The sequence below is a fragment of the Amborella trichopoda genome, chromosome 1 (assembly GCF_054954075.1).
Source record: "Amborella trichopoda isolate Santa Cruz 75 chromosome 1, AtrichopodaSantaCruz75HAP2 v2.0, whole genome shotgun sequence".
Classification (NCBI taxonomy): Eukaryota; Viridiplantae; Streptophyta; class Magnoliopsida; order Amborellales; family Amborellaceae; genus Amborella; species Amborella trichopoda.
The window spans coordinates 37393518-37465606 of NC_142336.1; the positions used below are offsets into that span (position 1 = coordinate 37393518).

Genomic DNA, 72089 nt, shown 5'->3' on the forward strand with positions numbered 1-72089 from the left:
CTTATCCGAGAATGCTGTTGTGCCTAAGGAAGAAGAGCAGGAGTTGGTGTCGAGAATGGAGGTAGTGGACGTGGCCCCACTCTTTGATTCGTGAGGAACGTCCCCTACTTATGCATCTCTCTAAGATGATGCCTGGTTCAGTGCCAGAGGAGAATCAAGACGAAGAGCCGCATGGGATGAACTCGGCTTCTACGGTGAATGGTAGGGTTGATCAAGCAGAGAAGTTAGTGGGGTCAATAGTTCGTGACAGTGGCATGGACTTCGATTTACCCATTGGGGTACTTTTTAATGATATCATAGAGAAAATCAAGGTTGGAAAATTGGCTCCCACTAGTGGTGAAAATCAGAAGTCCAATTCATTGATGTCTGGTGGAGATGCTGAGACTCTTACCCCTGTTAAGGAGAAGAGTGCGAAGAAGAAAAAAGGTAAAAGCCCTGTTAAAGGTACTCGCTCATCTGCTAGATTGTTAGTGAAAGGGAAGCATGATACGGTGGCTAGAGTGGTCATCAGAGAGGCTCAAATTAATGCTATCGCCACCACTTCTTCTTCCTCAGATGAAGATGCTGATGATGTGACCATGGAGGAGGCGATGCTGCTCGAACAAGTCTACTTTGGACCAAGGGAGGATGGTTAGGTTCTTCCCATCCCAAATTTCTTTAATGTTATCACTTGGAATATTAGGGGTCTGGGTAACCCCAAACACAAAAAAGACGTTCTATTTTTTGTTAGTAAGTATAAACCTACTGCTCTTATTTTGCAAGGAACCAAACTTCCAAGCCCTACTCTTTTTGGGGTGAGGGACGTCTGAGGACATGGAGCAGTAGATTTTGTGGGCATTGATTCAGTGGGTCAATCTAGTGGTATTTTGTTGTTTCGGGATCCTACGGTTTTGCTTTCTTTTTGTGTTGTCAAAAAAGATTTTTTATTGCTTGTTGGCTTTGCAGTTCCTGAAGCTGAGTTTCAATGCGGTCTGATGAATGTCTATGGTCCACATAGTTCTTCTCATAAATTTTGTTTTATAGAGGAAATGACTGAAGTCATTTCTTAATTTCTTTATCCTATTTGTATTGGGGGGGATTTTAATTTTACCCGTTGGCCAGATAAATGCTTTACTGGGGGTGCGATTACTTCGTCAATGCATCTATTTAATAGATTCATTGAATTGCATGCCTTCATTTACCTTCCAATTGCAAGGGTGAAATTCACTTGATCTTATGGGAGTGTGACTTCCCTCTCCATGTCTAAACTAGATAGGTTCCTGATTTCCCCTGAATGGTATGAAATTTTCCCTGTAGCCTCTGTTAAAGCACTCCCCTCTTCGGACCATACTTCGATTATGTTAACCTTTAAGGTTTTTTTGAGAGGTATTAGACCTTTTCATTTTGAAATTGGATGGTTAAAGGAAAATGATATTCTAGACCTTATCAAAAGCATGTGGGAGAATATGATTGTCAGTGGGTCTCTTGATTTTCAACTCCATAAGAAATTGCTCAATATTAAGCATAAGCTCATGGATTGGAAAAAAGAGAAATGTTATTCAATAAAAAGGAAAGTTGATGAAGTGTTGCTTTCTATTGAGACCACAGACCAAGTAATGCAGCAAACGAGATCTTGGACTGTAGAGATGGCTAAGGAGAGATGGGCCAAGTTGAATGAGTTACAAGAGCTTAGACGGGTGGAAGAGGTGTATTAGAAACAGAGGTCCATGGTGAAATGACTGAAAGAGGGGGATATGAATACAAAATTCTTTCATGCTATTGCAAATGCCATGAGGTGCCAAAATGATATCTCTAGCCTGGCAGTTGATGGTGTTGACGCGGATGATGGTGATGGTATGAGTCATGATATTATTAACCATTTTCACCATGCTTTTACCTCGAAAGTAAGTTGTACCCTTAGACTGAGCCAGGTAGGCTTCAAAGTTTTACTGCCTAACCTGAGTTCTATCCTGGATAGAGATGTTTCTTTGAAAGAGTTAAAAAAGACAGTTTTCGCTTTACTTGGTGGCAAGGCACCTCGTCCTGATGGCTTTCCTCTAATCTTTTTTCACCAATTTTAGAATTTGATTAGTTCTGCGTTATTGGAAATGACAAGGGGATTCTTGCGAAGTGGAAACCTTTTTAACGGGGTTAACTCTACTTTTATTGCCTTGACCCTAACAAAGTCTTTGATTGCTGCATTGGGGGATATTAGACCAATTAGCCTTCTTACGAGTCCATACAAAATTGTGGCTAAGGTCTTGGCTGAGCGACTAAAGAAGGTTTTACCTGTTATTATTTCTGGCTCGCAATCGACTTTTATTAAGGACAAAATGATATCTGATATTGTTTTGATTGCACAGGAGTGCATTCACTCTCAGATCCTTGATGGGAATCCTGGGGTGGTTATTAAATTAGATATGGAGAAGACTTATGATAGGGTGAAATGGTATGTTTTGCTAGAAATTGTGAAAAATATGGGTTTCAGTGAAAAGTGGCGGCAGTGGATTTTGGGTTGTTTGTCTTCATCTCACTTTTCAATTCTTTATAAAGGTCGCTCGATGGGATTTTTTAAGGCCACCCGGGGGCTACATCAAGGGGATACTCTTTCCCCTTTCCTTTTTACTATATATGCGGAATGTTTCAGTTTGATGCTTACCAATATAATGAGGAATGATCACTTTGCAGGCTTTCAAATGCCCAATGGGGGACCATGTGTTTCATACTTGCAATATGTTGATGATACCCTTCTTTTTTGTGAAGCACAACAGGTGCAGGTTGCAAATATTGCTAATTTTTGAAGTGATATAAAGTTGCATTGGGTTTAAAGGTTAATTTTGGGAAAACAGGTATGGTGGGTATAAATTGCCCTGATGTTGAGGTTTCCTCTTTTGCTTTGGTTGTAAGATTGAATTTTTCCCTATTACCTACTTGGGTATGCTAATTTTTGATGGTCGTCTCCCTATTGTAGTTTGGGATAAAATTTTGCAGCATATCCAAGTTAAGGTAGATTTGTGGAAATTTAAGTATTTATCGTTTGGGGGGAGGATTACGCTCATTAAGGCATTCCTGTCAAACTTGCCTATTTATCAGATGTATATTATACAAATCCCTGCTTCGATAACAAAGAAAATAGAGACTATGATGAGAAACTTTCTGTGGGGGTCCTCTGTGGAGAAGAAGAAGTTTCATCTCCTTCGCTGGGATAGAGTGTGTGAGCCTAAAAAAGAAGGGGGGCTTGGGATTAGGAAATCAAACTGGTTAATCAAGCTTTGCTCTGTAAATGGTGGTAGAGATGTCTTACTCTTAAGTACCACCTTTAGTACGAAGTGATTACTTCAAAGTATGGAACTGATAGGTTTGGTATGTGGGTGGGGAATAGTAATGGAGTAAGGGGCATGTAAACCAGCTGGAGGGCTATCCATTTGTGTAAAGGCTTTATACATCGTGATATTCGGTGGTGTGTGGGTAACGACTGCAATATCTCCTTTTGGCATCATAAATGGTTGGGGGACTGCCCATTGAAATTAAGTTTTCCTTTGATTTACCATTTGATGACTAATCAAGAAGCCACTATTGTTGAGCTTTTTATTCGCAAGGGTAGTAATGTTGAGTGGAATATTACTCTGCCGTATAATAGGGTTTCTGATCTAGTTTTATCTTAGTTTGCTGATCTTCATAGACTATTGACAGATGTTTATATCTCGCATAATGCTTCTGATGAGGTTCTTAGGGAGATTGACAAAAATGGAATTCATTCAATTAAATCTATGTATCATTTACTCTACCATGATAGGGTGCGATGGTGTCACACCCCAAGAATTTACAATACATATATTCCTAAGATGTGACAGACAAAACATATATACATCTCTTGATAGGACAAATTTACAGTGGCGAGGTCTTACAAAGTAAATAAAGAAAGCTAGCACAACAACAATATCTTTTAAGGTTGATCTTGACTAGCACTCAAAATGAATCTGCAGTTATCCTGAAAAAATGTTTACCATAGTTTGATGAGTTTGGCTACTCAGTAAGTGATCATCATAATCCTAAAAGTAATCATGGTTGAAAGATATCATTATTTTCAAAAAGAAGATCTACGAACAGAAATGCATCAACAGTTTCACTTTCAATAAATGCATAATTAAGTATAATCCAAATAATTGAAATGCACATAACACTTTAACGGCAGTGCATAATTCAAAGGATTTCACAAAATACCCTACTGGCGTCCCAAGTAGGTCACCTATATACCCCATCAGCGTCCTGATGGGTCCACTTAATCCCTATCGGCGTCCTAGATAGGTCCACTTAATCCCTGCAGGTCCACTTATACCTCACCGGCGTATCGGATGAGTCCACTTAATCCCTACCGGCGTCCTGGGTAGGTCCACTTATACCTCACCGGCGAACCGGATGAATCCACTTGTTATTTCTTAATCTCTTTAAACATTCGAAAGCAAGAAATATCATGTACTCAACATATCACTGAAATAATTAATATGAATCTCACTGACACCATTAATAACAGTCACTTTCAATAACATTTCAACCAATCAAATATTTTGGGCTCAAATTTAGAAAGGTAGCAGTTCGTAAATACATTCTAGCATAATTGCCAATCTAATATGTATAGAAAAACTCTTATAGAAATTCAAGAATACGGAATTATCACAATTTATGGGATTTTAATTTGTAATTAAACATTTCACAACAATACTATAATCAAATGCAAAATATCATTTTTCAGATAATAAGGCAGTCATTTACACATGAAATTCACAATGTCTAAATATTTTAAAACAGTAGAAAGAAATCTCACAATTTTACTAAAAGCAGAAATATCACATTTATTTCTAATAATTTGATAGTATCTAAAATTTTCTAAAAATAGACAAGAAAAATAAATAAATTTATTTTTCTAAGAATTTACAGCATTTAAAATTTCTAACATAGATAAAATATCACAATTTTTATTAAAAATATTATTTTTCAAGATAATGAGGTCGTGTGCGCATAAAATTTATCGCGCCTAAAATTCATGACAATAAGCAGAAATAATTATTTCATTTAAGAATGGATTATTTTTCAAGACAATGAGGTCACTTACACACAAAACTTATAAAATAAATATCTTGGACGAAAATATCACTATTTATTAAAAACATACTATTTTTCAGGAAGACGATGTCACTTACTTAAAATATTTTGAGAGGGAGCTTCCGATAAAAATTCGGCTAGAGAGAGAGAGAGACCTCGCCTCTCGTATTTAAACTCTTACGACACCTTATAATAATATTTTATTAAGTTACACCTCATACACGAGGTGTAACGTTTATATTACTTCTTATACGCTTAAAGCCCACGTCCACTGGATGTGGCAAGGCAATAGTAAACAAACAAATTCAAGCTAAAAGCTTTGAAAATGGTGATGGTCCCTAAGGACTATCATGCTCATATGGACCATCACTTATTAAAAGTTCCTTTTCCTTTTTTTTTTTTTTTTTTTTCTTCTTTTTTTTTTTTGAAAGTTTAAGATTGTTACAGATGGTCTATGCCTGAAACAACTATCTTGTGGAAATGGCCCCTACTTCTCAAAGTGTAAGGTTTTCTTTGGTTGGCAATTCAAAGCAGAGTTCTCACAGTTGATAATCTGATTAAGAGAGAAAAAATTTTACCGAATATATGTCTCATGTGCAAGGAAGACGGAGAGAATGGTGACCATCTCTTTCTCTATTGTCCATTTGTCAGTCGCATTTGGAGGTGGTTTTTTGACAAGCTTGGGGCTGCATTGGTAATGCCACCATCGGTGATTGGGGTTCTTCATAATTTTTCAGTTACTTTACTAAGGACTGGGAGTGTTGTATGGCAAATCTTTCGAGGTGTCATTCTGTGGGAGATATGGAGAGAGAGAAATAGAAGAATGTTTGAAAGTATCTCTTTGCCGGTTGGAAAAGTTTTGGAGCAAATCTTGCATTCCATCTGGTTGTACCTCTCTATTACCAGTTGTGGACAGAATATTTCTAAAGTGGATGTGAGACGTAATCTTTTTAACCTTTTCCATTTGGGTTTTCAAAAGTGTAGGCCCAAAGACAGATGGATGGTCCCACCTTTGGGGGTTTATAAGCTCAACTTTGGTGGTAGCTCATTGGGTAACCTGGGTCTTGCTGGTTTTGGAGGGGTTCTTTGGGATTGGATGGGTAATGTGATATTCTCTTATGCCGAGCCACTTGGGGTGCGAACTGCGAATTTTGCAGAGATTTTTTCTCTTCTGTTTGGCCTTCGTTCTCTTGTGGAGAGGAATTTGTGGACTTCTTACATTATTGAAGGGGATTCCATAAATATTGTGAAATTGTGCAAAGGGGATTAGAAACTTCCTTGGGAGTTGAAATCTTTGTTATTTCATATTTTGGATCTCGCCTCCTCCTTTTCTGTCTCTTTTGTTCATGTGTATAGGGAGGCTAATGTGCTAGCTGATTCCCTGGCCAAAGGAGGTTCTACCCTCTCTGAAGCCGTTATTTTGGATTCTGTAATCTCGTTCTAGATTAATAATATCTTTGAACTTTCTCTCAACAAAAAGATAAATAAAGCAAGGAATGGGGTTTATGTTACTCTGGGTGGATAATATAAAGAGGTCAATGAAACAAATTGAGTAATGGGAATCATTCAATGGTTAATGTTTCGAGGTTTTTCTAAGTCAGGATGGGACTCGTTAGGGGCACCAAAAAGTGGTACCTATAATGAATAATATTATTGGTGGAATTCCATCTGTCAGATCTTCATCGGGTAGTTCAAAATACATATCACTATCTGATTTTTAATAATTTTTTTAAAAATCAGATCACAATGAAATTCTGGTGTATATTCTTGACACCATCATGCACCATATAAAAAATGAAAATTCAAAAATTTAAATTGATATTTTGAGGAATAATTTGATTTTTTATATTTTGAAAAATATTTGTTTTATCACGATCCAATTTTTAAAAAGATCTTTGTTAATACACACGCCCAAATTTTCATCACGATGTAATTTTAAAAAAATATTAAAATTCAGATAGTGATATATATTTTGAACCATCCAATGAAGATCTGACAGTTGGAATTCCACCTATATTACTATTCATTGGAGGTGTCATGTTATTAGTAGCTTTTTCCTATATATATATATATATATATATATATATATATATATATATATATATATGAGTGATTTCATGCAATAGTTCTGTAGCAATATAATGAAAAGATATTTAAAACCATTTTAGAGCTATTTATTTGACTTCAAGTTTTAAATATATATTATTTTTAATTCCAATGAACAAACATAAAGAGGAAAGGGGCCGAGGTCATGGTGGTAGCATCCCCACAACCAACTACCACAAGGTGGTATCCATTCCTCATGCTGACACCCCAAATTAACATCACTCCCTAATCTATTACCCAAAAAAATAAAAAGAATAATCATAAAGTAAAATTTGAAAACAAACCCTAAAATGTATTTTTTGGCTCGACTAATGTAGACCATCTATTTTAATGAGATGCTTACATCTAGGCCTATAAAGATTTTTTTCATTATATTATAATGCTAGAGCAAGGGGGTTGAATTCCCTATCCTAGGGTTTCGTATGGATGAAGGTGTTCTGCCATGGCTGTAAGATCTTGCGATCTTCTTATTGTCAATATTAATAGCCCTGGCTATGAGGAGGTACTTCCCATGGATGGGAAACCACCAAATCTGAAAACTAATGCCATTGCTTCGTCAAGATCTTCTGCTCTTGAATATTGGAGGTGACGGGTGAATGGGCTTGGATATTGCGTCATCACCAATTCTGCTCTTGAACGTTCTCTTCCAATTAGTGGACTTGGTCTCACGTTTTGGCGTGCCACGAAGTTGCTCGTGAGGATGGAATTGAGGTTCTGTCTTATTATCAATTTGGACAAAAGTTTTGTGTTGATCTCAGTGAATTAGCTGGTGGACGTGGCCATGTTTCTGGGTGCGTGGGTGCGTATATTCAGATGGTACTAGTGGCAAAGAGGGTGATGAGGCTATGGATGGTTCGGTGGCTCGTTCTAGCCATCTTCGGACTAGATCTGCCCATCGCGATGCAACCACAGGCCTGAGTTCTTTGGACGCTACTGCTGCCACAGCATCAAAGATCCTATCGTGCTTGATTTTCCATTTAACAGCAATTCTTCTGGTGCGCATGAGCCAATCTTGGGTATGGAGTTGGTGATCACGATGAGGGTGTGTCAGCTCATCGTGTTCTTTCTATGGGTGTTGATGTCTACTCGCATCAGCTTTCTGATCATGGAGATGTGAATGAATTCCTTGAGGAAATTTATACCGAATTTGGTTCATGAGGATGGAGGTCACATAAACAAAAAGACTAATGTTGAGTCTCTAGGTGAAGAAGTTTTTCATATTGAAGGATCTAGTAAGACCCTTATGAAGTTAGATGCTCTCCTAGAGAGCAAATCCATGGCTGAATATCGTGATGAGGAGCATGGTAACGATGGTCGTTCAAAGGGTGTTCATGTGTCTTTACATGAACTTTCTGAAGGAGTCGCAATGAATATGATACTCGGGCTTCAGGATGGCGTCGATGAAGCTACTGTCAGAGGTAATGGGCTTATGTTCTTGGGTGAATCTTCTAAGGCTTTTGTTGACGAGGATGTGAGGGAGGGTCATGATATTATTGATGTTCGTTTATCGTTGGGGAAAGACAATAGTAAGAGTACTAACTCTCGGTCTTTTAATATTAGGACAAGCTTTTTATGCTCTCCCTACAGCTTAAAAGTTCTATCATCCCCCTACCATCCTACCGTCTATTTTTTATCAAAAGAGCCACTCACTGTTTGATCTTAAATCCAATAGTTCAAAGTATTTTATTTTTAATTTTTTAATATAAAAATTCTGAAGGTGAAATTTGGTACGTGTCATCTTCTCATTGAGGCGGACCTATAAAAAATATTAACAATAATTTTTTGATAAAAAATAATGACCAAAATACCCCTTGAAATTTTCAGGGGTATTTTTACGTTTCAATGCAATTCTTTTTTTGCTTTCCCCTATATCAGTCGGCCCCTCATGAAAGGGAAAAAAGGGCACAGTAAATCTATTTTGATCGTAATCTAAATGACGTCCTGCTCCTCCGCATGTAGAAAAGGAATAAAGTCATTTTATATGTTTTTTTATATTTTTTCTTAGTACGAGTTTAATAGAGGAATAGATGTCCAAAATTTGGTATCAATATAGTTTATAGAAAAAAAATTAAAAATATAATAGTGTAGAGACATGATATTGTGATTGGGGCAATTCTAGCACTCCATTAAAAAATGGACAGTTGGATAAGTGGGAGGATAGAACTTCTATGCTGTAGGGGAAGCATAGAAAGCTTTTCCTTAATAATGTTCAGGGAAAGCTTTTCCTTAATAATGTTCAGGGCTTTAATAATAGAGATAAGGAGGAGTTTCCTCCTATGATTTATGGTCCTAAGAATAAGGAGAGGTCTCTTATAACTCCTAATTGCTGGGATTCGGGTAAATCCACGGACCCTCTTTTTAGAGCAAAAGGGATTCAAAATGGTGTTTGTTACTTTGACAGTATGGATGTTACTCCAACATAAACAATTACTGGCAAATGTTATGTGAGAATTGAACAAGAGTTAGTAAAATCTTGTTTTGAAAAGTGGGAGAACTGTCTTCTGGGTTGCTTCCTGGGTTGCAAACCTGAATGGATACATTTGAAAGGGATGTGGAGGCTGAAATATAATCACAAATTTTTTGGTGACGGGTTCTTGATATGTCGTTCCAAATCAAAAAAAGAAATGGAAATAACACGTAGAGGTGGCCCATGTTTTGTAAACAAAAAGTGCTTGGTTCTTCAAGAATGGGACCCATCAGTCCAACCTTCTAGATGCACTTGACTGATTGTTCCAATGTGGATCAAATTGCCAAATCTTCCTCTCATCTTCTGGGAGGCGGATTCTTTTTCGTATTGTGCCAAGTGTAGGAAAGCCATCTTTATGAGCAAACCTACAAAATGCAATCGCCGGCGAAGCCAAGGATTTGTGTCGCAATGGATTTCGACAACTCATGTTTAACAGAGGTGTGGTTTGACATCCTGGATAAGGAGTATTGCCAAAAGATTGTATACGAGTTTATACCAACCACTTGTTCGAGATGTAATAGAACTGGCCATATGTCAAATTTATGCCAGACTTCTTTTGTTATGAGAGATTCAAAGGTAAAAGGTGCTGAAAGAAAGGTGATAAATGACAGTGGAGTAGTTATTCCATTACATCAAACATAAAGCACATGGCCACACCACCAGACACCTACTAGACTAAAAAGAAATCCTGAACAGGTCTGAAACTTCAAAAGCATGTCGCCACCACCCTGCTGCACCACTTCCAGAGTCAAATGCTATTACTCTACATAGATGAAAGTAAACAGAGTGAGTTATAAGCCCAGTAAGTAGATCACTACCCTTGCATTCCTACCTACAAGCATATAAATAATAATATGGCCTACAGTTCATTAAAGATCATACAGACATCAGAAAGTAGAGTCATGCATTAAGATATGTACACTAACAATATAAAACGAGGATCGTTCAGATGTCGGAGCATCTACTATATCTTAAAATGGCAGTTACATCGATGCTTACCACAATCACAGTCAGACAATAATACAGAATGATACATAATACTTAATTCTAACATGCATAAACAAAATTATTTACTCCCGAAGTACAAGTCACATCAATCAGGCTAAGCCAATTCTGTAACTTGAAACTTCTACCCTCATTCGGGAGGGATGACAATGACAAATGGAAGTCCCATTTTGTAATGTCCTCACTCACTCACATGATCCTTAGCATGCTTTTGGGTTTTTGATAGGCTGTGACCTTTCATGACACGGCCTTCTCCTCTCGCATTTAGGCGAGAGGGTGTTACACTACCATTGGAGGACCCAATGCATAATGCCCATGACAATTTGGAGGGGGGGGGGGGGGGGGGGGGAGGGGGAGGGAGCGATCCTCCCTATTACTTATAGTCACCTCTCGACTCCACTCCTATCATCGGAGTGGAGGACCCATTGCGTAGTGGTCATATCATAGATATCTGTTTCCAGTATAGCCGATCCACAAATCCGAGTACCAATGGAGGACCCATTGCGTAGCGCTCACAGAGTCAGAAAATTCACTACCAATGGAGGACCCATTACGTAGTGTTCATGGCACGTATAACAGAATTCATATAACATAATCAAAATATCCACTACCAATGGAGGACCCATTGCGTAGCGCTCACAGAGTCAGAAAATTCACTACCAATGGAGGACCCATTACGTAGTGTTCATGGCACGTATAACAGAATTCATATAACATAATCAAAGTATCCACTACCAATGGAGGACCCATTGTGTAGTGTTCATGGCACATATAAAAGAATTCATATAATAGAATGATTGCACTGTATTCATGCATATTTAAGCATTCATTCGCTTATGCATTACTATTTTCAAGATTTCAAGGATATTCAAGTATCATGTATTTTCAGTGAAGAAATCAAGCCATATTCAGAGTTTCAATGCATGACATGTACATAATTTCATTGTCGTTTGAAAGTCATTATTATTCACATTGAAATGCACATATGCGAGATTAGGCATAGCATTCCATTCTTGAGGGATTTCTCTCCAATTTCATTATAGTAGAGTCACAGTCTCCTTATCATAGTATAACATTTTCTACAATTTCAGCCAGAGACATGATCATAAAAGTGGTCATAATGTACGATCCCATCAAAATTTGAAAATGGTTCCAAAGCTAATTTTTTACTAGACACATGTATCTTTCAAATGACAGTGGTTAAAAATGCTAGGATTTCATTTGTCCCTTCAAAAGCTCAAGAGAATGCAGTTATTCCATCTGAAATCTATTGTGCAGTAGAGGCAGTGACATGCCTTCCCAAATAATTACATAACTCCCAATCTAGGAGGAATTCCAAAATGTATTCAACATATGATTACAAGCACACTCATGGATCTTTCGAATGATAGTGGTTTGGAAGAAAATGGAGTCCATTTGGTCAGTCAAAATTCTTAACAACAGAGACATTAGTTCTGAGTATTTTTTGTGAAATCTATCCATAGTGACCTACTTGCACAATTGAAGCATAGCTCTCCATTTATAAAGAATTTGAGCAGGGTTTAAACATAAACATTATAGTAGACCCATGTATCTTTCAAATGGTAATTATTTGAACACATTTGGATGCCATTTGATAGGTCAAAAGTAGATTACAAAAACATAGATTCTTCCTAGATTTTACAACACAATTCCAATATCACTTATCATAATAATCACTTAGCTCTTCATTCATTCAAAATTTTATCATAAACCTTTCTCAATTTCCAATAGATACATAAAATTATATAATTACAGACTTTTCATGACAAACAAGGAAGATTTGATACCCATTTTGGTCTTGCAAAGGCAAGAGGTGTTGCTGGAAATCATAGGATAACAGTGTGCATAGGCATCCATTACTTATACCACTACTCATGCTCATTATCACGCTTAATTTATGTTCAATTCATGCTTAAGGACCTACAAGGTAGTTGATCCACTTACATGTGTGCAATGGTGCCCCCAAAATCTCTCACACAGTCCACTTCTCAAGCTCCTTAAACAAAGGCTCCAAAGGGGCTGAATTCTAAGTGTTTGGCTTCACAAGGGTGAGAAAATGAGCATGGCGTGGAGAAAAGAAAGAGAGAGGGGCTTAAGTATCTCAAAGGTGGGAGGTGGGCAGTCGACATGCAACTTGATAGGTGGCACGTATGTCAACATGCAGCAGGCAGGTGGCACTCCAATGACATGCGTGGGCTCGGCGACGTTGCGCACAACAACGCTCATTTTTTGGCTTCTCTTACTATCGTGCATGTTCACTGCCGCACACATTTTCTCTTTTTACCGCCATGCGCACCCTCTCACTGTCATGCACACTTTCTCTTCTTCTTCTCTCTTCACCATTGTGTGTACCCTCTCACCACCGTACACACTTTCTCTTCTTCTTCTCTCTTAACCGTCGTGCTCACCCTCTCACCACTGTGCGCACTTTCTCTTCTTCTTCTCCCTTCACCATCGTGCACACTCTCTCTTCTTCTTCTCTCTTCACTGTCGTGCGCACCCTCTCACCGCCATGCACACTTTCTCTTGCCGAGAAAGTTTGGGTCACTACAGATAATGATGAGGGTGGGATGTCTCTTGAGATGCTGCCTTCTAATGTTGAGGGTGAACTAGCATCTACGGATGTCTCCCTCTCTGTTGTGCATAGTTGTGTGCATGAAGAGGTACATGGAGATATCCAACATGGTGAGGTTGTAGGTGATGTGGTCTCTTTGGAGGACAGGTGTTGCAAGGATTTGATGGGTATTGTCATGGGTGATGAAGGTGTCATTCAGCAGAAGGATGATGATTCAATGTCTTTAGTTGAAATAAAGCTTGGAATGCCAAAGTTGGATGGAACTACTAAGGTGAAAGGCCCTACCAAGTGTTGGCAAGATCAAATATCTGGGGAGGGGTTGAATAAATTGTTAACTGAGTCTTAAATGAAGGGATCTACATCAGTTATTGGTGGCAAGAAGGGGATTTCTCTTAAGGCTCATTGTGTCCCAATTTCCACAAAAGGGCCCCCCTTTCTAAGCACTCTAAATCTTAAAAGTTTTTCTTATGTCTATTGTTGCTTGGAACTTTAGGGGCCATAGAGACTCGGGTAGATTTTCTGATATTGTAACTCTTAGAAATCAACATAATATTAGCATTTTACTTCTTTTAGAAACTAAGTTGCCTACAGTGTTGAATTAGACGTGATAAAAAAAATTGGATTTTTATAATAACTTCATTGCAAATGAGGTTAATGACAGATCTAGAATTATGATGCTATGGAATCCATTGATATATTCGATTAATGTGTTGGATGTAAATGATCAAATGATAACAACGGAAGCTACTAGAATTTGCATCGGTCGTGTGTCTATAATTTCGGGGGTATATGTCTTTAATTCAATTTCTCAGAGAGCTTTGTTGTGGAATCATATGAGGACTATGGGGGCAGCTATTTCAGAGCCTTGGTTAGTGATGAGGGATTTTAATACCTAGTTACACAACTCGAAAAAAATGGGAGGGAGCAGCTCTTTACCATTATACTCAGGTGACTTTGGCCAAGTCATAACGGATTGTGCTTTATCCGATATGGAGGTAGATGGTTTTCTAGTCAGATTAGTAGGAGGTGCATAAGAAGCTGATTAGATAGCACAATGGCAGTCATTTATTGGGTCCTATCTTTTCTAGAATCTAAGGTGGAGCTTCTTCCCAAAGGCAATTCTAATCATTGTCCGATAATGGTAACAATTTCTAATAAAGGACCGGTTCGACCAAATGCATTTAAATATTTCTCAATGTGGGAAAAACACCTTGGCTTTATGGATATGGTCTCTACATCATGGCATGTTAGAGTTGGGGTTACGGCCATGTACAAGTTTGTGACTAAACTAAAAATATTGAGGGTTGATTTATGTACATAGAATAAGGTCTTTGACCACGTTAGTAAATCCATTGTGGCTGTCAGACTTCAACTATCTTCTCTATATGATAGTTTAAATGTTGATCCCTCGAATGAGGCACTAGTGTCAGAAGAGCAAGAAAGTACACAGAGGCTTCAAATGCTCTTGGGACATGAGGAGAAACTATGGAGACATAAATCTAGACAGAATTGCCTTAAGAATGGTGATTCCAATATGAAGTTCTTCCACTTTTCCGCTACGATTCCAAGAACAAATGACATGATTATATCATTGAAAGATTAGAATGGGGATTTGCTAGCATTCGAAGATGATATTGATAGATATATGATCAGTTTCTTCGAAGACTTATTGCCCAATTTAATGATATTGACACCACTCATGCGGACCAGTTTTACCCCCATGTTCACTATCTTTGGATCAGAAGGCAAAATTGGTTGAAGTAGTTACTATGGAGGAAATTAAGGCCACTAGATGGGACATGCGAAGCGAGAGTGCTTCAGGACCGGATGGCTTTCCAGTGCAATTTTATAAATTCCCTTGGGAGATCATTAATAAAGATCTTTACAGGCTTTGAATGATTTATTCGGCAAAGGTTCTAAAAAAAATTAATTCCACTTTCATATGTTTGATTCCTAATGCGGATGCCCCCTCTATTATGAAGGACTTTAGACCTATTAGTTTGTGTAATGTCATTTATAAAATTATCAGTAAAATAGTCTCAAATCGTCTTAGAGTTTTCCTTGAGAATATCTTTTATCTTAGGCAAGCTACTTTCTTGAAGGGCAGGCTCATTTAAGATAATATCAAATGAGATTATGTCTCTTTGTTATAAGAATTCAACACGTCTTAAAATGTGTATGCAGATTGATCTGAGTAGCGCATATAATAGAGTCTCTTGAGAGTTTATTGTGAGGAGGTTACAAGCCTTTTCCCAGATTTATTTATTTCATGGACTCATTTATGCATTTCGATTACCTTTTTTTTTGTTTTGAAAAATGGTACCCTTATAGGTTTCTTCGAGGGGAAAAGAGGCATGAGATAAGGGGATCCTCTATTTCCCTACTTATTCTTGTTATTTATAGATTTCTTTAGTAGGCAACTAGACCAGGCTATGTTGCAAGGATTGTTACCCAGAGCCTTCCCCTCTGGGTCGATTATGGGATTTCTCACTTATTTTATACTGAAAATGCCGTAATTTTTTGTGGGGCATCTTATGCATTTGCCACTGCTATAAAGATGATTATCACCAATTTTGAAAATACTATTCATTAGATGTTAAACTCTACAAAGAGCAAGGCTTTCTTTATTGGGGTTTCACAGGGCAGTCAAGCATGGATCTTGAGTAAGTTGGGGTTCAGTGAGGGTTCCTTACCAGTGCGTTATCCAAGGCTACCTTTGTTTCATGGCCATCTCCAACATAGCTATTGTTAGAGTTTGGTTGGCAAGGTGATCGACAAGATAAGTATGTGACAAGCCTTATGTTTATCCTATGCAAGATGTCTGCAATTGTTTAAGTCAATCCTTAGTGTTTCCGCTATTTTTTGGATATTATCCTTTAAGATGCTGAAGAAAACCTGTAACATGATACAAAGGCTTCAGTGGAACTTTTTATGGGCAGGAGTTACAGAAAATAAAGGGGTTCAGTTTGTTAAATGGAGGATAGTTACCTTCCTTAAGAGGAGGGAGGCATGGGGGTGAGAGAAATGACATACTTCAATACTGCAGGTATGATGAAGAATGGATGATTTTAGCAAATCCATTTTCTTTGGTTGCTCGTTTCTTCAAACACAGGTATTTCAAAATGTGTTCCATTTGGGTTTCTGTAGCTAAGAAGGGTTGTTCTCATGCTTGAAAGGGCATCCATATCTGTTTATCTCAGCTAAGGGACAATGTCCAGTGGTGCATTAGTAATAGTCAGACAATGGATTTCTTGATGGACCTTGGCTATCAGTGCAGTCAATCTAGGATTATTTACATACAAATGAACATATGGATTTGGGGGAATTTGGAGGGCGAAAGGTTTTAGAGTTTATAGATGGTAAACCCCCACCATGGACGCAGCCTTCACCTACTTTGACTTTATTGAATAGCATATGGGGAGATGTGGAGCGATATACCATTCCCTTGCAACCTAAGGATGATTCATTGGTATGGATTCATTCTGCCAATGGAACTTTCTTAATCAAATTAGCATGGAACTTCATTCGGTATAAAAGGTCACCCCAACCCTTATTTCGTGCTCTTTGGTCTTCAAAATGTCACCTATGGGCTAAGTGGTTTTCTTGGCTATATATGCATAATTGGTTACCGAATTCAACCATATTTCAGTAGCAAGGTATACACATGGCTGCTATCTGCCCATTTGGTAGAAACAATGAGGACAATCTATGTCACCTCTTGTTTCATTGTTCTTTTTCGCTGACTGTTTGACAATCTTTAGCTTGGCGGTGTGGCAAGAGATTTGTGCTCGATACTATGACTATTCTTTGTCGGTGGCTAGCCTTCAAATTCAAATCACAAGGTTTACTCGACATATGGATGGCTATCTTTTTCACAACAATATGGTATCTATGGGAGGAGTGGAACAGACAAATCTTTAGATATAATGCCCTAAGGAGGGAGCAGGTTGTAATTCGTATTACTTCACGTCAGGGCTTTAACAGAAGTTAAAAAATGGGCATTCCATTTGTCAGAAAAGGCAGTTATTGAAATTTATAGATTACTGGCTTTAGTAGAAGCCAAAATCCTCGATCTCAGCTGCATGGTCATTTCCTGAGGCTCAGTGTTATAAATTTAATATTGATGGTGCTTCCTTGCACAATCCTAATTTGTCAGGAGGGGGTGGAGTCATAAAAGACAACAATGGTGAATTTGTGGCAGCGTTTGCTATGCACTTTGGAGTTGCATCTAGTAATTATGCATAATTCCAGGTTCTTAAGGAAGGTATTCTCTTAGTTATTCAAAAGGGCTGCTTCCCGATACAAATAGAAAGTGATTCATATATGCTAGTAGATGCTATTCAAGATCGTTGCAGTGCCCCATAAAAATTACATGCGTTAGTTAACAACTGTCGTTCAAGGCTCTTATCCCATATATGGTCTATTACTCATGTCTTTCATGAGGCGAACATGATAGTTAATGCTCTTGCTAAGAGAGCATCGGCCGATGCAGGCGCAACTATTTGGTGTTATCGGCCGCCACACTTTCTTTCTCTTTTATTATTACATGACTTGGTGCAACTGCCCTATTATTGGGTTGTAAATTAATGTGTTCTTCTTTTTCCTATCAATGAAAATTCAGGTAAGGGGCCTTCGCGCCCACTGACTTACCCAAAAAAAAAAATTGCTACAGTGACATGATATATATATATATATATATATATATATATATATATGAATATACTACAAAACACCTATAGGCAAAAATAAATAGTGATTTCGCCTACTCTCATTACTGTCCAAAGTTAATCGCACGGTCACGATTGTCCAATAGTATTTTGTTTTTTTTTTTTACACATCAGAATGATCTGAAATTTGGAACGTGTGTTCATAAAATATAGGTGAATCTATGAAAAATATCAAAAAAATAGTTTACATGAAATAAATTGACCAAAATATCTCCGATAAGTTTCAGGGGTATTTTGGTTAATTATTTTTACGAATTATTTTTTATATATTTTTATTAAGTGAGCCTCAATAAGATGTATACACGCTCCAAATTTCAGATCATTTCAATTTGTAAAAAAAAAAATGAAAATAAAACATTATTGGACAATCGTGAGTGTGAGATGAACTTTGGACGGAGAAGAGGGTTGCACAATCACTACATATATATATATATATATATATATATATATATATATATATATATATATATATATATATATATATATATATATATATATATATATATATATATATATATATATATATAACCCTTAAAAATACAAAGTATAATGTTAGAAGGGGTTGTGATTAATGCATTTATCAAAAAGTTCATTATTTTTTATAAATATATATAACTGTCTAAAGTTCATTACACGGTCACGATTATCTAATGGTGTAACTTTATATTATCCCTATATATATATATATATATATATATATATATATATATATATATATATATATATATATATATATATATATATATATATGGAAAAGTCTTCCCAATGTTTACAAGCGAAAATTAATAGTGATTTCGCTTACTCTCGTCACTGTCTAAAGTTCATCACATGGTCACGATTGTCTGATGGTGTTTTATTTTTCATTTTTTTTTTCAAATTGGAATAACCTGAAATTTAGAGCATATGTACATCTTAGTGAAACGCACCTAATAAAAAAAACTAAAAATAATTTGTAAAATAATATTGACCAAAATATCCTCAAAACGTTTTGAGGATATTTTAATCAATTTTTTTCATATAAAATATTTTTTTGATATTTTTCCTAGATTTGCCTATTTTTGATGAATACACGCTTCAAATTTTAAGTCATTCTGATTTGTAAAAAAAAAAAAACGAAAAATGAAAAATGAGACACTACTGAACAATCGTGACTGTACGATGAACTTTGGACGGTGATAAGGGTAGGTGAAATCACTGTTCATTTTCGCTTATAAGCGTTTTGTAGTATCTTCCTCTCTCTCTCTCTTTCTCTCTCTCTCTCTCTCTTTCTATATATATATATATATATATATATATATATATATATATATATATATATATATATATATATATATATATATATATATATATATATATATATATGTGGTTATATTAGAGTGCTCACACTATAGAGTAATTTATCCTTGTACTCAACAAAATTTAGACACATATATACCATTGTTTTGTGTATGGAGCGTTGTTTTAAGAAAGACATTTTTGGTAATTATGAGGGGTGTGACGTCATCTATATGGGTGTGACACCACCCACATGAAGTATTAAATGTCATTAATGTGCTCTATGCAGGTGGTGTCACACCCCATATAGATGATGTCATACCCTCCTAATGACCAAAAATAACTTTATTAAAAAATGCTCCATATACAAAACAAATGTATAGAAGTATCCAAAATTGTTGAGTACAATGATAAATTACTCTATAGTGTAAGCACATCAAATAATCTCTCTGTTTTCCTGTATCCCGAGGATGAATTGGCCTTCTTATGCACATCAAATAATCTATCGAAATGGAGCAACTATCATCTTGAGATAGCGCTCTTGCATGCTCGAAAACAAGAAGAGTTTGAGATCTAATTTTACAAATTGTATCATTTTCTGCCCCCATTTCACCCACCAAACTTCCAACAACGGATGCCCATGTTGCGTATCCCCTCTACTTTATACTTTCACCTCTGTCCATGCTCAGACCTTAATTTTGTTTTACTATTAGGTTTTAGGGTTCTTTCCAAAGTAATTTGGTGGAAGCGAAAAGCCTTGACCTCTGATGGTGAGCCTAATTTTTTAACAGCTTATATTCAATGGAAAAAAAGAGATATGTAAGCAATGTGAGGATGTCCTAATGGGCATCAGTCTATGGCTTATAGATGGTCATATGACCAACATTCTTCCATGGTAAAGGCGTTTTTAAAATGCCGGTCTTGGAAAATAAATTCTTTTTAGTCCAAATGGGGTGAAAGAAGTATCAACCATGTGCATATTAGGGTCCACCCTTATTTACTTTAAAATTATGAGTAATGATCCTATGAGACCCTCCCACATCCATGTGTGTAGGATCCCAAATGATTACCATTAAATTTGGTACAAATCTCTAGAAAAGTCAAGTCCCACACCCATATGATAACTTTTCTTGAGATTTGTATCAAATTTAATGGTAATCTTTTAAGGTCTTACACAAATGGGTGCGGGAGGGTCTTATAGGATCATTACTTTAAAATTATACACACTTATTTAAGATAAGTAGCCTAAAAAACAAGGCAAAATATAGGTGGCCTTGCTCAAGTCTTGATACCACGTTGTTGTGTGTGGACCCACATGTGGCCTGACACCATGCTGATGTGAATAGTGTGTGGGCCCACATGTGGTCACGTTGCAAACACGTGGCCTATTAGCCATTTAAGCCACAAGTGTGTCTTTTCATCCTGTTTCATATTTTCATAAACAATTTTTTCTTGGCTATTTAGGGTGCTCAGACAGAATTATCTAAATTCTCAAAATTTCCTAAAAATTAAAATTTTATTTATTTTCCCATTTTAAAAAAGTTTGGAGGTCTAAAAAAACCTTGAAGAGAAGTAGGTGCTTACATACTTGAAAAATCACACTGCCAAGGTATTAAGCTCAATTTATCTAAAATTTCACAACCACTTTCTTAAATTCTTAAATTGGCCCCACAGGATCTACAACTTAGAGTCTTAAGCAGGAGCTTGTGCTCAGCCTATCAATGTCAACTGATAAGTGGTGTACTTCTGACATCTAAAATAGATTTTAGGTGGGCCCTTGAGGATAAATATGGCACTACCTAGGGGTGTAGGGGTTCCTCTCTTAATGCACATGTGTACCACCTTTCAAGACCTTTCCCCGAGAAGGAAGCTTCCATATATGACTATCATATGCACATCTTGTGGAGAGGTGATGGTAGGATTTAGATCTTATCCTCACATGCTAGAGTCCCTAAGCAGATATCTCTCAACTTGAATGACAAATGACCTTAAACCCTCATTGGTTATTGCCAAGGCATAGGTTTTTTCTGCAACTCAAGTGAAGGAATCCTTGAATGGCTACATATCCAACAAGCAATACGTGACAGAGGGAAAGAGATAGCATACAAAGAGATAGACTAAGAGATAGCATACAAAGAGATAGGCTGAGAGAGAGAGAGAGAGCCCTAACATGGTAGAAAGAGAGAGAGGAGTGTAAAAAAGAATGGAAATCCTTAAATTCAAAGAGAGAAGGGTCTATTGATTAGACCCAAACCCCTAGAAAAATACCAGAAAATTGTACAAACCAATGAAGCCCTACAGCCTAAATCCAAAAAGTAATCCATAGAATCATACTGACCATGATTTTAAGAGATCTCACAATGAGGAGATTAGGGCTTCCCTCTTATTTGTTCTTTGAAGACTTGCCCTCACTTTTTTAACAGATCTCATGGTGATGAGAGTAGGGCATTCTTCTTATTTGTTCCTTGAAAGCTTTGTCCCTTAATTATTATAATTCATATGTCATAATAATAACAAAGCATTAAAAAATAAAAAAAAATAAAAAAAAAGATTGTTACTTTTTGAAACTGAATTTATTCATCAAAAAATTATTGTAGTCCAAGTTTGCATCATAACAAAATAGAATGCGAAAACCTATTAGGCCGATCATTCATTCCAAATAAAAATATTTTTATTTCTTATTCTACATTATTTTTATTTTAAAAAAAAAGAGTATGGGCATCTTCAAAATTGGCTAAACATGAATAGTTTTCATACATAAACACGAACAATTTTTTAAATTTGAGTTAGGTAAATTAGGCTTTTCAAGATGGACTTATGTAAGCACAGACAATTTCCCTGTTTAATGAATGATGGACTTCAATTTTTTTTATTTTGAAATTAAAAAATATTTTATGAAGAATAGAAATTTCAAGTTTTCAACAATGAGATATAAAAGTATAGAATTTTTTTTATTATTTTATTTTAATTTTAAAATTTGAAAATAATATATATATATATATATATATATATATTTTTTAATTTAAAAATGACCTCATTCTAAAAAGAGTGAAGTTTCTATCAGATTTTATGAAAACAAAATAAAACTTCAGCTCAAATCTTCATCTAGAAAACACTCTCGGCGCGTTAATCTTCGTGATAGTTCTAAAATCAATTTTCAATACGGACAATAAAATTTAAAATTCAAAAAAATATAGAGATCTTGCGAATTTGTTAACACTTAATAGTCTCGATGATTTGTAGTAATATATACTAATTTAAAAACTTTAAATCCTAAATTTTTTTCACAACCATGATCCTGAAGCTGAGACGATCGATTTAAAAGTTTTCCAATACTTCAATTGCAATTTTTGATGATTTGGTGAGGCTTTAACTTATATTGGGTCTTCATGTCTGATGCCTCCGAATATACAAAATCCATTCTCTCTCTCTCTCTGACTTCGCAACTCTGGTACAAATTTTTTATCCTCGCCTCTCCTCTCTCTCTGTCCTCTAACAAGGATGATCACCGTTTTAACACCTCATTCCTCCAACCTTCTTAACCCCACTGAAATTCCCATGGGTTGTCACCGTTTCCATTCTTGCGCACAAACCCTAACCCTACTTCGTTGTCCTGCAACTACTTTCAGGAGAATAAGAAGAAGCAGCAGCAGGGTACTAGCAGCTGGGACATCTGGAACTGAGGTGTTTGGCATGGAAGAATGGCTTGCGAAGCTCCCTGATAAGAAGAAACCTCTCTATTCTCATAGTTTGCCATCCATTGAGGCCTGGCTTATGAATCTTGGGTTTTATCAGAGCAAAGAAGATCGAGCGGTTTGGTTTGTTGAGAAACCGGACTGGCATGCTCAGCTTTCACTTGACATAACTGATCTTTACATAAGGTTGGTGTCTCTTTTTTCTGAACTTTATGAGGCCTAATATTATTTGACTGAATTTCTTATATATGTCTGTGCATGTTCTTTCATGCATAACTTTGAATCTTTTTTCAATACTTGAATTCCCTGTATAGTTTGTAAAAAAAACAAAAAAAATTTCTAATTCATCTGTTTATGATGAGACCAAACAAAATATATAAACATGATTAAGTGGGCGTATATGAATTTTGTACAGAATAAATTATCTTTTCTTTTTTATTCTTTGTTGTTTTCTATTATGGTCTAGAAGGGATTTCATTGCCCCTGTGCTTAGGGAATGGTCTAGTTGAGAACCATATAACCATTTATTGTAACTGACCCAACTGCATTCTGTGTTACATTGTAACCGGTCCGGTTAGAGAAACCGGCCGTTTTTTAATAAAAACCACCGGTTTGAGGTCTAACCAGCCGGTTTTGGACCCGATATTTTTTTGAGAGATGGGTTTAACTATTGGTACCCCTAAACCGGCCCTACCCGGAATCGGTAACCTGGCGGTTATGATCTAACCGGCCGGTTCCTGTTGAAACCGGCTGGTTTTGCGAACAATGGTTGAGACTCTCAACCACCAATGAGGAGCCCATGATCTATCATATAGATTAAGCCGTGCAAGAGGGCCTTTGCCTCTGCTGTAGTCACAGTTTCATTACCAATCAGCTTTGAAAAAGTCAGTGGGACCTTTATTTCAAAGCACCTCAGATTCCGAGCTCACTTAAGTTACGAAAGGAGCACCTTTTAAAGTTTAGTTTGATGGTGCTGGTTGGCGAGGAATCCAATTCTTTGATCTTTGGGTAGTCCTAGGGTTGAACCTAGAGATCATAAGCCAGTTTTGTGGGAAGTTCAAAGTTGAGAGATTTCAACTCAGTTCAAGCTTTGCCCAATTTATCACAGTGGAGATTTGTCGGTCCTTCATGGCCTGTATTTGAGACTCCTTACTTTTGAAATTTTTGTTGTTTCGTTCCATCCAGATTGTGCATATTAAGGCGATCATGGAAGCTGTCCATAATAACAACCTCCTAATGATGGGAAAGTTACATGCAGACAAAAGTTGTTATGTGGCTTCAAGGAGATCCACACCACATTTAACATACCAGTGTTTTAAAATGTGGCCACATCGCCGCATATGCGGCCGCATCATGAGGGATGCGCTCGCATCCGCATCAGAAACAGGCGCATATGCGCTTTTGAAAGATGCGGCCGCATATGCGCCGCATCAGGCCGCATCGTAGCCGCATCCCGTATAGGCCGCATAGCACCGCATCCCACTGCTACAGTGTCTGTCGAATTTTTTTTCTGCTTTGCCCCTCAGGGAGGGGCAAAATGGTCTTTTTGACCATCCAAATGTTAGGGAAACTGTTTAGGGGGTTATTAGGGGCCCTAAACGAAGATTTTTAGCCACTTTTGTGGCTTTTTTTGCATCAAGTCGAGGTAAAAAAGGAATTTTTTTTTCATCAAAATCTTTGATTTGGCGGTTGTTTGATACTTGGATGTTCATTGGATGCCTTTGATTGTTGATTTGGAGATGTTAGGATGAATTTGTAATAAAAAAATTGGGGGTTTCAGAGGTCGTAAAGAAATCGAGTAGTACTTCACAGAGTCGGTAAATTTTTTTTTCTTCTTGTACAATATTACTAATATACATATTTTTGGGGCAATGTCTTCTTCCCAATCTTCTAGTAATAAGGATCCGGTTTGGAAATATGCTAAACTAAAACATCCCAAAGATAGAAGTTGTGTGATATGCTTGATCTATAGAGATACTTATATGGGTGGATAACTAGATACAGAATCTCCGACAGCTAATAGTTTTGAAGTTAATCATTAAACTAAAATACCTACTATCACATATATCACCTTTATATTTTTTTTCTATGCATTAACTTATTTTTTAAAATTTTTTAGAATTGTTTTTACATTTATTGATCTCATCATCGTGATGCATCCGGGCCGCATCGGTCCCCCACCACATCAGAGCTGCATCAAGCTGCATCGGCCCCCACCGCATCAGGGCCGCATCCTGCATTTTAAAACACTGTAACATACTTAAGAGAGAACCAAAGCTGGTTGGTAATGGCAATGGAGGAAGAAGCAGTCCATTGATTCCTCGTTGTTTTTGCACATAATGCATCTAGTAGATAGGTGTGTCCCTCTTCATTGGATATGATCCATCTGCTGCTTTTCCACCCCCTTTGAATATCATATCAAAAGTCTCTTTCACTTCCCTATCTAATAGACAGGTGTGTCCCCCTTCATCGGATATGATCCATTTCAAGAGCCTTTTTTATGCATGATACACCACCTAAACGCTTGATTCTTCGGGAGGGACAGAGGGTTTCCATGCCTTGCTGACTATAGATGTTGGTGGCTTGACCTGTTGGAGTTGGACGTAAAAGGAGGGGACTAAAAAGATCCATAATCGGGATGGCTCCTAAATCTCTTATTACAACTCTGCCTTGGAATAAAACAGAATTTGAGCAACAACTGGTCTTCAAATTCTCTAATTTCAATTTTAGGTATTTACTTAGGATAGAGTCTAATTATGAAGATATGGGGGGGTAGAGAGAGAGAGAGAGAGAGAGAGAGAGAGAGAGAGAAAGAGAGAGGGGAGAGGGATGGTGGGAAGGAGGGAGGGAGAGAGAGAGAGGGGGAGAGGGATGGAGGAAGGGAGGGAGAGAGAGAGATAGAGAGAAGGGGTGGAATAAATGTAGTGATGTATTGATTGAAAGAGAAAGGGAAGCTGAAAAGCAAGGTTCAATTGCTACCACTAGTTTAACTAGAATCTCAAGCAAATAAATTTAGAAAAAGTTGATGACATCTTTCCACTAACCGACTCTAAAAAACCTCAATATGAAATGATGATTCTACCCTTAATAAAATATGATACTTCCTTGTAAACTTGCACTGAAAACTACAGAGGTCGATTTAAAGGCCTTAAGATTGAGGGCCAAGAAATACCAAAAAGAGCGCAATTTTGATATCTTGGGTCAATAATCTAAGAAAATGGAGAGATTGAAGAAGATGTCGTACATAGAAATTAGAGTTGTGTGGGAGAAGTGGGGATGTGCAATCGGAATTTTATGTGATCGCCAAGTTGAAGGGCAAGTTCTATAGGATAGCTATGAGACCAGCTTTGCTCTATGGGGTGGACTATTTGGCGATCTGAAAAACAATATACCCATAGGATGAGTGTAGCGGTGCTGAAGATGCTGAGATGGACGAGTGGCAAGACAAGCAAGGATAGAATTCAAAATGAATACATCCGGAAAAATTTAGGTGTGACACCAATAGACAAAAAGATAAGAGAGAGTAGACTTAGGTGGGCTGGCCATATGTGGTGCAGACCTTGTACAACACCTGTTAGGAGGTATGAGTAAGTTCAAGGGGCAAACTCAAAAAGGGCAAGGGGCAGGCCCAAAAGGATATAGTTGGAAGTAGTGAGAAAAGATATGGGGACTTATAGCCTCACCAAGCGTATGACCCTTAATAAAGCAGAATAGCAGACAAGGATTCATGTAGCCGACCCAATTAGTTGCGAAAAGACTTTGACGATGATTATGAGATCTTTTGGCAAAATGTGGTCGACAAGACCAGTGTAACAAGTTTTGCAAGTATAGACCTCCATATTACCTTCGAATTGAGTACCATAGTAGAAAATTGGGTGGTATTTAAGCAAAAAGTTATGGCCTTTAGCCTCTAGAAGGTGTAGTGCTCAAATTGCCTACATCAACCTCCCCTGGTTTGAGAGAACCTGCCCTCGAGTTTTGTTCTGCCATGAAATTCGTCCATGCTTTTTCATCAATTCACTTAAGATCCTCTTCTGAAATATATGAGTAGTCTCATTTGGGTTTATCCTTCCATTGGACTAGGTATTGGCTATATTGCGCACATCTGACAGTGATGGTTCTAATGTCAAGAACCTTATGGATTGCCTCAAAAGCTCTCTTAGTCAACTAATATTCACACTCTGCATTGTCTATACCAACACATTCTCCATAGTACTCATACATATAAAATAGATTGAAGATAAGAGATATGCCATACCCCCTGGAAGCTCAGCTTTTTATGCATTGTCATGTAGGCTCTAGAGAGCTCAATAGGAAAGGAAACTGGAAAGGAAATGAAAGTTTTTGCAAAGTTTTACGTTGGCTGCTAGCCTATCCCACCCCTTTTTCTGCCTAGCTTCTTATATTTGAGCTTAAATAGGTGCTGCTAAGGAAACGTTCTCGCTGCAGATAGACAATCAAAAAGTCAACTTCCCTATACTCCTCTCTTTAGTGTTGATCAACATCAGCTTTATAGTTAGCGTAGCTCTCTTGTGGCTTTTCCTGCACTTGCTTATGGACCTCGTGTAGGTGCTCTATTAGTGTTCTTGTTTGCTCCTCTCAGGTGGAGGATCCAAACTAGCTTATGTTTGGTGACTACCCATACATGATTGCAGAAGGAGACGTCCTAGCGTTGGTTTAAAAATATGGTTCGCCCGAAGCCTAGGCTGGTGCCTGGAGGACCTTAGGGCACATGCCTAGGGCTAGGCAGCCCTCCCCAGGCTTCAATACTTCGCCGCCGCTTAGTATTGGGCAGGCACCCAAGTGCTGGCCCTTTTTTTTAGAATAAAGTGCCCCCTAATGCTACTTTGTGTTGTTTTTGATGCACAAATTGTTCATAAAAGGCTATTGGGGGTATTCTAACTCCCCTAAAGTCAAAAAAAAAAAAAAAAACCCTCAAATTTTAGCCCCCAAATCGATTAATTTTGATATTTCTATGAATCGAAAAAGCTTACGCTGCTTATCCTTCATTGCGAGAATTTTTATATTTCATCTAGTGTAATTGTGATTGTGCGGCACAGATCCAATACAACATCTGTTAGGAGGTGCGAGTTAGTTCAAGTAGAAAGCTCAAAAAAGGCAAGGGGTAGAGTCCCAAAGGATATAGTTGGAAGCAGTAGTTTAAAAAATGGATCGATGCCCCGGATCGGGGCACCCTAAAAACCCATTCGGACCGGTGAATTAGCGTTTTGGATCGGGAATCGGTCAAATTCGGCCTTAAAAAAAATTCAAAAAAATTATTAAAAATCATTATAAATGTTGTATTTTAGGAATCCAATAAAAAATGAGGGTACTACATTAATAACTTTTATTTTTTTGCATCAATATGCGAATATTGAGATGTTCTTTCCCTGTATGAAGATTCTCATCAAGCATTTATTAAAACCTAACTAAATACAAAATTATACATTGAAGTTATAATTATTGGTTTGTATTCTATTATTTTATCATCATTTTACTATACAAATAAGAATAAATATGAAAAATCTAATTTACAACTATAACAAAAAATAATACATTGCATAATTTATAATGTAAATAAATTAATAAATAAAATATAAGACTTGGTTATCATTGTAATTAGTATAATTAATAATTACAATATTATAATAAATGTGATTCAAAAAACAAGGGTATGACCCTCACAAATAAATAAATATAATATATAATAATTAGTGTGGATAGAAATATAGAATTTAAAAATATAAATTTACAATCATATTTTAATAAATTAAAAAATAAATAAATAAATTCATACTTGCAATGTAGGGTATTGATAAATTAACGTAAAAATAAATTCTTATGTGGTATAAGTTAGTGTTATTTTTCTCTCTTAAAATATCCCATAAACTAATATTTTTTTTTAATATTCAATAAACCAATATTAGTATTATTTTTTGCTTTTATTAATATCCTATGAGCTAGTACTATTTTTTTTTTAATTCTAATTAGCTAATAGTCTAATATTAATCATATAATAAAATAATTCCATGAGATAATGGCCTAATAGTATTAGTTTCTTTATTTTGATTTTTTGATAAGTAAATTTCAATTTTTTTGGTGAAAGATAAGGGTGGTGCATCCTATCATCCAATTATTATTTTTAATAATTTTATAACTTTTTTTTATCATGTAATTTAATACCGAGCGCACACCCCTCTTATTGATGCTCTGCCATCCCTACCTAAGTGTGCTCATTCAATGTGACAATTGGGCTATGAGAATTGTCCCACATGGAAGAGATGTGGGACGCAAAAGCCATATAAAAGGACCTGCAAAAACATTGATGTCAATTGGTTGTTGGGGAATGGGGTGACGTGCAAGTCCACCCAAGTAATTTCAGTTGACGTCATGTGACGTCAGTATAGTTGTTTAAAGGATTTTAATAATAAAATTGTAATGGACAACGATGCCTGACATCAGGACCAATGAAAGGATTTTAATAATAAAATTGTAATGGACAACAATGCCTGACATCAGGACTAATGAAAGGATTTTAATAATAAAATTGTAATGAACAACGATGCCTGACATCAGGACCAATGAACCGTGATATCATATGACATTAGCCTGATGATTTTAAAGGTTTTTTAATAATAAAATGGGAATCTCGTTTTTTCTTTGGATCCAGAACGGCTTGAGCGATACCCGATCCGGATCACCCAATTTCGAATCGGATCGCCGATTTTTCAAATACTGGTTGAAAGTAGTAAGAAAAGATATGGGGATTTTTATGGCTTCACTGAGGGTATGACCCTTAATAGAGAATGGTGGATTAGGATTCGTGTAGCCGACCCTAATTAGTTGGGACAAGGCTCTTACAATGATGATGATCTTGTCTAGTTGTGAATATGTTCATGTGTTAGTATGGAGTATGCCATAGTTTGGATTTAGTGTTGGAGGCTAATACATGAACTTGTCTATATTTTTTATTTATTTTTCACTAAATTTTCAATGATTTGAAGTTTTGAGTGTGTTTCAACATTCATGAGCATGTATTTGCATAGACAAAGTTAGTTAGAATACATACAAATGCAAAAAATATACAAAATTAACACAATCTGCATATATGTGCTTTTGAACAGCACATATATGCAAATTTTCACTTCAGGGCATCTGCCAAGTGCCTGGGCTAGACCTTAGGCCAGCTGCCTAGCATTTTTTCGAACACTGCATCCTAGTTTACTAGCTTATGGTGTTGTTGTAAACGAATTCAGCCTGAGGCAGGATCCAATCCCATTGACTAGGTTTCTCTCCGACAAGCATCTTTAGCAAGTTCCCTAGGCTTTCATTTACGAACGCTGCTATGTTTGTCTAGTCTAACCATTTCCTTGAGGATAAGATCAACAATATGTATGGCATCGAGCGTCTTCTTGCAAGAGAAACGTTTTCAGTCTTCGAGAAACAATCCACCATGGCGAATATGCAATCCTAGCATTTGTGTTGTGGGGAAGTCCCACAACAAAGTTCATAGTGATAGCAGCAGTCTAGGGAGTGGTAGGAAAATACTGGGTAGTGTATGGCTTTGTCTTCTGAGATTGACCGTTGGCTAATTGGCAGTTCTTGAACCTTTCCACGAATCGGTTGGCATGCCATAGTCTGGGCCATTAATACTTCTTTCCCTCTGATGCAATTGTCTGATGTCATCCAAAATGTCCACTAAAGCATACCTATGCAACTTGAATGATGATCATGATGTGAATGGACCCTTGCCCTTGAAAGGGAGCCATCTTGCAAGACAAAGTAGAAGAAGGAGCTTATAGTCCCTGAATACATTGCTTGATAATTTTACAGAAATAAAGAGGTTAGGAGCAGCTTTATGGCTTTCTTGAGCTACTTTAGTCTATTGAGATATGCATTTCTTCATTCTTTAGTCTACTTTAGTAGCAACTGGTGTAATACCAGTGCTAATATTTCTTTCTTTCTTTTAGATTTCCAATCTCGTCTCTTTTCTTCTTTAATTCTTCATCTCTCCAATTCGTCTCCATCTCCTCTTTCCTTCATCTTCTGCATCCCACATCCCTTCTTTCTCATCACCCTCTTCACACGTTTTTCTCTCTCCTACGGGTTATGAACCTGTTTTTTTTACTCTTTTGAGGTGAGCCCTGTGGGATGCCACCCGGAATGTGCTGAGCTGCCGAAGTGTGGGCTGCCACAAACTGGTTTTTTATCTCTTATAGTGGCAGTCACTCATTTATTGTCGGTTGCTGGACCTTGTGCTTTTTCTTGTGCTTTCTTAAACTTTTTTATATAGGGTTCCCCTATGGGGCTTGCCTTAAACTCATGCCTTGTGAGGATCTTGTAAAGTTTTTTTTTTTTTTTTTTGTGTCTATTTATAGATTGTGAATTTCTTCAAAAAAAAAAGAAGTGCTAAGATTTCTATTAAAGAATCTGTACAAAGTAGTCAAATCATGAAAGCTTTTCAACTCTGCTGGGGTTTGTGGTGTTTAAATGCACACTTGGCCTTTGGTTAAAGCTCTGTTGTGGTCTCCCCATGTATGTGTTCTCACGCTTTTTGTTTGGGGATTACTCTCAGTTTGGGTGGGAGTATGCTCTACATTAAGAGCAGGGCATGTGTAGGGTGCTGAGCTCTATCTAGGGCATGATGGGCTCCATCACTCTTGTCTTGGTGTACGACTAGGCCTTAGTTAGATAATCAAAACACACCTTTCGGCAGGTTATGTTTGGTCCCAAGATTTGCATTGGTGAACAGGGTCCATGGGTACCCTATTGAGGTTGGCTGCAGCTGGTGTGGATGTTGTTTGGTTGGCCAGGAGATGAAATAGGCTCCTGTGATGTAGGATGTCTTGGCATTTGTGAGGATAAGCCTCGTTAAGGGAATCCTACACTACATGCTTTGCTTGGATCTGTGTGATCTTTGTTGGGTATGTGTAACAGTTAGCATGCATTTTATTGAGAGAGAGACTCCCATGTAAGGAGGAAACTTGGGAACTCCTATACAAGTATTCTTGGTCTGTGCATTGGACTCTAATAATGAACTGACATTTCTGTGCCTAGGTCTGTTGGGTTGGTTATGGGACTAGCTTATAGTTACCGGAATCATCCCCCCTAGGTAGCGATTCTAGTTCAGAAATTCGATTTCTTGTTTATGATAAAGAATCACTACAAATCTCAACTCCTAGAAATTAGGAATCACAATTCCACATTATTCTACCTTACCAAATTTTGCTATATATATATATATATATATATATATATATATACACATATCTGGAAAAGGTAACAATAGTTGGGCAGCTATAATGAATAGTAATATAGGTAGAATCCCAGCTATCAAATATCTTCATCGAGTGGTTCAAAATACAAATCACTTTTTTAATTTTAATTTTTTTTCTAAAAATCTGATTAAGATGAAATTTTGGGTGTATATACCTAACACTATTGCGCACCTTATAAAAATATAAAAATAAAAAAACATTAGTTTCAATAATTTAAAATGACCAAATTACCCTCGTCATTTTCAGGGGTATTTTGGTCATTTTATGTTTTGGTAAATATTTTTTATATATTTTATAATTCTGCGCCCTATTTTTTAGTACACGTCTAAAATTTTTTTATGATCTGATTTCTAGAAAAAATATTAAAATTCATATAGTGATATGCATTCTGAACCACATGATGAAATTCTGACGGATGGGATTCCACCTATATTACTATTCATTATAGCTGCCCAGTTATTGTAAGGTTTACTCTCTCTCTCTCTCTCTCTCTCTCTCTATATATATATATATATATATATATATATATATATATATATGGAAAAAGTTTATATAGAGCCGAGGCTCTCAACAATCAAATTAGAGCCCACCTAAAAATTTCACTAGAAGAGGTTGTTTTGATGCCCAAATATCTTCAAATTGATCATCTCGACATCAAGAAGCATGGACATGGTAAAAAAATAGATTTCAAGTTTTGGAAATAGTGCATCTTGTAATGCATTTTTGGAGCATCAATTTTCAAGATTTTCAAGTTTTCATAGATCTGCTCGATCTACACTATTTTTGAAGCTTTAAATTTTAAAATTAAAGATGAAATTATATTTTGAGGCTATCACAAAGATTTCCAATGTTGAAACCACATTTCTTGACACTATTTGAAAGTGCACTTTGATTGTTTAGAGCCTCAGCTCTTTACCATGCACCCTTCATATCATCTACTATCTTTTCCTACATGACCATTAAAGTCCTCACATAGAAATGTCCTCTCTCCATTTGGTATTCCTTGGAGTAGTACATCCATGTCCTCCCAAAATTGTCTTTTAATTCTACCCTATAGCCTTTCTTGTGGGCCATTAGTATTAATTATGTTAATTATCTCCCCCCATAAACAACATTAATTAATCGTAGCGTATCACCAACTCTCTTAACATCTACTACTTTGTCCTTTAAATCTGTCTATTATGCCTACGCCATTTTTATTATTGTCCTTGCCTATGCACCAAAGTTTATATCCATCAATTGCTTTATCTTTTACTCCTTTCCACTTAGTTTTGTGTAAGCAAGTTATGTTAACTTTCATTCGTCTCATTGTATCAACTAACTCCATACCCTTATTTGTTAGAGTTCCCACATTCCATGTGGCTAGATGAATCCTACTATTTTGGAGTTGCTTCTTTACGTGTACTCATCCAAAATGGGTTGGGAACCCATGCCTACTTATCATCACAACCAAGCATAATTGTGGTGCATCATTTCTAGGGATCACCCTAGTTAACCCTTGCACATTTTTCATTGCACCTAGGTTTCGTTACAGCCCGTCGCTTATAGGAAACGAACTAGCATGAGCATATAATATTGGTTCAGGATTCATTAAAAAATATGGTAAAATAATATTACTATTAATATTCTATCAATACTAATATTCTAACTATTAAATTATTAAAAATAACAAAGCAAAATAATTATAGGGAATCAGGAGAAGAAGAAAATGTTAATTGCTACTCTAATATGCCCTCTTCATCCTTTCCAACTGTCATATAGATTCAGTAAGGTGCCATCTAACTGTAACAATTCTAGCTTATCCTCATTTGTGTTCTTTTTCAGAGATGGCATCTAGCTGATGCCTTTCTGCCCTTAGGACTTTAACTTTTGCTATCCTGCTGACTTGCCTCGTTACATGGATCTAAGTGTGAATGGCGCATCTGAGTCCTGAGTATCAAAATTAAGAGTCCAATGATTTGGTAGCTTACAATTTGCTTGATTCAAAGGCTCGAAATATTCGATATTAGCATCATACCTTAGAATGGTGCATCTGAGTTTAGAGTATCAACATCAATGAATTGGTAGCTTACCATTTGCCTGATTCAAAGGTTCAAATATTCAATATTAGCATCATATCTTGGAATGTGTAACAGAAGTTTATGAATCTTTGTTATTATTAATTTTTAAATGAACTACTTACGTGTATGACTAATTCTATGAGGGAAAAAGTTTATATAAGGTTGCAACCTTCAAATGTTGAATTACAGATGCACCTCAAAAATCCAACGGAAAGGTTGTTATAATGTTGAAAAACCCTCTAATTGATCATCTAGACATCGAGATGTATGAATATGAAAAAAAAAATTGTTTCTGAGTCTCAAAAATAGTACATCTTGCAACACATTAACTAGACTATCCATTTTCAAGATTTTTATATGTTTATAGATCAACTTGATTTTAACCATATTTGGAATTTAAAATTTTCTAATTAGATATAAAAATAGATTTTAAGATAATCCTAATATTTTTTTACAACAAAATTACATGTTGTGATAAAATTTAGAGGTACGCCTTAATTGGATTGTTTAAGGTTGCAACCTTATAGAAACCACACCCTTCTATGAGTCTTTAGCACATTTATTTGTCTTTGGGTATGCTTGCATGCTATTCAATTGAGATATCTGTTTTTATCTAAAGGAGATGTCAGATATTTAGAGAAGTAAATCATGTTGATGTCATCCGATAAATCATGTTCGTTGAGATGTCATTTACGCTTATCTAATGGAGATGTCATCTTGATAAAATTGGTATGGCATTTGATTGCAGGTATCTCAAGAGTGGACCAGGGGATCTTGAGAAGGACATTGAGAGGAGATTCAGTTACGCATTAAGCAGAGAAGACATTGAGAATGCCATTTTAGGGGGACCCTAGCCAAAGGGAGTTGTAGAAAGAAGATGAAAAAAAACTGAAACATGTATTTATAGGGCCCTCTCGACTTGTATTCTTGAGAATGTATATGTTCCTATTATTTGCTGATTTTCCCTTTTCCGCTCAATTTGTTTTACAAATGATGCTTATGATTGTTGAAAGGGGAAGGTCGTTTCCCCATATTTATTTCTCTAGACAGTGGCACTTCTTTGGCTGATAAATAGGCAACAGAGATGGTGTTTTTGCATTTCGCCCCTTTTGACACGACACTCTTGATAGAGAAAATCCCTCATATTTTCTTTCTTGTTTCAATCTGATTCGGGAAATGTGTGTAAAGTTCATTTCACATTGCATTCATGCAATCAAGAAAGAGAAAAACGATGTAATTTGCAGTTCTGCATTTTCCTCCAAGCCTGGGTGAAAATCTAGTTGAATTTTCCATCATTGAGAGAGCTAGTTTGCAAAAAGAGAGGTCCCGGGTTCGATCCTCTGGTACAAACCATACTGAACTACCGAGAAAAATAAAAGAATAGAAAATCGGCAATCTCTAAGAAGAGGAAGAAGAAAACGAAAATGTTTCAAGACAGGCAATATCTAAACATTGGAGAATGCTCTATGTTTTACAAATTTTGGAGACCATGGCAAGGTAACAATAATCACTTCAGAATTTTTACTAAGTGACATTTTTTAGAAAAAATGACAATTGAGTCCTTTACTTATTTAATAAAAGAAAATGTTTATATAAAGTTGACTCTTATAAATGTAGAATTAAGGTGCACCTCTAAAAATCCTTCAAAAAATGGTGTTTTGATGTTGCAAAAACATCTTTAGATTATCTCAACATCAAGATGTATAAATATGGAGAAAAATAGAGATTTCTAATCCTAAAAATAGTAAATCTTACAACTCATTATTTGCACCATCCATTTTCAAGCTATTCATGCATTTTTGTATTTGCTTGATTTAAACTTTTATTGGAGCTTAAAATTTTATAATTAGAGATAAAAATAGATACTTGCACTATTCGAAGTATTTTTTACACCAAAATTGTATCTCATGAAAAAGTTTGGAGTTGCAACTAACTTTGATTGCCTAAGGTTGCAACCTTTAATAAAATGAATCACTACTTCAAAGGAGTATCTAATAAAAAAAAATTTGTATTATAGAATGGAAAATCACATCAAAATTAATAAGTTTTACATTTGTAGTATTTCCTAATATTTGTTTAAAAAGCAACAACTCTATATAAAAGGTAAAATTTCTCTTCAAATATAAACTATATTTAGAATAATTTTGTTCTACGAGTATACTTTTGAAAAGTCAAAATTTAAAAATTTATTAATAAATATGAATGTGTTTAAATTGACAATTATAACTTATAATTATAATTCAAAATAGGTACAATTTTTATATCTATTTTGGATTATTTTGATATTTCTAAATTACAATTATAATGCAAAATGCGTGTAATGCAAAATACATATAATTTAAAATGCAAAATGTGTAATTTATAACGAAAAATAGGTATAAATATACTTATAAAGTATATATATTAAAAAGAGGAGAGAGAGAATGTGTGTGTGGAGCAACATGGGGGAGAGAGTATAGAGAAATATGGGAGGGATTGAGAGATGAAAAAATAGAGAGAGAGAGTTGGGGAGTTGACGTAGAGAAAGAGTTAATGTATTTGCATACGTATGGGGGAAGAGATACTCCAAAAAACGGAGTTAATATATTTACAACTCTGTTTATGATTACAGATGCTTCTGTCTCCCTCATTCTTGAAGTGGATGTGGCTAAATATATTCTACAGTGAGTTAGAAGTTCCCATGTGAGACCAGTACTCCTTGACAAGCTCTCTGAAAAGTGAGCCTTCTTGTTGCATCAGCTTTGATGGCTCCTCATATTCCACAAGAATTCCTGAAAAGTTACCACATAGTCATCAAATGCTGAAAAGGGTTTTCACAAATTATTCTGTTTCTCTTCCCTTTTATTTATAGAATATCAGCATTCAGCAAGACATAAAATGCTATATTGTAGAAAAAGAGGAGGTTATGCCATTCTGATAATGGCATCAATACCATCCCTAGTCAAAACTCCAATTCCAAATAATTTTAAATGTCTTCTGCAGCTGCTGAGATTTCTCAAGACACTGAAAATGATAGGATTTTTGCATTGTCCTTGAAAAACTTAGTCACTTCATAGTACCATAAAATTCATTACATTTATCATCATCCAAAAGATTTAAGATAAAAGGAACAAATGGAAATCATTCTTTGCTGAAAATTATATGGCACTTGTATTAGAAGGAAAGATAGGACCACCAACCATCACTGATGGCAAGAACCATTGTGCAGTCCATAACAGTCGGGATTCTGTGAGCAACAGTGATGACGGTGCAGTCAGCAAATTCCTCACGTATTGTCCTTTGGAGGATCGAGTCTGTTGCATTGTCAATTGATGCAGTAGCTTCATCTAGAACCAATATCTTGCTTCTCTTTAGCAATGCACGCCCCAAGCAAAACAATTGTCGTTGACCCATGCTCCAGTTGGAGCCATCCTCCAAAACTGCAGTGAATGTGATGACAATGATGTGTGAGATGCCGGAGGTGGGGGGAGAGAGAGAGAGAGTGGGATTTGGGGATTTGCAGGATCATATTCCAGCATCTTTATCTACATTCAGTTATCTTAGACAATAAACTATGCAAAGTACTGCCATATTTATCTCCGTATCCGATCTGTAACTTTCATGACTCCTTACATTTCCCTTCTTTTCTTGAACTGATAATCCAAACTTATTGCAACATAAACAAGAGAATTTTCTTAACACATCATGTCACTCAGATCACCTTAAGTAAAACAAACATATCTTCCTTAATTAATTAAAAAACTAAAGTCGTTCATAAAATTTCGAAAACGTAAGAAAGGAAACTAGAATCCAAGTACTTTCTTAGGGAAGAGTGTAGAATGGATATTCAAGAGCAGAGTCTCAAACCTACCTAGCACATCCAAGCCATCTTCTTTGTCTCGAACAGTTTCACGAAGTTGGCACTTGCCCAAGACCTTGCCGAAATCAGAACAAGAAAATATGATTCAGCTTCAAAATAGCAAGGCGTGGAGTAGAAAACAGGAGAACCAACATAGGTTTTCTAGTAAGTTTACCTCCCAAATTTCCTGATCAGAGTGTTCTGATAATGGATCCAAATTGTAGCGCACAGTGCCATGAAAAAGAGTTGGCTCTTGAGGAATGATTCCAAAATGTGACCTTAAATCGTGAAGACCAATTTTGGAGATGTCGAGGCCATCTACAAGTATCCTACCCCCTACTGGTTCAATCAACCGAAACAGGGCACTGATGAGGGTTGTCTTTCCACTGCCAGTTCGACCAACTATCCCTATCTTATGTCCTCCTTCAAATGTACAGGTAATTCCCCGAAGAACAAGAGGTGTGTCGGGTCTGTACCTGATCTATAAAGATAAACCAAAGTATAACATAGTTTCCATGCTAGCATCTATCAATTCCACTTAGCGTTGAACTTTTATTTGACACGAGTTATTTTTCCATTGAATACTATTAAAAAGAAAGAAATGATTGAGATTTTAGATTCACCTTTAGGTCTTGGATTTCCACCTTGCCAAGATTGGGCCACCCAGGAGATGGCCGGATTCCTTCTATTACTTCCGGGGCTTCACTGGGGATGTGCATGTACTGGTTGATTCTTTCAACAGAAATAATGTGATTCGCCAGAATGCACTGATTTTGAATAGAGCCAACAAGGGACATATTCAAGGAGAGGCCATAAGACAAAGCCATCCCAATAAAGCCTGAATTAGAGCATAGCATTTAATTAGTTGATTATATAAATGAAACTACTGTAGCTACTACAATTACTATAAATGTGATTGTAATTTGTAGAGATCACATGAGTGCATGCATGTTACAGTGTTACAAACTCATGGCTAGTTAAATGTTCTAAATATATATAAGATCATGGTTTGTTTCCAATGATGGGATGGACAAGGAAAAATTACCTCCAGAGTGTGGATGACAGATTAATTATGGAGATCAATAACTGGATCTTAAAAGATGTGGTGGTAGAGGATCAGGTCAAGGATACCGACAGTAATTGGAAAGGAGGTGGAGAGGTTTACATTCATTTTTGCATTTTTTATTAAGTTAGAAGCTCAATTGATCATCTTTGCAGAAGTTTCTGGGGAGGCTTAAGGCAACATGGAGAGGATAACACTTTAGGCGAAGAAAGAATCATGGTTATAAAAATTGAAATGACAAATCTTGGCATTATGATTAACTACTTATATATCAATTAGTTTCTTCTAGATCTTTTTGTGTCTTTTACCATTCAATAGAAATTTCTAATTCATGAGATGTACAGCATTCCTCTTAATCCAAGCATGCTATGTGGAAATAATTATTAACTGACCCGAGCTGAAAGTTCCTGAAGGCAGCAACACCATGGCAAGGGCAGAGGCTGAAAGAACACTGGCACTCAGCAACTCCAAACGAAAAATTAACCATTCGCTCGCCGCAAAGTTGTGAAAAAATGGACTTGCATTCTTGTCTATATGATACAAATTCTTTTTAGAGAATCGATCTTCCTCCCCGAAGGCTCTTACTATAATTGCTCCTGATATAGATTCAGAGAGATGATTTGCTATCTGAGACTTTGTTGTTCCATTCATCCTCATTAGATCTTTAGCTGAAGCAAAGTAGTACCTCTGTGGGTCCAAAATACCGTATCATTACTTATTACAGCTTAACGAAACTTATAATAGGTGAAGACATGGGAAAACAAAGTAGAACCCCAAACCACTTCTTAATTTTACAGAACGAAGAGAAGAATTAGTTACCTGCAAACAAATGGTCAAGTACACCATAGGTATAGAAACAAACAATACTTGCCAGGTAACAGAAGCTAATACTCCAAGATTAAAATACATATTTGTAGTAGCTGAGACAGAGAAGGTTAAACTAAAGGGTACATCAAGGTCGACGATACTCAAATCTGAGGAGATCTGCACAAGGGTCCCAAATTAAAGTTCTACAATATATCAAACAAGCAACACTCCTATGAGCAAATAAACACGAAAATAAATATTGCATATGTTTATAATGTTTGTTCTTGTAAGATCTTACTCGACTCAATATCCTTCCCAGAGGTGTGGAATCAAAGAATGACATTGGTGCACGGAAGACAGAGATCAGAAACTGAGTAAACAAAGACTTTGATGATTGCAGACCCAGAGTAACCACAAAAATTGATCTAAGCAACAAAAATACAGCACCAGTGACTCCAATTGCAGAGTATACACAAATGAGCCTCAAAGTGCTCACTAGGGAATTCTGAACATTAGCAGCCATCCATGTATTTTGCAAGACCTGGGTAATAGCAAATGCGATATGAGAGAGGGCAGCCAAAGAAAAGAACAAAAAGCCCTTGTTCTGATTCAGATATTGCATGTAAGGCTTCAGGCCTGTGTCTCCCGTCTCCTTCTCCTCCTCTTTGATCAATTGATTACTTTCTGAGGCCTTACCCAATGGTTGATTATTCATGTATTCCTTCTTCGTTTCTTTTCCTGAGGTGATAGAATCAAATTTCCGGGGAGAAGAACCTGCATGGATTTTTTGAGAATCCAATGTGTCCTTGTGTGCATTAACAAGGTCTTGAAATTCTCTACTGTTGGATAATAATTCTTGGTAAGGAGCAGCCCGGAGAATTTCACCATCTGACATTAACTGAAAGCAGAATAGAAGTACCTCAGTGGCTTATATAAAAATAAACAAGTTTCTGAAGCACCATGAATGGTTCTCAAAGAGAAAAGCCAGGAAACACATTTAATTGTTTAAGAAGAGAATATAAAGAATAAAAACAGGAGGCGAATGACAAGAGTTGAAAAGGTTAAAATTTAGGAGATCAATACTAACCAGTATGGTATCAAAGGAAGGCAGCAAATCAACCTGGTGAGTGACGAGAAGGATAGTCTTCATTGATAGAACTCCCATGACACATTCCTGTACACAATCCAATTAAATAAACTTGAAAAATGGCCCTGGAACTTTATAACAATTGGCTTGCCCCTAAACCTGCTCTTTAGTATGCTCTGAAGTGTCTTCAAAAGATTTTTGCTACATCCATCATTAAAACAACATCTAATGCAGAAAGATGAAAGTTGGTGAAACATAGCATGCTCACATTAAATAGGCCCGTAGCTGTATGAGCATCAACAGCACTGAATGGGTCATCTAAAAGGTAGATATCTGCATCCTGATACACGGCACGAGCAAGTTGGATCCGCTGCTTCTGACCTCCACTAAGGTTGACACCTCTTTCTCCAATCTCTGTGAGATCACCAAACGGAAGCATCTCGAGATCCTTCAGCAATGAACACTTCTCAATAACGACTTGGTATTTTTCCTTACACATTGGAGATCCAAATAGAATATTCTCCTGTATGGTGCCACTTTGTATCCATGCTGTTTGAGAAACATATGCTACTGTTCCACCAACTTCCATCTGCACAAATGGTTAGGCAAACTTCATGGATAAGAATGCAAATAATTGTCGACAATGCAAAAATCGGAATCAGATTCATTGTTCCTTACAGATTTTCAAGCCCATCAATCATTAAGTATTTCCAACACTCGAAATATAATATCAAAAGACAAATAATAAAAAGCAATCACTAGTTTACAAACTTTCAAGCTGTCAGAATCAGTTAAAGCATAAGAAAAAAATTGATATTCATATAGAACTTTCAAGAGAAATGATAGTGCATACTCTGCCCTCAATGTTGGGGACCTCTCCAAGAATTGCTGCTAAAAGAGTCGACTTCCCAGAACCAACTTCTCCACAAATTGCAACTTTTTGACCAAAATGAATACATAGGTTTATATTCCGAAGTGTAGGCTTTGACAAATCCCTCTTCCACGAAAGAGCAGGAGAGTCAATGACAATCGCATGCTCAGATGTATCCTCAAACTTCCTCTTGATAAATCCATTTTGCAGCTCAGGAGCCTCCAGAAAGTTTATAATTCGTGTTAATGCAACCCTGGCTTGGATAACAGTGCCAATAACATCAGGAATCATTCGTATAGGGTCCTGAACAAGGCGAAGAGTTGCAACAAAAGTAAAAACATTACTAGGGTAGAGAGGAACTCGAAGCAGATAGCATGTGCCAAAGGTAGCCGCAGAAACCAAAACAGGAGAAGCCCAAAAGAGGAAACTATTGTAAGCTCTCCTCATCTGATATGCCGATAACCACTTGTATTCAACTTTCCGCAAGGCTTCAATGACCAATCTGAAATGGGTCTCCCATGCATAAAGCTTGAGCACCTTCATGTTAAAAAAAGCCTCAGTCATGGCTTTCAGCCTCTCATCTTGTGCCATCATAAGCTTGGTCTGAAACTTATGCTGAAGTTTTGCCAGAGGAGAGTTACAAAGCACGGTGAGTACTATCACAACCAAAGCAGAAATTGTTGCGGGTCCTACTGAATTCAAGAGAATTGCTAATGCGATGCAAATTTGGAGGCTTGTGGTCCATGTCTGATGAAACCAATATGGAAATTCCCCAATCCTATATGCATCCACAGTTACATAGTTCATTATTTCGCCTGCTGAATGCATAAGTTTTCCCTCATTTGAGAGCCTCAATTGCTTTTGATAAACAGCTGCTGAAAGCACGGATCTGAGTTTGAGACCAATCCTTCTGGTACGAAAATACCATTGCCTCTGCGATATGGACTCCAAGACCTTAGCAAAGAAGAGAGAGAAAGCCAATATAAAACCCTCATATCTAAAAATCTCACCTCCTTCAGCAACCTTGATGAAAGCATTAAGAAGAAGTGGACCTGATGAGAGCGTAAGTATCTTGAGCAAAGCAAACAACCCAGACACTAACATCTCTTTACGGTTGCAGAACACAAGTACCCAAAATATAGATGGCGAACCAGATAGTTTCATATGTTTTCTTTGGTTCAGTTCCTCTGTAAAGACATCATAACAGCTCCCTGCCTGATCTTCAAGGCTCAATTCAGGCATGTCCTTCTCTTCTAGAGACTTTTGCCGCCCTTTCTTCATCAATGGATTCAGCCACCAGAATGTCATCCGACTAAGAAGCCCAGCTCTGGCAATAGAGGTTACAGACTCTTCCAAGTGAGATTCAACCTTTCCAATAGGACCATTGTTTAAGGGCATGTAAGAAGCAGTGTCTTGGCCAGATTCTCCAGATCCCTTAATAGCACAAATAAACAATAACAAGCCTCCTGGTAAAGAAATTACGTCCAAAACATTACTTGGTGAAAATTCTCCAGAAATCATGTGGTTCACAATAGCTGAGATGCAAAGAAATCCTGCAAATAATAACACAACGATGGACCAAATTCTTAAGAAGGTTTTTGCAAGCCTTTTAGCCTTTAGACTCGCTGTCAGTCCAACTAATGTCAATGTGAAGCCTTGAACTAACAGAACCAGCCACTGGTGGAACGGTAAAATCTTCCCCTTTCTCATATTTTCTGTAAGGCTCCATCCTCCTAAAGCCATGTAAGAAAAACCCAATATAGCAATAAATGTGGCAGTAAATTTTTGCGAGGGAGAGAAGCTCCGAAAGCCAGAGAGTGCTCCTAGTGGTATTGGTTTCTTATGAACAAAATGGAACACGTACATGAGCAACAGCACTGCATCCACAAAGAGGATCAAACCATGCTTGATGCATAATGAAGAACCAGAATTGGTTGCAATTGCACAGCCAGAAAACCCCAAATTGCATGACTGCCCATATTTCTTTTCAGTGCTTAAAGGATTTAGTTCCCCACAGAAGGCAACCCAGATACCTGATTATGTTCCAAGAAAATATTGTTATCAAAGTTAAAATTTTCATCCAAGAAGGATCCTTTTGTGAATTACTTACAACAAAAAGGAAAATAAGAGTTTCTATCTAACCTGTGAGAATGTCCATCGCTTGTCCTCTGTTCCTTCTCTCTATTGAGCAATCATTTCTGTAAAGGAAATATATTGCCAGAGCAATAAAAAATATGTCCCCAGAATTACAAATTTTACATTTGCAAATGGTATTCAACTAATTTCAAAGGTGAAAAAGGAAATCATGCCATAGGTGTAAGTAGGCATTTCCTTGTTCAACAGAAAAGACATCAGCAAAAGGTTCATACAGAGATACAAAAATTTGAAATAAAGCTTAAAGTCTGAGAAGGAAGAAATTCAACTTATCACTTTAAACCAGACCACATGAGGTATCTTCTTCAAATCACTAAAGATGGGTATCATATGCTCCAATTTCTATTAAATTGCCTGAATTCATGGAACAACTCAACTTACATTACTAAAAATAGTGACCAAGACCTGATTCCAATGATCATGGCCTCCTGATTCCAGTAACAATTAACAAACACATCTCCATACTTCAGAATATAAATATACAAATCTCTGATTCTTGAGAGGAACCTGCTAGCCTAGCAGTTTAAAGCTTTCCAACTCGAGTGCTACTTTCGGGGACTCAAAATAAAACCATCATATTATCTTTCTTCATGGGAGTCCTCCATGGAATTGTACCCAAAACATAGCACCTGACAGGGTTCAGACTGTTCAAGATCCGGTGAAGCACAGATGTGGAAATGAATAGAACAGAATAACATGGAAACTAACAATAGATCCCTAGAAAAGAAAACCGCAAGTACCATATTATAGAGTGTTTTATAGATAAATCTTGCTGGAACATGATTCAGTACCATGTGCTTGTACCCTTTATTGACAAGAGAACTCCTTGGACAAAGAACAAGGCCTCTTTGGATGTCACAAGAGACAGGAATACAATAATAACATGCAAATAAATTTGTGATATGCATAAGAAATGTACATGCATGCTAAACTCATGAACACATAATAAATGTAGTGCACGAACTTAATAAAAGACAGTTACAGTAGAGGAAGAACTGATTCTCGTGCATTCCATCGATCTGCTTCTAACCAAAAGCAATCAGCCTAACCGAACTTGCCTGTCTCCCTCTATTATGAAACTCCCTTTTCCCCTTGAGAGCAATTCATAAAATCCTTCGGGATAACAAACCCCCAAAAACGTCTCACCCCCATGCAGAGATGCGAAACTTCATCTCTCTGGGCTAAACCTCCAACTTCTCATCATATCAATCAGTTCTATGTGCGTTATCCCACCCTCCAGACATCTTGTAATGCTGTATGCTCCATAACTCTACCTCAAGCACCAGCGAAGTGCCAATTCCTCCACAACAAGACCCTCCTTTATATCAGGAATTTGAGCTCCAATAACAAAGAGTTTACGATTGTTGTGCAGTCTCTAACAACATAGGCCTCGAAACTTTTTGAAGTCACCTTTCTACTCCACTCCAATATTGACTTCAAATCAGCATCCCTCCTCATGGTTAGTACCTCTCGCACTACTCCTGTCACCCCCCCAAGAAGCTACATGCCATCCAAACCTCCTCCCCAAAATAGATGCAAGTCTAATACCCGCTGACACATCACTCTTAAGGGCTGAGAGGCTTAAAACCACAAACAACATTAGAAGCATCATACCTCCCAAATTGAACCACGACCAGAAGCCAGTTTATGCTTTTGATTGCCATGCTCCTAAGCAATATTCCTCTAATCATCCCTGATCTCCATAGTGATCACTGATTAATGACTGTTTGAAAAGGGAATAAATGAGGTCTTGTTGAAAGGTGGTTTTCTTTGTATAACCTCATACTTAAGCCTCCAAGTCATTTTAATTCAACAGACTTTTTTAGAGTTTCAAATTATGGCATGGGCTAGATGGTATACATTGGGAAAAGAGGTTAAAATACTCATAATTCTGTTTAAGGTCTAGGAGCTGGAAAGGAAGTACCCTAGAACCAGAAGCGATAAGGATGCAAATCGTCAAGTGATTATGACCTGTTAAGTAAATCACCAACCACCAATTTTATTAGCACTGGAAATGGTGTTGCACCCATAAGGTTTTTGCTGGACGTGTTGGCCAGAGGTACATCACTGCTTTTCAAACATACAGAACAATTTATGCAAAGCTATAAAAAATAGGACATAAATGATCCAAACTCAACCATTTTAAATTTATGAGTGCTTCAAACTCATCTGAAGAGTAAAGAAGTTAGAGTAAAGAAGTCGATTTATATAAAGAAGAAAAGGCTGAATTAAATTCAGAAGATTAGAAGTATGATGTTTACATAACATTAAGGCAATTCAGGAAACATGATATCTTATGATCTTAACAAATTTCACTTACCAGACACAAGCTTAAAACTCCAGAGCTTGAAGCTGCTTTCCTTTCAAATAAGGAATACGAATTTTAATCTGCTCCAGGTTCCATGCAATGTATCTCAGAATTTAGATATGCTTAAAACATATTTGCAGAAGCAGCATTTCATCAAAATTTACATTAACAGAAGCCTTACCTGAACCAGCGCAGGACATGAAGCACTTTTGGTTTTCAATTTTGCAGCAGACTGTATCACAAATCGAGAATGGATACATGTAAGGACAACACGATCCAGATAAGTATAGAGGACTATACTACTATGCTCTTAGCTCTCAGAGCAGAATAAGGAAGCAATAGTCCATGAAAACTCGCAATCTTGTCTTGACAGTGTATCAAAAAAATGTCCAGCAGTTCAGAGTCTTTCACCTTTGCCTTTGAATTCAAAATGTCTGGTCCAATTTCTGTGGAGGGTCAATGAAATCTCTGTGTAACATCTCAAAACATAACATAATTTATGTCATTACAGTAGTGAGAATCAGTTCTCGTTTCTGTAACAAATCGAAGATATATAACTCATGCTCAAACTTGTGTAATCAACCGAGCCAGAATTCAATTGCCACTTTCATTTGGAAATGTTCACTGAGTCATGGTTGCAATTATACAAGACAAGAAATATCAAATTTCATCTCAATTTCCCCTTACTTCGTGCAAGATTCCTGTTAGTTCATTGAATCACTTTATCCGCAGGAAATTTGGAGGAAAACTCGGTCACATTTTAGGGGTCATCAGACCAACCGGTGATTCCAGAGACGTGATTCCATTAAAATAAAAAAGAGGAAAGAAAGAAAGAGAGACGTAACAGAAGAAACAACCGAATAAGACAAGCTCACAAAGGAAAATCCGATTTTGACACAGCAATAATAATTGCCGCATCTTCAGTTTTCCACAAAATCAAAGAAATGCATCCCATTTATAGATTGGAAGTGGTACTGAAAAGTGAAAAAGAACGGAGGTGGGCCAAAGAAGACGAGGTACAAAAGGCGAGAGAGGAAAGGGATTGATGTGCTCCCCCCCTCTCATTTCGTCAGCGCTCACGTTGTCAAAACAAGCAGACAACGCGAGCATTTCACGAAACTCTCTCTCTCCTTTAATGTGTGGTTCGCACTCTCTCTCTCTTCTCTCTGGTACGTTGGACGGTTAGACGCTGCCGACAACGTCGCGAGCCTTGTGGCATTGCCTGTGTTGGGGCGAAAGACGACACCGCTTCTTCTACAAATATTTATGCTTGCTCTTTTACTTGCGCCTCCGTTCTTATTATTTTTCTTTCTTTTTATTATGCACGTACTTGGCCGTCGTGATGCCTTACATACGACTTTGACATGAGGTTGATTCGTATTGTATTATTCCAAAACTATACATGTCTTTGGCACCCATCCCAGTAACACCTTCGAAAACCTAATTATTTTAAAAATGCTAGCTTTGGGAGCTTAACTAAAGGGCGCAGTTTGTATAGAGCCTACGCTCTAGAGTCTAGACAATCAAATTAGAGCCTACCTTCAAATAGTATATGCGGTTTAAATACTGGGAATCTTTGTAATAGCATTGAAATATATATATTTTTTTATTTATAAAATTTAGAGCTGTAAAAATAGTGTGGATTGACAGATTTATGAAAACTTGAAAAATTTTAAAAATTAACGGTAAAAAATATATTACAAAATACACTATTTCTAAAACTTGAAATCCATTTTTTTTCTCATGTCCATGCATCTTGATGTCGAGATAATCAATTTGAGAATATTTGGACATCAAAACAAAATCTTTTAGTGAAATTTTTGAGGTAGGCTCTAATTTTATTGTTTAGAACCTCTACTCTATATAAACTTTTCCCTTTAAAAAACTTCCACTTCAAAAACCTAACACACACACACACACACATATATATATATATATATGGGAAAATTACAAATAACCCCCAAGAACAGGCTTCCTATGCCACTTACCCCCAACCAAACTTTATTTCTCACTTTTTACCCCAAATTTAACTTTCCTAACAAATACACCTTGTCATAAAAAAGAAAGTATGAAGACCAAAATACCCTATGAAAAGCATGTGGTCGAGTACAAAATGGGGGCAGTTCGGCACTTTGCTTCTGAAAAGCTTATGGTCCGGCATAAAATAGCGGTAGTCCGGCACTTTGGGCATACAGTATGGCACAAAATGGGGGCGGTCTTGCACTTTATTTTTTGAAACCATGTGGTTTAGCACAAAATAGGGGCAGTCCGACACTTTGGGCATGCGGTCCGGCACAAAATGGGGGCAGTCGAGCACTTTGGGTTTCTGGAAAGCATGCGGTCTGATACGAAATAGGGAGGGTCTGGCACTTTGGGTATGCGGTCCAGCACTATAGGGATTTTTATCAAAAGATATAATTTTTTTACTTGATGAATATTTGCTAGAAAAGTTCAATTTGGGGTAAAAGTTGCTTAAAAAAACTTTGTTGAGGTAAGTTGTCCATAAAGTCTCATTTTGGGGGGTTTATTGTAATTTTCCATATATATATATATATATATATATATATATATATATATATATATGAGGCTAATGGGCTAATCCCATTTTTTCACATATGTGGAAAAATATGGGATTAGCCCACAAGCTAATATGAACATATGAGCCCAACGTTCCAAATTGAATCTGGGCCAATTTGACGATCACGGATGTCCGGTAGTGTTTGAATTTTAGTTTTTTTTTCTACAAATCCAAATCACTTGAAATTTTAAGCATGTGTTCATAAAAAATAGGTGAATCTTTGAAAAATATCAAAAAAATATTTTACACGAAATAAATTGACCAAAATACCCCTGAAAAATTTTGAGGGGTATTTTAGTGAATTTGTTTTCACGAATAATTTATTTTATATTTTTATTAGGTACGCCTTGATGAAAAAACACACAAATAAAATTTCAAAAAATTTAGATGTGTAGAAAATAAAATAAAATTCAAGCACTAGTAGACATCCATGATCATCAGATCGGTCCAGATTCAATCTAGGCTATTGGGCTCATATATTTATATGAGCTAGAGGGCTAATCCTATTTTTTCCCATATATATATATATATATATATATATATATATATATATGGATAATCTAAACTTCGCAATCCTTCCAATTACAAAGGTTCAAGATAAAGAGAGTTGTGAATGGTGGATTTATTAATTTTGTAGTTTATTTTTATAAAAATTTACTTTTATGGGGCAATTTTGTAAATATTACTACGAGACAAAAGTTATTTTTGTCATCTCTATAAAAGGTAAAGTTGAAATTTTAACTAAAGGACAAGGGCACTTATAAATAAAGTTACATGACATTAACTTCCAAAATGTCAATGTACTTTTTTAAAAATTTCAAATTTGCCCTTCCTTGATGGTAAAGTTACCTATTTAAATATTTTTTAATAAAAAAATAATGATTGTTTTGATAAATACACTCGTCGCAACCCTTATAACTTGAACCTTTGTATTTTGAGGGGTAGTTAACTCTAGACAAACATCTATATATATATATATATATATTGGATTTTGGTAATAGAACATTTTATGCCATGCTTCTATGTATTCGGCATACTTGTAGTATTTGTACGAAAAATCAGGATTGTGTAGTTTTTAGCCTTGAGCAGAATTGCAACCCCACTCATCATAGAAAAGCAATTTTTTGATCTGGATTTTTGAATATGCAATTACTCTAGTATTTTGTTGGTAATAATGGACAACAGAGATGGATCCTATGTCCATGAGGTTTGCTTCATCGTATTCTCGAGTTTTGACTCCATTGGTTGGATTCAAATGGTTTATTAGATATAGTGGAGCAAGTTTAATAGGGTCCATATTTTTATGGTGGTCATCGATGGTAGTATCCATAAGATATGCTCTTTCAATATATGCATAGCAAGGAAAATTAGGCCTTTGGTTTGGTTTTGATTGAGCTGGAGTATAGGCGGGAGTGGATGTATTAGTCTCTGGGTAAGTGTTTGGTGAATAGGAAAAATGGAAGGTGAAAGGGTTGCCAAAGGCGGATTCTCACCTTCAAATGGTATTATTGTCAGAAAGCATTTCTCATTGTGAGAAGAATTGCTACAAGAGCCCTTGAGAATAGGTGGATTTGACAGAGTATTATTTTTATTACCTGCAAAGAGCTGTAGTGCAAGTGATAGTGGTGAATCGTCGTTGGCGTCAGTGTGGCCCCCCCTGTAAAAATTCACGGGTGAAAAAATCAAGAAGAGAATTAGAAGACCCGGGAAGGTGTTCAATAGTAAAATCAAAAGCGGACAGGATAGCCTGCCAACGGGCAAATATTTGTTTGGCAACAAGATTTTGAACATCTTTTTGTAGAATATCTTTAGCGGCTTTGCAATCAGTTCGAAACTGTTGATTGAGAATATCACTTTGAAATTTAGTAACACAATGGACTATGGCAAGTAATTCTTTTTTTACCATAGAATAGTTTTGTTGGGTTGGATTCCAAGCTTTAGAGGTATACCTGAGTAGTTGTTCATAACCATCGATGCGTTGTTTGAGAATACCTCCCAATCCCAATTCGGATGCGTCACATTCAACTATTTTGAAAGCAGTAGGATGAGGAAGAGAAAGGCAAACTAGCGTTTTAACTTTTTGTTTGATTAATTGAACTGCTTTAGTCTGAATATCCGTCCAAGGTGAAGGATTCTTTTTTAATCTATTATGTAAGGGCTTAGAGTCTATAGCAAGATTAGGATAAAAATCACTAACATAATTTAAACATCCTAAGAACCTTTGAAGTTCTTTTTTGTCTAGTATTTGATCAAAAAATTTATCAGCAAATTGTATGGATCAATTTATAGGAATAATAGTGCCATGATGAATATTGTGTCCTAGAAACCTAATATTGGTTTTGAATAAAGTAATCTTTCTTACCGATACAACTAATCCACCATTCTGGACTGCATGAATAAAGTATCAATATGTTTAATATGTTCATCTATGGATTCAGAAAAGATCAAGACATCATCGATATAAACTATCATAAATTGATAATAAGCATTAAAGACATCATTCATTATTTTCTGAAATTCTGATGGAGCATTTTTTAAGCCAAATGGCATTACATTCCATTCATATTGTCCAAAAGGTACATTAAATGCTGTTTTATATTTATCTTGTTCTTGAATTTGTATTTGTCAATATCCTGATTTCATGTCAAATTTGAAAAAGATACAAGCATTGGCTACTCTATTTAATAAATCCTTTTTATTTGAAATAGGATATCTAATCCATTGTAATACTTTATTGAGGGGTTTATAATTAATGACTAATCGAGGAACTCCTCGTTCCTTTTCAGCATTTTTATTGACATAGAAAGCTGCACAACTCCATGGTGATGCGCTTGGTCTTATTAGCTTTTTTGTTTGGAGGTCAGTAATTTCTTTTCTACACATATCTAATAAAGTAGTATTCATTTGTATTGGTCTAGCTTTAGTAGGTATTTGTTCTTCTACATATTTATTTTTAATTTGTTGTTTTAAAGTACAAAGAAATTTTTCTTTATTGTGTAATTGACTTTTGACGTTATTGATTTCCTTTAATTTTGGTTTATGAATAAAATCAAAGTGTATTGGTACATTTTGATAATTCGAAGATATTCCTGTTTGATCGATTGATAAGGGATATAGTATTGTAAGAAATGGGACTCCAAGAATAACCGCTTGGCTTAGTCCTTTGACCATGATAAATGGTGTATTGATAAATTGGTGATTATTACAAACAGAAGCATTGGATAATTTATAATTGATAAAGAGTCTACTGCCATATGCAGTATTTAGGATCTGAGTTGTTTTGTCAAAATATTTTGTCGGTACTAATCCTTCATTGATGCAATTAAGGTCAGCACCTGAGTCTATTAAAGCTGATGTTTGAAAGCGATAATCTTTTGCTACTATTATAGTGGCTTGAACAACGCATTTTTGAATCATAATTTTATCTATCAGATTTATAGAAGGAGTTGTTATCAGAAGTGGTTTAGCTTCTGAGGTTTCTGGTATATCTTCCGGTGGATCAGGACTATATGTTGTACTAAGATGATTGAATTCGAGTTCATCGGTATCTGAATCTTGATGAGATAAATTTTGTAATTCTAGAGTTTTAATTCTATTTTTTAATTGGTGAACTTGTTTTTTGACTTCTTTAATCTCATGTTTTAATTCTGAAATAGAAGGTTCTTTTTGTTTAGTAATATGTTGTTCACTCACTTTTTTCATAATAGAGGCGAAATTGTATTCATCAGGTGTTTTACTAATAGGAGGTGTCTTTTGTTTTAGTTAAAGTAATAAATTTGGTGATTACAGATCTTTTTTCTTCTGGATCTGTAATTTTCTCAATAAGATCTAAGATCAGATTATCTTCTTGGGTAAGCATATGAAGATTATGTGTAGGTATAGGGCAAGTGCAATTAGATTCTTCCATTGGATGAGATGATTCTGTATCTGTAGAAGAATCAGATGATTCTGTCCATAAAAGGTCGTCATTTTGAATATGTCCTATATTTGATTTAGTAGAATCTGAAGATATGGAATCATAATTTATTATATTATATAATTTTGATTTGATTGATTCATCTAAGTGTAATGATTCTATTTTCTTTTTTAATTTGCATTGGTGTTTGTAATGACCAACGTTTCCACATTTATAACGTACTGGAAGTTTCCTTTTATTTTTAGTATTTAGAGAGAATTTGTTTATAAATTTTTGTTTGGACTTTTTATATTGTTTATGTGCTTTATTGGATTTAGATTTATATTTGTCTTTTTTGTATTTTTTCTTTTTCTTATATAACTTTTCAGGTTTATTTTTTCTATCTAAATGGTATCCAAATTGTTCACAGAAATCACCAAGTTCTTTACGCTTGGTAATTTGCTGTTTATCTAACTGTCTTTTGAGTTTAAGATCACTACATAAAGCTAATCCTTCAGCACATATTTCTGCTGATAGCTTTCCAAGTGTATATGCCGAGTATACTTTAACTCCATTATGTTTCTTTCTAAGTCTTTCTTTGACTTTTTCTGTAAATAAGTATGGTAGACCAGCAATAAATTTTTCTTTCCAATGGTCTAATTGACAATCTTCTCGTATTAGTAATCTTGAGAAAAAGACATCCTTGTACCATTTATAATGGGATAATGTAGGACAACGAAGATTGGATAGCAGATCTTCTGATCTTGCAGCCAATAGGGCAGTACTTCCTACAAAATGTAGTGTAATGGTATATATTAAGGTATTTACTGCATCACTTTCAGTATAAATTATTTCTTGATTTTGTTCATTTTTGGCGGTCCATTGTCTTGTATTGGTAAGGATTTTATTTTTGGTTTCATCATCCACATAGAAATCCCACCAGCCTCTTAACAAGCCAATGAATCCATTTACTATTGCTTTGGCAACCTCTTGGTCTGGATTGCCTGTCATTTTGTTTGCTGAAGCAAACATTGTCATATGTCTCATGACATCAAATATTTTTAATTCAGATAAACCATCTATTGTCTAATTAACTATTGATCTTCTTGAATATGAAACAGCTTGTTGTATGACATCTTCTTCAAGCTGTACATCAACAGGTGTAGGTCTCTTATAATATGGTAAAGCTGTAATTGGTTTTCATGTTTTACCATAGGCGATTCTATTTATATCCATGGGTAAAGTATCCATAAAAGCAGATTCTTGGTTTGTATGGTATCTTCTATAACTGGTTCCTCTTCTTGGAGCATCATTGTTTCATGCTCTGGTATTTTTGTTTTTCCCTTATCTGAAGATTCTGGGATAGTTGGTAAAGGAACAGGTATATTGGGTATTGGTATAGAAATACTGAGTTTAGGAGAAGGGATTCCTTTAATATCTAAATGGGCTAATTTGGATATTAACTGATCCATTAAGGTTTTATTATTTCGTCGATTTGGAATTTATTTTTATTGAGTTCTGGAGGTGGTTTAAACAAAACTGCTTTAGGAAGAGAAGGAGTTATTCCCTTAGTTTGAGGAGTAACTAATCGTTCTATACGTTCTGCTTGTTTTCCTAAAGATTGCATATATAAATTTGTATAATTGTGTTGTTCCACTATATGAGGTATTAGTTCTTGTTTTTTACCTATTTCTTTTGGTAGGGCTTTATATGGTGTTGTAATAATATCATATAGAGATTTTGGTGGTTATCCTTTACTTAACGGGGTTATGGCACCTTTGAGCATTATACTTTTTTCAAGAGGGTGTGTATTAGCATTTGTAGTACCATCCGTACTAATATATGTTTTTTCTTCTATGGTTTGAAGAGTATTAAATGGAGGAATGTTTATTTTATATTGAGTACATATTTCTTGTAACCATATAAAAAATCTTTTTGTTTCTCTTTCTTTTTTAAAAAATTTATTATATTTTTGATGGAATAATTCTATTAACCTAGGTTGGAAGGTTTGAAGATACCATTCCCTAATACCTTGATTTTCTGGGGAAAGATAATCTTTTTTGAGATAATTAATATCGATTTTTCTCTTTTGTTGTTCTAATTTAGCAACTAAATATGTTTCTATATATGCATCATATGCATTATTATTATTTATATCTTCTTCTACATCATCTTCTATTTGTAATGTAAGTATTTGAAATTCAGCTATGTCAGGTTCAGATGTATACGTCGGAATGACTACATGATCAGCTGTTCTTTTGACTCCTTGTAATTGGAAGTCTGAAGATGTTGTAGGTATTGAAAGAGAAGGAAGTATGATAACATCGGGAGTAGTATGACAATATTTTCTAGCAGGTATTAATGGTTTTTTATTTCTTTTCCTATTAATATCTATATCATCTTGTACTATAGGCTGTTGGAATTTGATTTCAATATTTCCATCCTGATGTTCTATTATTTGGTTTGGAATATTATTCACAGGTACTTCCCTGGCCTGGTTTGCATTTTACAATGCCCATGATTGAGGTAGAATAATATCGGACCAAGTAATGGTTTGTGGTATTTGATTTTTCTATATTAGTTGGAAATAATATAGTTTGATCCTTTTTATCAGCTTGCATAATATTAGGACAGAGAGTATTCATTACTTTATAATAAATTCTATATACTATTGCTAAATTCTGAGATCCATGGATCATATTAAATCCATGAGTTTTCAAATTTATAATTAATATATCTAATATATTTGGGTCGGTTAAAGAAACAGAAAAATTTGGAAAGCAATTAAAATATATGGGTCCACTACATAGGCTGGATTCCACCATGCCTAGGAGTGAATCTGAGAACTTATTGTGTCTTGTATCTCTTAGGCATACAAGCACTGAAGTGTTTAACCCTAGACGGGTTAAAGGTTTAATGGCTATTTGGATTAATCCAATGTGCAAATATTTATAATTATTTTCTTTATGTTGTTCAATAATTTTTCTTGATAATAATTGAAAGTCTTCTTGATGTTGAGTTACTGATAGACTTTCTTCTACTGTTTTTGTAGCATAACCTAATTTGAATTTGAATGTTCCTTTCTGATAAATATCTTTTATTGGTACTTTAAGAATATTCTAATTTTGGATATGATGTTCAATATCATTTATGATGATCTCCTCTTTATTTTTAACTCTTAGGGTTTGAGATTGAGTTGCAGTATTACTGTTAAGATTCCTAATTAAATTTGCCATCTGTAGGTTGTGGATAATGACAATCTGGACCATCAAGGGTCCAGCGTGTTCCTCTAAGCTGCTCTTCCTGGCCTTGGCGGGTACTTTGCCTAGACTTTTCCTTTCGTCTATTGTCTTAACTCTCGGACCAACTTTCTGGGATGTAAATTTAAATAGGTTTCTACAGTAATATTGTAACTTTTTACTCTTAATCGTTTACTATTGTTACTGTTTGGCTCTGATACCAAAATCCAAACAATACTCATAGTTGGTATATTCAGTTTCGTTTACCCATTTTCGAAAGATTCCCGAACTGGTTTAAAAATTCGTTTTAGTTTGGGGATCAACTACTGCAATTTTACCTCTTGCTTTTTAAAAAGTGCAGGAACAATTCGTGATATTCAATAATAGTGATGATAATACAGACAATCACTTATACTTTGTTGCACTGTACCAACTCCCATGGATTATGAAATGGGAATACTCAATCTCTGTCAATAATACAGCCGACCATACCTATATTCCACGACTGGGCAAAACCATCTCAGTTAAATGGTGGGACATCTTTAATATGGATCCCACAACCATAGTTCCTAAAAGAAAACCTCTACAACAACGCATATATAACCCGAGTCCAAGTGAACATAATACAGCCAATACTTCTTATGACTTCCCCACATATTTAAGAAATATGCTCCAATCATACCCGAATGCTTCCAAAAAAACCTTGGAACAACAAATGAAGGAAATCTTTGTAGAAGCAGGAAGAAAATCGGTCTCATCAAATGAAACCGTACAATCCTCACCACCACACAACAATAGATATTTTCATCTGGAAGAAACAGACCCTGACGAAGAAGATGATCCAGACGAATTCAGTCAACGACCATGACTCAGTAATGTCACTATGCTCTCCACCGACATACGACAAAAGAAGACTATGCCAAGATGCTCTTCACCGACACAAAAGACAAACAATTACTATTCCAGGATACCCTCACTGTTCACACGGACATAAAAGACAAAAGTGAATACTATTCACTGATGCCTTTTTGTCCACTAGTGCGGACAAAGACAAAGAAAGTTTTAGTTTTGGCTTTTTTCATTTTGTTTTCTTTTGAAGACAACATCTCCTTTCTGTCTTGTCTTCTTTTCCTTTTAAACTTTTTGCTTCCTTCACGATGAAGCAACCTCCTCTTGCCTCGCCTATAAAAGGCCTTCCCTTCATTCAAAGGAGGTATGTCTCTGAAGCTCTCTTGTCCTCTCATCTCTTTCCTTCTCTGCTTCTCTTCTTCTCTACTCTCTCCCTCTCTCCCCGAAGACACTATGTTATACAACAGCTATCCTGACCTCATAGCTCATGAATATCAGGTCACAATAATTCATTTTGATTTTCAAGTTCTATCTTTTCCTCCTTTCATTTATATTTAGCATGTGTGATTGTAATCTTCGCTCTCTTCCTTCCTATTGCCCTCAACACTGGAAACTATTTTCCAGTTATTGCATATGTAAACAGTAAGTGTGTTATTTTACAGTTTGTTTACAGATAGTTTCTTTTGTAGTTTGTTTACAAATAGTTTCTTTTGTAATTTGTTTACAGATAGTTTCTTCTGTAATTTGTACCAGTTTGTATACAGCCCTTTACTTGTAACTTTACAGTTTGTATTTCTTTTCGATGTATCTGTACAAATTTCTATAAGAATGAAATATTGATGTTATGCAATTCAAAATAGTGTTTAGTCTTAAAATAGGGGATTTCAACCACACACAGTGGTTAGTTATCGATATATCAATCCTACCTTTCATCTGCATAATTCTATTTTGTCTAAACTTTTACAAAATTTTACAAGAAATACTAAAATATAACACTTTAATATTCACATACTTACTCTGAACAATATATAAGGTAGATCCCGACGCGTTTGGAAGGAAGAGAGCGAAGATTACAATCACACATGCTAGGTATAAAGGAAAGGAGGAAAAGATAGAACCTGAAAATCAAAGTGAATTATTGTGACCTGGTATTCATGAGCTATGAGGTCAGGATAGCTGTTGTATAGCAGAGTGTCTTCGGGGAGAGAGAGAGAGAGCAGAGAAGCAGAGAAGCAGAGAAGGGAAGAGATGAGAGGAGAAGAGAGCTTTTGAGACCTACCTCCTTTGAATGAAGGGAAGGCCTTTTATAGGCGAGGCAAGAGGAGGTTGCTTCATCGTGAAGGAAGCAAAAAGTTTAAAAGGAAAAGAAGACAAGACAGAAAGAAGATGCTGTCCTCAAAAGAAAACAAAATTAAAAAAGCAAAAGTAAAACTTTCTTTGTCTTTGTCGGCACTAGTGGACAAAAAGGCATAAGTGAATAGTATTCACTTTTGTCTTTTATGTCGGTGTGAACAGTGAGGGTATCTTGGAATAGTAATTGTTTGTCTTTTGTGTCGGTGAAGAGCATCTTGGCATAGTCTTCCTTTGTCGTATGTCGGTGGAGAGCATAGTGACATTACTGAGTCATGGTCGTTGACTGAATTCGTCTGGATCATTTTCTTTGTCAGGGTCTGTTTCTTCTAGAGGAAAATATCTATTGTTATGTGCCGGTCTACCATACTTATTTGCAGAAAAAGTCCAAGAAAGACTTAGAACGAAACATAATGGAGTTATAGAATACTCGGCATACACACTTAGAGAGCTATCAGCAGAAATATGTGCTGAAGGATTAGCTTTATGTACTGATTTTAAACTCAAAAGATAGTTAGATAAACAGCAAATTACCAAGCGTAAAGAACTTGGTGATTTCTGTGAACAATTTGGATACCATTTAGATAGAAAAAATAAACCTGGAAAATTATATAAGAAAAAAAAAAAATACAAAAAAGACAAATATAAATCTAAATCCAATAAAGCACATAAACAATATAAAAAGTCTAAACAAAAATTTTTAAACAAATTCTCTCCAAATACTAAAAATAAAAGGAAACTTCTAGTATGTTATAAATGTGGAAAAGTTGGTCAGTACAAACACCAATGCAAATTAAAAAAGAAAATAGAATCATTACACTTAGATGAATCAATCAAATCAAAATTATATAATATAATAAATTATGATTCCATATCTTCACAATCTACTGAATCAAATATAGGACATATTCAAGATGACGACCTTTTATGGACAGAATCATCTGATTCTTCTACAGATACAGAATCATCTCATCCAATGGAAGAATCTAAGTGCACTTGCCCTATACCTACACATAATCTTCATATGCTTACCCAAGAAGATAATCTGATCTTAGATCTTATTGAGAAAATTACAGATTCAGAAGAAAAAAGATCTGTAATCACCAAATTTATTGCTTTAACTAAAACAAAAGCAAAAACACCTCCTATTAGTAAAACACCTGATGAATACAATTTTGCCTATATTATGAAAAGAGTGAATGAACAACATATTACTAAACAAAAAGAACCCTTCTATTTCAGAATTAAAACATGAGATTAAAGAAGTAAAAAAAGAGGTTCACCAATTAAAAAATAGAATTAAAACTCTAAAATTACAAAATTTATCTCATCAAGATTCAGATACCGATGAACTCGAATTCAATCATCTTATTACAACATATAGTCCTGATCCACCGGAAGATATACCAGAAACCTCAGAAGCTAAACCACTTCTGATCACAACTCCTTTTGTAAATCTGATAGATAAAATTATGATTCAAAAATGGTTTGTTCAAGTCACTATAATAGTAGCAGAAGATTATCGCTTTCAAACATCAGCTTTAATAGATTCCAGTGCTGACCTTAATTGCATCAATGAAGGATTAGTACCGACAAAATATTTTGACAAAACAACTCAGATCCTAAATACTGCAGGTGACAGTAGACTCTTTATCAATTATAAATTATCCAATGCTTCTGTTTGTAATAATTACCAATGTATCAATACACCATTTATCATGGTCAAAGAACTAAGCCAAGCAGTTATTCTTGGAGTCCCATTTCTTACAATACTATATCCCTTATCAATCGATCAAACAAGAATATCTTCGAATTATCAAAATGTACCAATACACTTTGATTTTATTCATAAACCAAAATTAAAGGAAATCAATAACGTCAAAAGTCAATTACACAATAAAAAAAAATTGTTTTGTACTTTAAAACAAGAAATTAAATATAAATATATAGAAGAACAAATACAGAACCCTTTGATCCAACAAAAGATTCAATCGATTCAACAACAAATCGAAACCTCTATCTGTAGTGAGCATCCCAATGCTTTTTGTGATAGGAAAAAACATAGCATTAATCTACCATATGAACCTGGATTTGATGAAAAACAAATACCTACTAAAGCTAGACCAATACAAATGAATACTACTTTATTAGATATGTGTATAAAAGAACTTACTGACCTCCAAACAAAAAAGCTAATAAGACCAAGCACATCACCATAGAGTTGTGCAGCTTTCTATGTCAATAAAAATGCTGAAAAGGAACGAGGAGTTCCTCGATTAGTCATTAATTATAAACCCCTCAATAAAGTATTACAATGGATTAGATATCCTATTCCAAATAAAAAGGATTTACCAGATAGAGTAGCCAATGCTTGTATCTTTTCCTAATTTGACATGAAATCAGGATATTGGCAAATACAAATTCAAGAACAAGATAAATATAAAACAACTTTTAATGTACCTTTTGGACAATATGAATGGAATGTAATGCCATTTGGCTTAAAAAATGCTCCATCAGAATTTCAGAAAATAATGAATGATGCCTTTAATGCTTATTATCAATTTATGATAGTTTATATCGATGATGTCTTGATATTTTCTGAATCCATAGGTGAACATATTAAACATATTAATACTTTTATTCATGCAGTCCAGAATGCTGGATTAGTTGTATCGGCAAGAAAGATTACTTTATTCAAAACCAACATTAGGTTTCTAGGACACAATATTTATCATGGCACTATTATTCCTGATAAATTTATTGCTGATAAATTTCCTGATCAAATACTAGACAAGAAAGAACTTCAAAGGTTCTTAGGATGTTTAAATTATGTTAGTGATTTCTATCCTAATCTTGCTATAGACTCTAAGCCTTTACATAATAGATTAAAAAAGAATCCTTCACCTTGGACAGATATTCATACTAAAGCAGTTCAATTAATCAAACAAAAAGTTAAAACCCTAGTTTTCCTTTCTCTTCCTCATCCTACTGCTTTCAAAATAATTGAATGTGACGCATCCGAATTGGGATTGGGAGGTATTCTCAAACAACGCATCGATGGTCATGAACAACTACTCAGGTATACCTCTAAAGCTTGGAATCCAACTCAACAAAACTATTCTATGGTCAAAAAAGAATTACTTGCGATAGTCCATTGTGTTACTAAATTTCAAAGTGATATTCTCAATCAACAGTTTCGAACTGATTGCAAAGCCGCTAAAGATATTCTACAAAAAGATGTTCGAAATCTTGTTGCCAAACAAATATTTGCCTGCTGGCAGGCTATCCTGACCGCTTTTGATTTTACTATTGAACACCTTCCCCTGTCTTCTAATTCTCTTCCTGATTTTCTCACCCGTGAATTTTTTCAGGGGGGGCCACACTGATGCCAACGACGATTCACCACTATCACTTGCACTACAGCTCTTTGCAGGTAATAAAAATAATACTCTGTCAAATCCACCTACTCTCATGGGCTCTCGTAGCAATTCTTCTCGCAATGAGAAACGCCCTCTGACAATAATACCATTTGAAGGTGAGAACCCGCCTTTGGCAACCCATTCACCTTCCATTTCTCCTATTCACCAAATCACTTACCTAGAGACTAATACATCCACTCCCGCCTATACTTCGGCTCAATCAAAACCAAACCAAAGGCCTAATTTTCCTCGCTCTGCATATATTGAAAGAGCATATCTTATAGATATTACCATCGATGACCACCATACAAATATGGACCCTATTAAACTTGCTCCACTATACCTAATAAACCATTTGAATCCAACCAATGGAGTCAAAACTCGAGAGTACTATGAAGCAATCCTCATGGAAACAGAATCCATCTCTGTTGTCCACTATTACCAACAAAACACTAGAGTAATTGCATATTCAAAAATCCAGATCAAAAAATTGCTTTCTTATGATGAGTGGGGTTGCAATCCTGCTCAAGGCAAAAAACTACACAATCCGGATTTTTTGTACAAATACTACAAGTATGCTGAATACATAGAAGCATGGCATAAAATGTTCTATTACCAAAATCCAAACAATACTCATAGTTGGTATATTCAGTTTCGCTTACCCATTTTCGAAAGATTCCCCAACTGGTTTAAAAATTGGTTTTTAGTTTGGGAATCAACTACTGCAATTTTACCTCCTGCTTTCCAAAAAGTGCAGGAACAATTCGTAATAATCAATAATAGTGATGATAATACAGACAATCACTTATACTTGCTTGCACTATACTAACTCCCATGGATTATGAAATGGGAATACTCAATCTCTGTCAATACACAGCCGACCATACCTATATTCCACGACTGGGCAAAACCATCTCAGTTAAATGGTGGGACATCTTTAAAATGGATCCCACAACTATAGTTCCCAAAAGAATACCTCTACAAAAACCCATCTATAACCCGAGTCCAAGTGAACATAATACAACCAATACTTCCTTTGACTTCCCCACATATTTAAGAAATATGCTTCAATCAGACCTGAATGCTTCCAAAGAAACCTTGGAACAACAAATGAAGGAAATCTTTGCAGAAACAGGAAGAAAACCGGTCTCATCAGATGAAATCGTACAATCCTCACCAGCACACAACAATAGATATTTTCCTCTGGAAGAAACAGACCCTGACGAAGAAGATGATCCAGACGAATTCAGTCAACGACCATGACTCAGTAATGTCACTATGCTCTCCACTGACATACGACAAAAGAAGACTATGCCAAGGTGCTCTTCACCAACACAAAAGACAAACAATTACTATTCCAGGATACCCTCACTGTTCACACCGACATAAAAGACAAAAGTGAATACTATTCACTGATGCCTTTTTGTCCATTAGTGCCGACAAAGACAAAGAAAGTTTTAGTTTTGGCTTTTTTCATTTTGTTTTCTTTTGAAGACAACATCTCCTTTCTGTCTTGTCTTCTTTTCCTTTTAAACTTTTTACTTCCTTCACGATGAAGCAACCTCCTCTTGCCTCGCCTATAAAAGGCCTTCCCTTCATTCAAAGGAGGTAGGTCTCCGAAGCTCTCTTCTCCTCTTATCTCTTTCCTTCTCTGCTTCTCTTCTTGTCTACTTTCTCCCTCTCTCCCCGAAGACACTATGTTATACAACAGCTATCCTGACCTCATAGCTCATGAATACCAGGTCACAATAATTCACTTTGATTTCCAGGTTCTATCTTTTCCTCCTTTCCTTTATACCTAGCATGTGTGAATGTAATCTTCGCTCTCTTCCTTCCTAATGCCCTCAACACTGGAAACTATTTTCCAGTTATTGCATATGTAAACAGTAAGTGTGTTATTTTACAATTTGTTTACAGATAGTTTCTTTTGTAATTTGTTTACAGATAGTTTCTTTTGTAATTTGTACCAGTTTGTATACAGTTCTTTACTTGTAACTTTACAGTTTGCATTTCATTTCGATGTATTTGTACAAATTTCCATAAGAATGAAATATTGATGTTATGCAATTCAAAATAGTGTTTAGTCTTAAAATAGGGGATTTCAACCACACACAGTAGTTAGTTATCGATATATTAATCCTACCTTTCATCTGCATAATTCTATTTTGTCTAAACTTTTACAAAATTTTTCAAAAAATACTAAAATATAACAGCTTATTATTCACATACTTACTCTGAATCACATACTTACTCTGAACAATATATATATATATATATATATATATATTCTTTTTTAATTTGCATTAGTGTTTGTAATGACCAACTTTTCCACATTTATAACATACTGGAAGTTTCCTTTTATTTTTAGTATTTGGAGAGAATTTGTTTATAAATTTTTGTTTAGACTTTTTATATTATTTATGTACTTTATTGGATTTAGATTTATATTTGTCTTTTTTGTATTTTTTCTTTTTCTTATATAACTTGTTAGGTTTATTTTTTCTATCTAAATGGTATCCAAATTGTTCACATAAATCACCAAGTTCTTTACGCTTGGTAATTTGCTGTTTATCTAACTGTCTTTTGAGTTTAAGATCAGTACATAAAGCTAATCCTTCAGCACATATTTCTGCTGAGAGTTCTCCAAGTGTATATGCTGAGTATACTATAACTCCATTATGTTTCTTTCTTAGTCTGTCTTTGACTTTTTCTGCAAATAAGTGTGTGTCACACCCCAAGAATTTACAATACTTTTATTCTTGAGATGTGACAGACAAAACATATATACATCTATTGATATGACAAATTTACAGTGGTGAGGTCTTACAAAGTAACAAAAGAAAGCTAGCACAACAACAATATCTTCCAAGGTTGATCTTGACTAGCGCTCAAAATGAATCCGCAGTTATCCTGAAAAAATGTTTACCATAGTTTGATGAGTTTAGCTACTCAGTAAGTGATCATCATAATCCTAAAAATAATCATGTTTGAAAGATATCAATATTTTCCAAAATGAGATCTATTAACAGAAATGCATCAACAGTTTTACTTTCAATAAATGCATAATTAAGTATAATCCGAGTAATTGAAATGCTTATAACACTTTTAACAGCAGTGCATAATTCAAAGGATTTCACAAAATACCCTACTGGCGTCCCAAGTAGGTCACCTATATACCCCATCAGCGTTCTGATGGGTCCACTTAATCCCTACCGGCGTCCCAGATAGGTCCACTTATACCTCACCGGCGAACCGGATGAGTCCACTTGCATACTTAAATTATTTCTAAATCTCTTTAAACATTCGAAAGCAGCAATATCATGTACTCAGCATATCACTGAAATCATTAATATGAATTTCACTTAAACCATTAATAACAGTCACTCTCTATAACATTTCAAAAATAACCAATCAAATATTTTGGGCTCAAATTTAGAAAGGTAGCAGTTTGTAAAGGCATTCTAGCATAATTGCCAATTTAATATGTATAGAAAAACTCTTATAGAAATTCAAGAATACGGAATTATCACAATTTATGGGATATCAATCCACAAATAAACATTTCACAACAATACTATAATCAATTGCAAAAATGTCAATTTTTAAATAATAAGGCAGTCATTTGCACATGAATTTTACAATGTCTAAATATTCAAAACAGTAGAAAGAAATATCACAATTTTACTAAAAGCAGAAATATCACATTTAATTCTAACAATAGACAAGAAAAATAAATAAGTTTATTTTTTCATAATTTACAGCATTCAAAATTTCTAACATAGATAAAATATCACAATTTTTATTAAAAAGATTATTTTTCAAGATAATGAGGTCACGTGCGCATAAAATTTATCGCGCCTAAAATTCATGATAATAAGCAGAAATAATTATTTCATTTCATTTTTAAAAAGAATGGATTATTTTTCGAGACAATGTGGTCACTTACACACAAAACTTATAAAATAGAGATCCTGGACGGAAATATCACTATTTATTAAAAACAAACTATTTTTCAGGAAGACGATGTCAATTACCCACAAATATTTGAGAGGGAGCTTCCGATAAAAAATTCGGTTCGAGAGAGGAGTTCACTGTGTTTCGACCAGAGAGAGAGAGAGATCTCAAAATTTTCTAGGGTGGGAATGCTCACCTCCCCTATTTAAATTCTTATAACGTATTATTATATTATTTTATTAGGCTCTACCTCATACCTGAGGTATCGCATTAAGAGTATGTTTTTAACATATGAAAACCACGTCCACTAAAGGACGTGGCAAGCCGCAAGCAAAAGTTTAAACCAAGTAAAAACCTTTGAAAATAGTTATGGTCCCCAAGGACCATCATACTCAAACAGACCATCAACTATTTAAAAGTATCTTTTCTCTTCTTTTTTTTTTTTTTCTTTTTTTTTTTTTCTTTTGGAATTTTAGGATTGTTACTTTCTTCCCCCCTTAAAGAAATTTAGTCCTCTAAATTTGTGTACCTGATTACTGAAAAAGATAGGGGTATTTTAATCTGATTTCGTCTTCTCGTTCCCATGTCGACTCTTCTCTTGAATGATACTGGCATAATACACAGACCAATGGAATCTCCTTATTACGCAACACTTGCACCCTTCTATCCAGTATCAAAATTGGTTGCTCAATGAAGGATAGGTCCTTCTTGATCGGTAAAGGTTCATATTTTAAGATATGGGATTGGTCGGGCTGATATTTTCGTAGTGAAGATACATGAAAGATATTATGGACGTTTGCCAATTCGGGTGGTAAGGCAAGTCTATAAGTGACACCTCCGATTCTTTCCAGGATTTCAAATGGTTCGATGTGACGTGGGCTCAACTTTCCTTTCTTGCCGAATCTCATAATGCCCTTTATTGGTGAGATTTTTAGGAAAACTCGATCACCTTCCTCAAAATCAAGATCTCTCCTTCGGTTATCGACATAAGTCTTTTGCCGACACTGAGCGGTCCTGAGCCTTTCACGAATTAATATCATTTTATCTATGGTTATCTGGACAATTTCTGGCCCCAAAAGCTTTCTTTCACCTACCTCGTTCCAACATATAGGTGACCTGCATTTCCTTCCATACAGGGATTCATATGGTGCCATCTGAATACTGGCTTGGAAGCTATTATTATAAGCAAACTCAATCTGGGGTAAATGGTCATCCCAGCTTCCTGTAAGGTCAATAACACAAGCCCTCAGCATATCCTCCAAGGTTTGGATGGTCCTCTCCTATTGTTCATCAGTTTGGGGGTGAAAGGCAGTACTAAAGGTGAGTCTCGTCCCCATAGCTAACTCTAGTCTAGCCCAAAATTTAGAAGTAAACCCAGTATCCCTGTCCGATACAATAATGACAGGAACTCCATGTAACCGCACTATTTCCTTAATGTACAACTGAGCCAGTCGATTCAAAGTGTACGTCGTGCGAATCGGTAGAAAGTGGGCAGCTTTGGTTAACCGGTCCACAATGACCCAAATGCTATCATGTCCTGAATTTGTTCTAGGTAAGCCAAGAGACAAAATCCATAGAGATGTGCTCCCACTTCCATTTTGGCACGGGTAAAGGCTGCAACAACTCAGCGGGCCTTTGATGTTCAGCTTTTACTTGCTGGCATGTTAGGCATTTAGACACAAATAATGCTACCTCTTTTTTCATATTATTCCACCAAAAGGTTTTCTTCAGGTCCTGATACATTTTAATACTTTCGGGATGTATCGTATAACGAAAATGATGTGCTTCTTCTAAGATAGCTTTCTTTACACTCTCATCATTCGGGACACAAACCCGACCTTTGAATCTTAGCAAATCCTCACTACATATAGAGAATTCATCTCTTTTTCTTTGCTTCACCTCTTCTATAATTGTTATAAGCTGAGGAGGGTCTTTCTTTTGTGCCAATCGAATCTATTGGATTAATTGGGGTTCCGCCTTAATGTTGGCAATCATACTTACCACAGCATTAATGGACGGAGTTGAATGCCAATCTACTATTTCCTCTAACAATCGCATTTCTTGGATCATTAGATGAGCTAAGACTCCCGTAGATTTTCTACTTAGAGCGTCGGCCACAACGTTAGCTTTTCCTGAATGATAATGGATTGTACAATCATAATCTTTTAAGAAATCCATCCATCTTATCTGCCGCATATTTAAATCCTTCTGAGAGAAAAGGTATTTCAAACTCTTATGATCCGTGTATATTTCGAATTGCTCACCATATAGAAATGCTTCCATATTTTCAAAGCGAATACTATTGCAGCTAGCTCCAAATCATGAATTGGATATTTTTTCTCATATTCTTTCAACTGTCTGGATGCATATGCCGCTACTTTCCCATATTGCATTAATATACAGCCCAAACCTTTATGTGAAGCATCACTATAAATCACAAATCCCCCACTCCCCTAAGGAATAGTTAAAATAGGTGTTGAAGTTAATCGAACTTTTAGTTCTTGAAAACTCTCCTCACATTCACTTGTCCACTCAAATTTGACATTTTTCTGTGTCAATAGAGTCAATGGGGTTGCGATTCGAGAAAATCCTTCTACAAATTTTCTGTAATATCCTGCCAATCCCAAAAAGCTTCGAACTTCAGTCACATTACTTGGTTGTTTCCAATTAACAACGGCTTCAACCTTTGAAGGATCAACTGATAGACCTTCATTTGATATAACATGTCCTAAAAATGTCACTTGTTCAAGCCAAAATTCACATTTACTAAGTTTGGCATACAATTTCTTTTCTCTTAATATTTGCAATACCATTCTTACATGCTGCTCATGTTCCTTCTGATTCTTGGAATAAATTAAAATATCATCGATGAATACCACAATAAATTTATCCAAAAAGGGCCTAAAGATCCGATTCATCAAATCCATAAATGCAGCCGGTGCATTGGTTAATCCAAAAGGCATGACTAAAAATTCATAATGGCCATACCTTGTTCTGAAAGCTGTCTTGGGATCTTCTTCACTTTTAATCTTAAGCTGATGGTATCCAGATCTAAGATCAATTTTTGAAAACACTTGTGATCCTTGTAATTGATCAAATAAATCATCAATTCTAGGTAATGGATACTTATTTTTCATTGTCACTTGGTTCAACCGTCTATAATCAATACACAATCTCATAATCCCATCTTTCTTTTTGACAAACAGTACTGGAGCACCCCAAGGTGACACACTGGGCCTGATAAAACCTTTATCTAATAATTCTTCCAATTGTTGTTTCAGTTCTTTAAGTTCTGCAGGAGCCATTCTGTAAGGTGCCTTAGAAATTGGTGCTATCCCTGGCAATAATTCAATGGAGAATTCAATTTCCCTGTCAGGCAGTAATCCTGGCAATTCTTCTGGAAAAACGTCGGGAAATTCTCGGATAACCGGAGTGGTATCCAAATTTATTTCTTCCTTCCTATCTTCTTTGATATAGGCAAGAAAGCCTTGACACCCTTTTCGAAGGAGGCGATTAGCTCGAATACAAGAGATTAAGTATGATGGGGAGTCTTCTTTGACACTATTGAAGTAAAATACTAGTTGATTCGGAATACTAAAGGTAACAATTTTCTTATAACAATCAATCCTTGCATGGTATGCAGAAAGCCAATCCATGCCTAAGATTACATCAAAATCTTGAATTTCCAGGTGTATTAAATCAACCAACAGTTCCTTTCTTCTATCTTTATTACACATGATTTGTACACTATATTGGTGTTAATTGAATCTCCCATCGGTGTGGCTACCTCTAGAATGTATTCTAATTGTTCTGGTTCTACCTTTAAGTGGCATGTAAAGTGTTGTGACACAAATGAATGAGTAGATCCAGGATAAATCAAAACATGAGCTACTTTTTGGAAGATAGTAAGAGTACCTTGGATCATTGATTTTGAGGCCTGAGCGTCGTCCTCGGTAATCGTAAATACTCTTCCCTTTATCTGAGGCTTTGGAGCTATCTCTCCCTGCTTTGAAAGCTGTTGTGTCTGTAAGCTAGGACGTTGTCTAATCTGGTGTCCCAATTTTCCACATTTAAAACAGGCTCCGGTATTCCAATAACAAGGGCTTGATCCATGATTTTTCCCACGTTTTCTACATGGTTCTATTGGGTTTTGAAATGGTGAGGGCCGTGACTTATTGTTTGGCCTTTCAAACTGTTGTCGATTAGATGATGTAGGTCTAACATGACTGTTCTGATTTTTCGTCTTTTGGTAATCTTCAAAATCCTTTTCGACAATTTGGGCTCGATCCACTATTTCAGTATAAGTTCTCAATTTCAAAACTGATATTCTACTTCTAATAGCTGGCCTGAGACCCCTTTCAAATTTCTTCACCTTTCTTGCCTCATTGTTAATCATATGTGGTGCAAACCTGGCCAATTCAGTAAACTTGGCCTCGTATTGTGCTACTGTCCTATTTCCTTGGATTAATTATAGAAATTCCATTTCTTTTTTGTCTCGAATAAAATATGGGAAATATTTTTCATTAAATGCCTCTAGAAATACTTCCCAAGTCAAGGTTTTATTTTCTTTGACCAATACTCCTTTTGCCATTCGCCACCAGTGTTGTGCCTCACCTTTTAACATAAAAACTGTCAAGGCCAACTTCCTATCATCAGGACATTCCATAACCTCGAATATTTTTCCAATTGCATAATCCATCCCTCGGCTTCCAGTGGGTTCACAGCACCCTTAAAAGAAGGTGGGTTTAATTTCTTAAGTTGTTCGAAATTACTCCCACCATTTCCTGTAACTGACTGCCTGGGTGGATTGTTATTTTCCATCTGATGTTGCATTAGAGTAACCATATTTTCCAAGGCTTTGCGAATTCCTTCCATATTAGCCTCAGCTATTCTGGATCTTGACTTTGTCCCGGTCTGTACACACAATAAATGTGATTTTAAGTACATTCTTTTTAAATTTCCATTCCTAAGAATCTTAAACCTATTGCTCTGATACCATATTTGTCACACCCCAAGAATTTACAATACTGCTATTCCTAAGATGTGACAGACAAAACATATATACATCTATTGATAGGACAAATTTACAGTGGCGAGGTCTTACAAAGTAACAAAAGAAAGCTAACACAACAACAATATCTTCCAAGGCTGATCTTGACTAGCACTCAAAATGAATCCGCAGTTATCCTGAAAAAATGTTTACCATAGTTTGATGAGTTTGGCTACTCAGTAAGTGATCATCATAATCCTAAAAATAATCATGATTGAAAGATATCAATATTTTCCAAACTGAGATCTATTAACAGAAATGCATCAACAGTTTCACTTTCAATAAATGCATAATTAAGTATAATCCGAGTAATTGAAATGCTTATAACACTTTTAACGGCAGTGCATAATTCAAAGGATTTCACAAAATACCCTACTGGCGTCCCAAGTAGGTCACCTATATACCCCATCAGCGTCCTGATGGGTCCACTTAATCCCTACCGGCGTCCCAGATAGGTCCACTTATACCTCACCGGCGAACCGGATGAGTCCACTTGCATACTTAAATTATTTCTAAATCTCTTTAAACATTCGAAAGCAGCAATATCATGTACTCAGCATATCACTGAAATCATTAATATGAATTTCACTTAAACCATTAATAACAGTCACTCTCTATAACATTTCAAAAATAACCAATCAAATATTTTGGGCTCAAATTTAGAAAGGTAGCAGTTTGTAAAGGCATTCTAGCATAATTGCCAATTTAATATGTATAGAAAAACTCTTATAGAAATTCAAGAATACGGAATTATCACAATTTATGGGATATCAATCCACAAATAAACATTTCACAACAATACTATAATCAATTGCAAAAATGTCAATTTTTAAATAATAAGGCAGTCATTTGCACATGAATTTTACAATGTCTAAATATTCAAAACAGTAGAAAGAAATATCACAATTTTACTAAAAGCAGAAATATCACATTTATTTCTAACAATAGACAAGAAAAATAAATAAATTTATTTTTTCATAATTTACAGCATTCAAAATTTCTAACATAGATAAAATATCACAATTTTTATTAAAAAGATTATTTTTCAAGATAATGAGGTCACGTGCGCATAAAATTTATCGCGCCTAAAATTCATGATAATAAGCAGAAATAATTATTTCATTTCATTTTTAAAAAGAATGGATTATTTTTCGAGACAATCACTTACACACAAAGCTTATAAAATAGAGATCCTGGACGGAAATATCACTATTTATTAAAAACAGACTATTTTTCAGGAAGACGATGTCACTTACCCACAAATATTTGAGAGGGAGCTTCCGATAAAAAATTCGGTTCGAGAGAGGAGTTCACTGTGTTTCGACCAGAGAGAGAG

General features: G+C 35.7%; 2 protein-coding genes across 10 annotated transcripts; one reads left to right on the plus strand and one right to left on the minus strand.

The window, feature by feature from the left end:
• Window positions 1-7559: 7559 nt before the first annotated feature.
• Window positions 7560-35389, plus strand: LOC18433207 (tRNA dimethylallyltransferase). 4 transcript variants are annotated; one of them, XM_088863986.1, is made up of 3 exons: window positions 7560-8606; window positions 22888-23139; window positions 35040-35389. In XM_088863986.1, the coding sequence occupies exons 2-3, from the start codon at window positions 22952-22954 to the stop codon at window positions 35143-35145; spliced, it is 294 nt and encodes a 97-aa protein (XP_088720112.1). In that variant the 5' UTR covers window positions 7560-8606; window positions 22888-22951; the 3' UTR covers window positions 35146-35389. The 4 variants fall into 4 exon arrangements, with proteins under 4 accessions (XP_088720112.1, XP_088720107.1, XP_020522254.1 ...); XM_088863981.1 differs by lacking the exon at window positions 7560-8606 and adding an exon at window positions 22289-22619; XM_020666595.2 differs by lacking the exon at window positions 7560-8606 and adding an exon at window positions 22573-22709.
• Window positions 35390-36809: 1420 nt separating this feature from the next.
• Window positions 36810-47711, minus strand: ABCC10 (multidrug resistance-associated protein 14). Of its 6 annotated transcripts, none has more exons than XM_088864001.1 (16): window positions 46601-47711; window positions 46432-46499; window positions 44493-44740; window positions 44100-44155; window positions 43822-43990; window positions 41940-43690; window positions 41355-41675; window positions 41087-41173; window positions 40298-40897; window positions 40012-40176; window positions 39585-39879; window positions 38753-38967; window positions 38305-38610; window positions 38142-38205; window positions 37471-37710; window positions 36810-37062 (listed from the first exon to the last, which is right to left on the minus strand). In XM_088864001.1, exons 6-16 carry the CDS (start codon window positions 43665-43667, stop codon window positions 36950-36952), a joined length of 4134 nt encoding a protein of 1377 aa, XP_088720127.1. In that variant the 5' UTR covers window positions 43668-43690; window positions 43822-43990; window positions 44100-44155; window positions 44493-44740; window positions 46432-46499; window positions 46601-47711; the 3' UTR covers window positions 36810-36949. The 6 variants fall into 6 exon arrangements, with proteins under 6 accessions (XP_088720127.1, XP_088720131.1, XP_020522199.1 ...); XM_088864005.1 differs by lacking the exon at window positions 44493-44740 and having other exon boundaries at window positions 46601-46651; window positions 46831-47200; XM_020666540.2 differs by having other exon boundaries at window positions 41940-43990; window positions 46601-46651; window positions 46831-47200.
• Between the last annotated feature and the right edge of the window lie 24378 nt (window positions 47712-72089).

What these genes read in the sequence shown, in the direction of transcription:
- LOC18433207 (XM_006843302.4), top strand. Translation starts at nt 22,760, where the DNA reads ATGATCACCGTTTTAACACCTCATTCCTCCAACCTTCTTAACCCCACT. An exon ending in ATAACTGATCTTTACATAAG is followed by an intron (nt 23,140 to 35,039) that starts GTTGGTGTCTCT and finishes ATTTGATTGCAG; the next exon opens with GTATCTCAAGAGTGGACCAG.
- ABCC10 (XM_020666540.2), bottom strand. Translation starts at nt 44,533, where the DNA reads ATGATCATTGGAATCAGGTCTTGGTCACTATTTTTAGTAAT. An exon ending in CAGCTACGGGCCTATTTAAT is followed by an intron (nt 41,174 to 41,354) that starts GTGAGCATGCTA and finishes GATTGTGTACAG; the next exon opens with GAATGTGTCATGGGAGTTCT. An exon ending in AGATGGCTTGGATGTGCTAG is followed by an intron (nt 37,711 to 38,141) that starts GTAGGTTTGAGA and finishes CATTCACTGCAG; the next exon opens with TTTTGGAGGATGGCTCCAAC.